This window comes from Muscardinus avellanarius, assembly GCF_963383645.1.
Source record: "Muscardinus avellanarius genome assembly, chromosome: 2".
NCBI lineage: Eukaryota > Metazoa > Chordata > Mammalia > Rodentia > Gliridae > Muscardinus > Muscardinus avellanarius.
In genome coordinates this window covers 117,864,588-117,932,278 of record NC_137787.1, presented here as the reverse complement: position 1 = coordinate 117,932,278, position 67,691 = coordinate 117,864,588, and the positions used below count along the sequence as shown (strand labels likewise).

The following is a 67,691-nucleotide window of genomic DNA, read 5'->3' as shown; positions in this document are numbered from 1 at the left end:
CTCCTTTTTACTTCTTAAAACTTGTTGCTGCACACCACTCATCCATTCTTTTATTCATTCTACATGCTTTTCTAGGTTTACCTGGAGGTACACATATGGCTTTTCTAGCCTCTGAGTGCACATGACTTGTGTTACCAGTAGCTAGCCACAAGGTTTCTGGTGTGTCAGAATAACAGTGTACAGGGGCTTTGGGAAGGAGAGGAGTACCGGCAGTGAACATGTTCTTATACACACATGGGCATACATATCTGCAGGATCTAGGTTGAGCTTGTCATAACTATTAATAATTTGTTGTTCGCTGCTGAGAAGACTCCAGGTTGATTTTCAATACTAATGGAAAATTACATTTACCAAATAATATCATTAAATTTTACTTTTAAATTATATAGTATTTACATATCCTTGAGGGTTTCTTTGTATCCTGTGCTACTTCATAGTTGAGAGAGTTGCTTTGGGAGGGAGAGTCCTTCATGATTTAATTTAGACTGAGATGTTTCTAATTTGGATTGTGAGAGGAAGGGTCTAAATGATTGGAACTTGCCTTGACGTCCAGCATGGAGCTGCTTAGCCCTGGCTGTGCTGAGGATCTCCAGGGAGCATTGGTAGAGTGCCAGTTCTGGTTTACAGGTCTGGGTTACAGCCTGAAGCTCTGCATTTCCCATGGGCTCCTCGATGTGGCTCAGAACAGTCCAGTTCTGAATATCAGCATCTTCGTCATAGCATCTCTCCACAGACTGTAGGGACTTTATGGGGAAAATAATTTCCTACTCAGCTGTTTAATTTTTTCCAATCAAACTTTAATATTCTATTAATCTTATACATTTTCTCATACAATTCACATTTATTATAATAATTTAAATGAAGTGGAGATGCATAAAAGAAAATTAAAGTTACTTGCAGTCTGACTTTTTTGTTGCCAGTATTTACAGTGTGTATATTATCATAATATTTTTGTATAAGATAGGTTGATTAATTTACATATGTGTGGGAGTACAGAGACCCCAAAACTTGGCATAATGTGGAGTCTAAATGGTTTTTGGACAAAAATGAATCGAACTGCAGTGCTTTTCAGCCAGTAGGTAGAGAAACCTTAAAGGGCAATGTCTTAGCTCAGGCTGGCAGGATCATACATCTTTCTTTTTTTTTTTTTTCCTCAATACTGGGGATGGAATCCAAGATGTGATGTTATAGGTCCCAAATTTACCTTATTGGAAGGTCTATGCTGTGGCTGTCATGAATTGGTTATGAAACCAAATAATTCACAGAATAAATAGGACCTTTCCAAGGAGTCCAGCCCTGTAAATACAGGGTTTATTTTGTTGTTGTTGGGTTTTTTTTTTGAGGGTCTGGGACATTCGACCTCCAAGCTACACCCCTTGCCCTGTTTTTTATTCTTTTTATTTTGAAACAGGGTCTCACTAAGTTACGGAGGGCCTCACTAAGTAGCCGAGGCTGACCGCGAACCGCGATCCTCTGGCCTCAGCCTCCTGAATGCTAGGATTACAAGCATGTGCCACTATACCCGGCTTCGTAAATACAGTTTTGAAAGTGTTCTCAAAGTCAGTGGGGGAATTATATATTTTTTGGAAATAGTAGATGCCTATGGTCAAGTTAGGGATGAAGGATACTGCTATCTGTAACTTAGACTGAAATGTATCAAAAAAGACCATGCATTGATGAGTGTTATGGCTTGGGTTTAATCTCCCCAAAAGTTCATTTGTTGTAAGCATGTCTCCAGTGCAGCAAGGTTTCAGACGTGTGGGGCATGGCTGGAGGAGTTGGATTACTAGAGGTGGGGCCTTGGTGACTATATATGTCCCGCTCTTCTCCCTCTCTTTGCTTACAGCCGCCATGACGGAGAGCGGCTTTTCTCTACCAAGTGCCTGCCACCATGGTTTCTGTCTTGGAGCTGGCTGACCAAGGACTGAACCTCAAAACTGTGAGCCAAATAAGCCTTTTCTCCTCTTAAGTTGTGTCTGTCAAGAATTTTGATCATAGTGATGAAAAAGCTGACTAAAAGAGAAAATTGGTATTGAGGTGTGAGGCTGTTGCTGTGACTAAACCTAAACAAGAGATTTAGAAGCCTTTGAACTGTTTGCAGGAGGAATTTGGAAAGGTGTAGAGATACAGGCTGGAGAAGCCTTAGAATGTTGTAAGCAGAGCTTAATGGGTGATTCTGGTGAGAGCTCAGAAGGCCAGAATGCTGATAGAGGGATGATAAGCGAATGGGTAGAATAAAAATGTTAGTTGGAAAATCTGTTTTGTGGATTTATGAGTTCACTGTGAGGTTCTTTAAACTCCTCTAAATGTTTCAGTTTTCAGATTAAAATGTTGGGGAAAAGAATACTTGTGTTTTTTAAAAAATACATTTATTGGTTAGCCTCATCTATTGTAAATGCTAAATCATAAGCATCCACTTTTAAAGCTCCACTGATTATTTTTTTCCCCTGCTGGTCTTTCTGTTGTTTCAAGTCAGTTACTTCAAGTTTCTTCTTAGTTTGTACATTGCTTCCTCCAGGCAATTTCCCCTGAATTTCTGTTCTGATTTAAATGTCTGCTCTGTGTTCCAGAGTACCTCTTTCTTTTTTTTTTTTTCATTCTTTTTGTGGTATTGGTCTTTGAACCCATGGGGGTTCTACCACTGAGCTACATCCCCAGCCTTATTATTATTATTATTATTATTATTATTATTATTATTATTATACTTTTGAAACAAGGTCTTGCAAAGTTCCCCAGGCTAGCCTCAAACCTGCAATCCTCCTGCCACAGCAGGACTTCCAAGTCCTGGGTTTATAGGTGTGCACCACCATGCCCAAATCCTTCAGTACTTCATAGAATTTGTCACCTATACTGCCACTATTTTCTTACTAATTTGTTTGAACTACTATACTTTGAGTTTCTTAAGGGCAAAGGCTGTTTCTGGAATGTTTTCTGGTACATGTGAAAACAAAACCAACAAAAATGAACAGACTGTGGTATAAACAATTAGAAGTTTCCTCTCTAACACCAGGAGTCTGGAGGTCGGTATTTCTAGGAGCGATTCTGCGAAGGGCACTTGGCTGCCACATCTGCCTTTCTCCTGTCCTTCTATTCACCATGCCAAGTTGCTGAAGAAGTGATGTGGATTGGAAATATCCACCATAGTTTAGAGCTTTGAGAGATTGACTTTATTTTTTGAAAATATCAGTTCAGAATTAGATATCTAATTCTAACACATTTAGATTATGTGTTGGAAAGAAACCCCATCCTAGGGAAAATATTTGTGCATTTAAATACAGTTCACAGAAGCAAAGTTGCCTCAGAGAAATTGTGGGATGGATTGATGGGCTGGGGTTTGCGACCTCACCAATCAGTTTCAGCTGTTTAGAAAGCAGCTGGAGCCAGAAACGAGGCCAAAAGAGCTTCACATTCCTAAATGGAAGCTTTGGGAGATGCCGGCCCCTTATCCCATTTCTTCTATTTTAGAACCATTTTGTATGTGCTTAATTATCTAGTAAATTGCTTAGCTTACTTATTAAAAGGCACGTAATTAGCAAAGGAGGAATGCAAGAAGTTCCTGGGATAGGCAGGTAAACTGCCAGTTGAAATGTAAGGGTAGAAAACCAGGCGAGCAGGCCTGCCACCTGGACCCAGCAGCTCCAGGCCGAGTGCACAGCGGACTTGCAAGCCAAGGAAGAGGCCAAATTCTGCTCAGTCAGCCTGCTTCAGGAAACAGATACAGCCCTTAAAAAGTGACTGGAAAACTGTATAAATATGATCTCAAACAGGTTCTAAGTATAGAAATATATATTGGCTGGAAATACACAGTTCATAGTGCATATTTCTGGGTGGCAGGATCGTACATGTCTTTTTTCTTCTTTCTTTTTTTTCCCTCCTCCTCCTCCTCCTCCCCTCCTCTCCCCCTCCCCTCCCCCCTCCCCTTCCCCCTCCTCCTCCTCCTCCTCCTCCTAGTTGCAGTACTGGGGATGGAATCCAGGGTATAACTCTGAGCTACACCCCCAGCCCTATTTTTAGTGTTTTTATTATTTATTTTTATTTTTATTTTTGTGGTGGTACTGGGGTTCCTGGAAGCCCGTCTACCTCCGGGTTACACTCCCAGACCTATTTTATACTTCTTTTTTATTTGGAAACAGGGTCCCTTAAGCCAGCGCGGCTGGCTTCGAACCTGTGCGATCCTCCTGTCTCCACCTCCCAAGCGCAGGGATTACAAGCCTGGGCCACCACGCCTGGCCCTAGTGTCTTCATTTTTGAAACAATGTTTCACTCAGTTGTGAAGGGCCTAGCTAAGTAGCTGAGGCTGTCCCTGCAACAGTGATGCTCCTGTCTCGGCCTCCAGAATGCTGGGATTACAAGTGAGTATGCCACCACACCCAGCTGTACATATCTTTTTTTTGTGTGTACATATCTTTTTTAAAGATAGTTTTTATGTGTTTTATAGATTTGCTACACAGCACCATAACTTTAATTTTAAACATTTAAAATTATTGTAGGTATTTGGAGTGGTTCTTCAACTCCATCTGGTCTTTTGATAATGTCATTTTTCTCAGTGTGTCTTTTTGTCTGTTACAGTTGATTAACTGATCTTCTTGTCTAATACCTGTCTGAAAAGTCCTGCTTGTTACACGTGCCGACTCCCCTTTGTGACGATTTTCTCATGTGTTTTGGAAGCTGGGTTGGTGGGCTTTGGCTGTGAGACTCCGCGTGCTCTCTGATGGCCTGGTCTCCACAGAGGCTTCATGGAGGGCTCTTCCTGGGGCTTCTGCACTCCTGCCCACCTGGACCATTTTTTTGCATCCTGATTTCATGAGTTTGGAGGAGTGTTGTGGTTGTAGATTTTGAGAGAAAACTTTTATACAGCAAGGGCTCAGGCAGATAATCATCTTAAAAATCGTCCTGTTGGTGGACATGTTTTTCTAGTCTGTTCTTACCTGAAGGTGTACTCTTAGCTTCGCAGTTCTCAATTCTCACTCTTCTCTTTGTGGGTTTCAGGTCTCCTAGGCCTGTTTTGTGTGTTAAATCCCAAGTTACGGTCATTTCCCAGTCCTCGGTGGTTTGTCTTTGCAGATAAGAAAACTATCTTGGAGAAACTGAACAACTGGTTATAGGTCATACAGTCCACAAATGGCAAACCAGACTTGGACCCACAAGCTTTCACTTGTGTGTATATGAGTGTTTCCCCATAGAAATGGGTTGAAGATTAGCCCTTGGGTGAGAACAAGTGTAGATATCTGTTAAATGTACTTACTGGGAATTTTTTTGTCTCCTATAATGCCAATGTTATTCTACTTACTTTTGAGTAGAGCAAGCTGATTTTAACCAATAGATTACTGTTTTTTTCTTCTTCTTCTTTTTTTTTTTTTTTTTGGTGGTGGTACTGGGGTTCCTGGAAATCCTTCTACCTCTGGACTACATTCTCAGACCTATTTTATATTTTTATTTGGAAACAGGGTCTCTTGAGCCAGCGCAGGTGGCTTCGATCCTCCTGTCTCTGCCTCCCAAGCGCGGGGATTACAAATGTGCACCACCATACCTGGCTTAGATTACTATTTTTTAAAGTTTAACTTTTTAAAATAATTTAACTTCTTTTATTTTTAAATTACTTTTTTGGGGCGAGGATACTGGTGATTGAACCCAGGGTTGTTCTACCTCTGACTTATACTCCCACTTTTTGTTTTTTGGTTTTTTTTTTTTTTTTTTTTTTTTTGGTCGTGGTACTGGGGTTCCTGGAAGCCCTTCTCCCTCCGGGCTACACTCCCAGACCTATTTTATATATTTTTTTAAATTTGGAAACAGGGTCTCCTAATCCAGTGAGGCTGGCTTCAAACCTGTGCGATCCTTCTGTCTCCGCCTCCCAAGCGCGGGGATTACAAGCATGCGCCACCACGCCCAGCTATACTCCCACTTTTTATTTCTTAGTTTTAGATAGGTTCTGGCTAAGTTCCTGAGGCTGGCCTCATACCTGTGATCCTCCTGTCTCAGCCTCCCAATTACTGGGATTACAGGCTTGTTCCACCATTCCCAATTATATTTCATTACTTTAAATAAACCTGGAGTAAAAAAAATAAATAAACCTGGAGTAAATAATTACATGCTTCTTATATCTCTGTTCTGTGTCATAAAGGCATTGCTATTATTATTATTTAAATTTTTTGTGGTGCTGGGGGTGGAACACAGGGGCATTGTACTTCTGAGCTACATCCTCAGCCCTATTTTTTAGTCCTTTTACTTTTAAAACAGGGTCTGTCTTACTTAGTTGCGAAGTGCCTCACTAAGTTAGCTGAGGCTGTCTGCGAACCGCAATCCTCCAGTTTTCACCTCCCAAATGCTGGGATTACAAGTGTGCACCACCACGCGCGGCCTAAAAGCATACTTATTATTTAAAAAAATGCATTTACTTGTCCTCATTTAACACATCTCCTTAATGCACATGGAGAGATGTGTGTGTGTGTGTGTGTGTGTGTGTGTGTGTGTGTGAGAGAGAGAGAGAGAGAGAGAGAGAGAGAGAGAGAGAGAGAGAGAAAATAAATAAATAAATAAATAAATGTGTTTGGGGTAGAGGGGACAAGGTCAAGGAGAGGGTCCATCTGAAGGTTGAAGTTCCCAAGCTGTTCTCCATAGTCAGGTGACTCTGGGGAGGCAGGAATTGGGACTTGGAGCCATCTGGCTACTCTGCCTCTGGGAGGCCTTGTGGAGGATGTGTTGACTTTCAGCGACTGGTCTCCACCCTCCCCAGTGATGCAGGCATGGGCTGTGTGCTTTCCTTTTTCTCATCTTGGCTTACTCTCGACCTGGCTCTGCTGGGACAAATGACTTCCAGAGTGATCAGAGGGCTTTTCTCTTCCCCTAGGACCCAGAAAATTCCTTCTCAGCTGGCATGTCTGGGTCAGGCTTTTCCAAAGGGGATAGTGCCATTAGATTTCAACCAGATAGAAAGTGAACTGCCTCAATTCTCTGTCTTTGTCACCAGCAACTCTCCATCTGGGTCTTCTCTCCGTGTGTTGCCACCTCCAGCAACCAGCAGGATGGCTGCAAACAAGAGCAAAGGCCAGAGTTCCTTGGCCCTTCACAAGGTGATCATGGTTGGCAGTGGAGGGGTCGGCAAGTCAGCCCTGACGCTTCAGTTCATGTATGATGAGGTAAGACCGGCCAGCACATTATGGCCTGCGTGCCTGTGTTTCAGTACTCATCTCTAGTACACTTAGGGATCATGGGACATTGTGGCAGGGTGGTTTCTGAATGGTTTCCTATGGTGGGCAGGGGTTTCTCAACAGCATAAGATCTGGAATGTTGATTTTAGGTAGCAATTTCAACACTAGCAGGGCAGTAATTTCATCTTTGTTCACATTATTTTCCAGTGTTATTCTTTGAGCTTTCTTTGTGACGGGAGCAAGGGAGGAGGGAGAGGCCTTTGTGCAGGTGTTATTTTTGGATCTTTTGTGGTACTGGGGTTCCTGGAAGCCCTTCTACCTCCGGGCTACACTCCCAGACCTATTTTATATTTTTATTTGGAAACAGGGTCTCTTACGCCAGCGTGGCTGGCTTCGAACCTGCGTGATCCTCCTGTCTCCGCCTCCCAAGTGCGGGGATTACAAGCGTGCGCCACCACGCCCTGCTATTTTTGGATCTTGAACGACCCCCAGAGGTCTATGTGTTGAAGCTGTGGTTGCCAGCCTGTGGTGCTATCAAGAGGTGGGATTTTTAGGATGTGGGCCTTATGGGAAGAAACTAGGTCATATGGATGTGTGCCCGTGAAATGGATGTTGGGACCCAGCTCCTTCCTGTTTTTCTCCTTTACTTCCCAGCCACCGTGAGGTGAGCTGTCATGTATTCCCACCATGATGTGCTGTCTTGCCACAGGCCCAAAAGCAGCTGGGCCTTCCATCCTTGGCTTGAAATCTCTGAAGCCATGAACCAAAAATAAACCTTTACTCTTTTAGTTTTCCATTGGAGCACTATAGTCTCACATCATAATGTGGATCATGTTGACAAAGGCATATATTCACATAGTACTTGGTGCCCCCTCCAGGTCCGTTTCCTTTCCTCCTGAATATGAGTGTCCAGGTTAATAATGTTATATTCATATGTATATACATAGTTAAATGTAGCTTTTCCATTATGAACCTCAGCCTTCTACTTCCCTTATCTTATGTTAAGTAAGATTAGCCAAGCACAGAACAAGAAGGGACATATGTTTTCTCTAATATGCCCAAGCTAGGGAGTATTAGGGATACCAGAGGGACTCCAGATGATGGAGAAGAAACCTTTACTCTTTTAAACTGATCATCTTGGGTATTTTGTCACAGTATTAGAAACTAAGATAGCTGTTTTTTTTTTGTTTGTTTGTTTGTTTGTTTGTTTTGAGATGGTACTAGGGATTGAACCCAGGGGCATTCTACCTCCAAGCTACACCCCAGCCAGAGGGGCTTGCTAAATTGCTGAAGCTGGCCTTGAACAGCAATCCTCCCCCTCAGCCCATCAAGCATTGAAATTACAGCTGCTACCACTACACCCAGCTAAGACAGGCATTTCTAAGGAACAAATCAGATAGTTAGCTTTGTGACTAGTCAGTTTTGGAAAGAAGGAAAGGGGAGATGAGTTACCATAAACCCTGCATGGAGCTAGAATTAGTCTGGAAAGTTCTTCCAGGTCTTAGAATTTCTCTTATTTGTTTTTAATTTATTTTTTCAGTGCTGGGATGGAACCCTGGGGCATTCTATCTTAGAGCTATACCCCCAACCCTGTTTAATTTTTTATATGGAAATAGTCTTGCTAGGTTGTCGAGAGCCTCACTGTGTTGCTGATGCTGGCTTCTAACATGCAATCCTTCTGTCTTAGCTCCTGTTCTACGTTTATAGACGTACACCACCATGATCAGCTCCAATCCTGCAGTTTCTTGTGGTGACACTTGATAGATATTTCTTAAATGCATCAGTACAGTTTTTCCCTTCACATCAGTGACACGCAAGACCTCCCAAATCCAAAGATGCTTGTCCCTTTCATGTATTTTAAATATCTTTAGATCACTTATAACACCTAAAACAGTGTAAATGCTATATAGATAGCTGTTATATACTATGTTGTTCAGAAAATAGTGACAAGAAAAATAAGGCTGTGCATGTTCAGTACAGACACGATTATTTTTCCTGAATATTCCATTTTTGGTTAGTTGAATTTATGGATGCAAACCCCACAGATAAGGAGGTCCAACTGTAGCCCTAAAATTTTCATTACTAGTAATGTCATGTAGCCACAAAGCTAAAAAGTCCTTTTTTTTTTAGTGTGTGTGTGTGTGTGTGTGTGTGTGTGTGTGTGTGTGTGTGTTACTGGGGATGGAACCCAGGGGCATTCTGCCTCCAAGCAACACCCCCAGCCCTATTTTTTATTCTTTATTTTGAAACAGGGTCTCACTGAACTGCAGAGGGCTTTACTAAGTAGCTGAAGCTGTCCTTGAACCATGATCCTCCTGTCTCAGCCTCCCAAATGCTGAGATTACAAGCATGAGTCACCATGCCTGGCTTCTAAAAATCCTTTTCTAAACTGTCAGTACAAGAGAAATTTTCATCAATTATGCTAGGAGAAAGGCTAAATTATTTTTATTTCCCATAGAAAATATTTTAAAGTCATTGTCATTCATATGACAAGATAGCAGGCTTTAAAAAAGTATTCTAGAATTATAGGCAGTTAATTGTTATCAATATTATGTTATTTTGCTGATTTTGTTATTTCAGTGGTATTTGTATTGTTTTTCTATTGCTGTGTAAGAAATGACTACAAATTTAACAGGTGAAAACAACATACATTTCTTATCTCCTGGTCTATGTGTCAGGGGTGGGAACGTGGCTTGGCTGGATCCTCTCTTGGGCTTCTTAAGGCTCCTGTCAAGGTGGTGGCCAGGACTGTGAGCTCATCTGATGCTCAGGATTTTCTTCCACGCTCCCTGGTGTGAGCAGAGTTCAGTTCCTTGTGTATGGAGGACACAGGCTCTCGGCTTCTGCAGGTTGCCCACAGTTCTCTGCCACATGGCTCTCTTCCCACACACTTCATTCCTTTGCAGCTTGCTTTTTATGGCCAGTAGGAGACTTTCCAGGGTCTCGTTAGCTAAGACAGAGTTTTATACAGTTGTCCCTTGATATCCGTAGAGATTGGTTCCAGGACTTCCCATTAATATTCAAAACCTCAAGTCCCTTATCTAAAATGGGAAGGTTCGCCGGGCGGGCGTGGTGGCGCACGCTTGTAATCCCTGAGCTTGGGAGGCGGAGACAGGAGGATCGCACTGGTTCGGAGCCAGCCTCTCTGGCTTAAGAGACCCTGTTTCCAAATAAAAAATATAAAAATAGGTTAGGGAGTGTAGCCTGGCGGTAGAAGGGCTTTCAGGAACCCAGTACCACAAAAAAAAAAAAAAAAAGGGAAGGTATTTGGATATAACCTATGTGCATCCTCCCATATACTTTAAGTCATCTCTAAATTACTTATACTATCTAATACAGTATAAATGCTGTCTAAATATTTTTTTTTATTTTTTTTTAATTTTATTTTATTGGTGCACTGTATTCATACATCATAGTGGGATACAAACTTTTGTAGACATACATGCACACATCGCCCAGTCAGCCCCCACCCGATCCCCACCCCATTCTCTCCCCATCCCTCCTTCCCATGCTTGGCTTAGTGGTTGACATCTAGTATTATAGCAGTTTATCCAAAATTAAAAATGATAATCTCACATAACAGTTTCATTTGTCTGATACCAAGCTTTTGATGATTTAAAGATAACATTTCAATATTTCTTTTTGCTTTCTTTCTTACCAGAGCATATTTTTTTCTGTTTTTTAGGTGAAACTATCATATATTCATATATTTATTTTTCAGAAAAAAATCTATCCTAATATGGAATATGAATTCTAGATACCCAAAACGATATTGAAAAAGAACAAAGCTAGAAGATATATATTTTCTGATTTCAAACCATATAAAGCTACAATAATTGAAACAGTGTAGTACTGTTCTAAAGGCAGATATATAAACCATTGGAGTTAAATACAAGCCTAGAGCTAAATTCTTCCCTATATTGTCAAGTTATTTTTGACAAGGTTTCCACGAACATTTGGTGGTGGAAATAATAGTCTTTTAACTAAATATTGTTGAAAAATAATAATTACATGGAAAAGAATAAAATTGGACCCTTACATAATCCCACATACAAGTATTAACTCAAAATAGATAAAAGACCTAAATATAAATCTTAAGACTATAAACTTTTAGGAGAAAATCTGGGTCATTAAACCTCACAACATTGAAATTGGCAGTGATTTCTTGGTTATGATTTCAATGGCACAGGCAACAGAAGAGTATACAAACTCCCTAAAAAAAAAAAAATATTGTATATCCAAAGACAATGTAAACAGAGTTAAAAGTTACTAATAGAATTGGATAAAATATTTCCAAATGCTATATCTGAAGGTATATTAATATTCCAACTAGAAATCCTAAAAATTAACAACAATAAAGGCAAACAATACAATTTAGAGATAGGTAAAAGACTAACATAAATAATGAATCTCCACAGATAACCAATCTTAGTTGTCTGTTGGATGGAAAATCTTGTTTCTCTGGTTCTGGTGAGTGTTACCTATTTCTTCTTTGTAGTTAATCTCTTTGAGTATTTTCTCTAGTGCTGGTTTTGAAGACATAAATTCCTTCAGTTTCTGTTTGTCATGGAAGCTTCTTATTTCCCCATCTAATTTGATAGGAAGTTTTGCTGGGTAGGAAATTTTTGGCTGGAAGTTGTTTTCTTTCAGAGTTTGGAATATGTTACTCCAAGCCCTTCTGGCTCTCATGACTTGGTTTGGGAAGTCTGGAGTGATTCTAACTGGTTTGCCTCTGAATGTCACTTGGCCCTTTATTTTTGTTGCCTTTAAGATTCTCTGCTTGGCTTCCACATTGGTCATTTTGACAATTATGTGGCGTGGGGATCCTCTTCTCCGATCCTGTCTAAAGGGAGTTCTATAAGTTTCCTGGATCTGTGTATCAACCTCTTGCTCTATATTTGGAAAATTTTCTGCTATTACTTCCTTGAAGATATTGTTGATCCCTTTGGTTTCACTTTCTTTTCCCTCCTCTATTCCAATTATTCTTAGGTTAGCTCTCTTAAAATGGGCCCATATTTCTTCAATGTCAGATTCCTGCTGTCGGATATTTTTTTCTAGATTAGAAACTATGCGTTCATTTTTGGATTGCTCATCTTCTAAGAGCGAGATTCTGTTCTCCATGTGGTCTAATCGGTTGTTTGTGCTTTGAATTGAGGCTTTTACTTCATTAATTGCATCCTTTATCTCTTTTTGGCTCTCTCTGAGTTCTTTTCGAAGCATCTCTATTATTTCTACAGTTATTTTCCTGATTTGATCTTCTAGAAATCTCTGATTTTCTGTTTTATCTGGTTCTGATGTTGTGGGGTTGTTCGCATTTATTACTCCAGTGTTATTCCTCTTTCCCATGATTTCGGAGGTTTGTGCCTTCTCTGGGTTCTTCCCTTGGGTCACTATGGCTTCACTTAAGGTGCTCTGGATCTCGAGTCTGTATTATCTCACCCCACTACTCCTTTACTGGGTTGTATCACAGAGTCTCCGGCCCAGGGAGTCGATAGAGGCTGCTTTAAACTATGGGGGGTGCCAGATTGCACGTTCTCCTATGGTGTGATATCTCTGCCACCACCACTCCCTCACTGGGTCAAGTCCCAGGAGGTACAGTACTGGGATTTCTCCTCTGTGGCCCGCAATTTGACTCACTGTTCTTGAGTACGCAGATGTAGCTGTACTGGACTCGGTGAATTCACTGCTGCTGCCGCCGCCGGTGGCAATATGGCACCTCTGCCACGCCCTCGGCCGTGAGGCTGGCATATTTTTTCTTCTCTGGTTTTGATTTCCACTCTGAATCCCTGCAGCGTGTGCTGAGCTCGGCCACTGGGAGCTTTAAATGCTCTCTGCGCCGAAAGATCCCGCCTGGCTGTTCCGCAGCGGCTCACCTCGGCTTGCTGTAGCCGTCCGTTGAGTTCGCCGCTGCCGCCGGCAGTATGGCGCTGCTGCCGCGTCCTCGGGCGCGTGTGTCTCCTCTGTGGCCCTGAGCTCTGTTCTCAGTCCGCTTTCTCTCTGGAGCCTGGTGGTTTTTTTGTTTTTCTGGTGATGGTGTTTTCTGGCTATGAAAGGCGCTGGTTTTGTGGTAATGGAGATTGGTTGTTAGCGGGACTCTTAAGCCCCGCTTTTCTCGGTCGCCATCTTCCCGGAAGTCCCCTGTCTAAATATTTGTTATGCAATATTGTTGAGAGAATGAGGACAATGAAAAAGTCTCTTGTGCAATGTACCTGTAGCGGTATACCTATGTTTTCCTTCTGTGGATGTGGAGGCCGCTTCTATAAGGAAAGGGGAGGGTATGGGAGGGGGGGTTAATCCTGCTCATTTGCATATTATGTGGTTAGAAACAGGTCTCTGGTGTGCCTTCATTTCAGAGGAGGGCTTTATCCAAGGGCAGGGTTTGTTGTTTGGAGGTGCATGTCTGTCTTTAAAATTTTATAACAAATTATGATTGCTTTTCTTGTTCTAGATAGATATTTAGTTTTTTTTTTTTTTTCCTTGAGGTACTGGGAATGGAACCCTGGGGCATTCTACCTCCTATCTATACCCACAGCCCTATTTTTTATTCTTTATTTTGAAACAGGGTCTTACTAAGTTTCTGAAGACCTCAGTAAGTAGCTGAGGCTGTCCACAAATAACAATCCTCCCGTCTCAGCCTCTCAAGTACTAGGATTATAAGCATGCGCCACCATGTTTGGCTAGATATTCACTTTTGTACCTAATATTGTATGTGTAAGTTTGAGTTCTTAAAGGAGAGACCCTCCAAAATGACCCACCCAAACCTGAATCTCCTTCTGGGTTGTGCCACCTACGTCTTATAATGAGAAGTTTTGTGTTTGATGCCTGCTTCTCTTTATCTTAACCTGGAAACCAGACTGGGTAAATATAGCATCATCTGCTAAATTTACCCCCAACACTTTTGCTTACGAAAGGCAGCTTGAGAAGTCTCCTTTGGAAGTCTTTCCTGTTTGTTTTTGCTTAATAACTTCAAAATTTCTTATTAAGAGTTCCTATTTTTCTTTTATAACAGAGCCTGAGAAAAGAGAGTGAAGAGAATTAGAATGGTGAACACAGAATTAGCAGGACTAGAAACATGGCAGCTCCCAGAGGTGGGAGCATGAGCAATGCTTGGCAGTGCCTGGAGCCATTTTGGGTTGTGAGAGCTGGAGGGCGGAGGACAGGGATGCTGCTGAACATCTTGCCCCAACAAAGAGTTGTCCAGCACAAACTTCCAACATTGCTACTGAGAAACCCTTTAGGGACTGTCCTCATCCATTTTCTGTTGCTCTAACAGAGTAGCAAGACCAGGAAATGTATAAAGAAAACAAGTGTACTTTGGCTCATGATTCTGGGGTCTGAGAACAGCATCTAAGCTTCTGATGGGGCCTAGGAGCTGTTCCATGCATTATGGAAAGAAGAAGGGCAAGCAGGTACATGTGGGGCGAGGGGTGAGTGCAGAGGGGGGCCAGGTGCTTTGTTACAGTCCACTCTCCTGAGAATGAACTCACTTCTGTAGTGCCTCCAGGAGGGTGGATCCCTCCTGAACCCATCACCGTTCAACACCCTTATATTGGCAACCAGATGTGAACATGAGTTTGGGTGGGGACAAACCACACCTGAACCATAGTACAGGCAGAGTTATGGCAGATCAGAGGACAGAACTCCTATAGTATAGGGGATCAAGAGGCCTCAGGATGCCCAGCCCATGAGCAGGTTCAGCCATAGAGCTTGAATTCCTTTTGCCCATAGACCTGTCCTTCTTAGCATCACAGACACCGTGAGAGACCAGGAGAGGCCCATCTGGTTGTTTCACTGTGTGTGTGTGTGTGTGTGTGTGTGTGTGTGTGTGTGTGTGTGTGTGTGTCTGTCTGTCTGTCTGTCTGTCTGTCTCTCTTTCAAGACAGGGAGAAAGGTACAAAAAAGACAAGAGGTTTTTTTTTCTCTTCTTCCTACTTTCTTCATAGAGACAAGAGAAAGCTATGTCTGACCTTAGTCTACTTTTCTTGAGGACCAGAAAATTGCAGTTACTGAAAAAATAATAAAATCAGGACAAGAAAAGAATAGAAGTGGAGTAATGTGTGTTTGGGAGCCATGAACTGATTTTCTAAAATGATGTTAGGTAGCAGAACTCTCTGCAATGGTGAAAATGTTCTTTATCTATATTGCCCATGACATATGGCTGTGTGCACTTCAAATGTGGCCAGTGGCTAATATATTGGGCAGGTGAGTTCTAGAATCATAATTTGCATAGTCATTTGTAATGTGCTTACTAATAGTTTCTTGGATTTCTTTGTAATGTTACAGAGGCTGGGGAAAAGAGGATGAAGCAGATATTTAATATTAATGGAATATGTAGTATGCTTGGCTTCTTTCATTTAGCATCATGTTTTGAAAATTCATCCATGTTGTAGCATGTAATAGTCCTTCATTCCTTTTTTTTAAAATCTGAGATATGATTCATTCAAAACTTTTCCTCTTTAAAGTGTACAATTTAGTGGTTTCTAGAATATTCACAATGTTGTACCACCATAGCCACTAATTCTAGAACATTTTCATCACCCAAAAAGAAATGCTTTACCCATTAATAGTCATTTCCTCATCCCCATCTGCCAGCCTAGCCAACTACTTTCTGCTTTCTGTCCCTATAGATTGTTCTCCTCTGGATATTTCATATGAATAGGCTCATACAGGATGTGAGGCTTTTGTGTTTGGCTTCTTTTTTTTTTTTTTTTTTTTTTTGCGGGTCTGGGGATGGAGCCCAGGGGCATTCGACTTCCGAACTACACCCCCAGCCCTATTTTTGATTCTTTATTTTTATTTTGAAACAGGGTCTCATTGAGTTGCAAAGAGCCTCACTAAGTAGTAGCTGAGGCTGGCTTCGAACCGCAATGCTCCAGTCTCAGCCTCCCAAGTGCTGGGATTACAAGTGTGCACCACCACGCCCGGTTGTTTGGCTTCTTGATAAGGTTCATCCATGTTGTAGCATGAATAAGTATTTCATTACTTTTTATGGCTGAATAATATTTCCCTGTCTGGATAGGCCACTTTTTGTCTATCTTTTAATCAGTTGGTGGACATTTGGGTAGTTGCTGCTTTTGGGGCTCTGATGGTAAGTTGCTGTGAACATTTGTGTGCAGCTTGTTTTGTAGACCCATGTCCTAAGTGCTGAGTTATGTGGTCACCCTGTGCAGTGCCCTTTGAAGAACTGCCAGACTGACTTTCACAGCCGATATTCCATTTTGCACTCTCACAAGCAGTGTTTTTGAGTGTTCTAATTTCCATATTCTTGTCAACATTTGTTATTGTCCATCTTTGTTATTATAACCATCCTATGGGATTCAGTGCTATGTCATTGTGGTTTTGATTTGTATTTTCCTAATGATGAATGATGTTGGACATATTTTCATGCTTGTGTGTGGGTGGTACTGGGGATTAAACTCAGGGGCATTCTACGTCTGAGCTGCATCCCCAGCCCTGTTTTTATTTTGAACCAGGGTCTCATTAGATTGATGAGAGTCACTACTTGATGAGACACTCCTTGAACTTGTGATCCTGTTGTCTCAGCCTCCCAAGTACTAGGATTATAGATGTGCACCACCATGCCCAGCCAAGATTGATCTATTTAGATCCTCTGCTGCCTTACCCCCTTTTTTTGGGGGGTACTGGAGATGGAACTCAGGGGTATTCTACCTCCAAGCAACACTCCCAGTCCTATTTTTTTTCTTTATTTTGAAACTGGGTCTTACTGAGTTGCAAAGGCCCTCACTAAGTAGCTGAGGCTGTCCTCGACTCAAACCACGATTCTCCTGTCTCAGCCTCCAATGCTGGAATTACAAGCATGCACCACCATCTCCGGCTTCCCTTTACCTATTTTTAATTGTGTTATTTATCTTTTTATTGTTGAGTTTCTAGAGTTATTTATTTATTCTGAAAATAAGTCCTTTATTAGATATATGGTTTATAAATATCTCCCATTCTCTGAGTTTTCTTTTCACTTTTTTTTTTGGACTGGTTATTGCACCTAGGAGCATTCTACCTTCAAGCTATACCCTCAGTCCTAATTTTTATTCTTTATTTTGAAACAGGGTCTCACTAAGTTGAGGTCTCACTAAGTTACTCATTGAGTAGCTGAGGCTGGTAGTACGTGTCACCATGCCTGGCTCTTTATTTTCTTGAAAACATCCTTTGAAGTCTGAAAGTTTTTAGCTGGATGTGGTGGCCCATGCTTGTAATCCCAATGACTTGAGAGGCTGAGGCAGGAAGATCTAAGTTCAAGGCCAGCCTCTACAATTTAGACCTTGTCTCAAAATTAAAAAAATAAAACAACATCAAAACAAAACAAAACAAAAACCCAGAAAGGACTAGGGATATAGTTCAGTGATAGAGAATCCCTGGATTCAGTATTCAGTACTTAAAAGAGAAAAAATGTATAAAGCATGAAAGTTTTTAATTTTAGTGTAATCCAATTTAATGTTTGTGTGTGTGTGTGTGTGTGTGTGTGTGTGTGTGTGTGTGTGTGTATGAGTCTGGGGATAGAACCCAGGGGCATTAGACCTTCAAGCTATACCCCCTGCCCTATTTTTATTCTTTATTTTGAAACAGGGTCTCACTAAATTGCCAAGGACCTCACTGAGTCGCTAAGGCTGTTCGCGAACCGCAATCCTCCTGTCTCAGCCTCCCAAATGCTGGGATTATAAGTGTGCCACCATGCCCTGCTAATGTTTTCTTTATTACTTGTACTTTTGGTCACATCTAAGAATCCATTGCCAAATCCAAGGTCATGATGATTGCCATCTATGTTTTCTTCTAAGTGCTTATAGTTTTAGTTATATGTAAGTCTTTGGTGTATTTTGAGTTATTTTTTTGTATATGGTTTGAAGCAGGGTAAGGTCCCCTTGTGCCAGAACCATTTCTTTTTAAAAAGCACATTGCCTGCTGGGCATAGTGGTTCCCACTTGTAATCCCTCCTGAGATAGGAGGATCCCAGGTTCAAGACCAACCTCAGCAACTTACTGAGGCCCTCTGCACCTTTGTGAGACCCTTGTTTCAAAATAAAAAATAAAGTTTGTCTGGGAGTGTAACTTAGAAGTAGAATTCTCCTAGGTTAAATCCCTACTACTACAGGAAAAAAAAAGTGCCTTGTCAGTTTAGTGAGACCTTCCACAGCTTAGTGAGACCCTATTTCAAAATTAAAAATAAAGTAGGGCTGGGGTGTATCTCAGAGGTAGAATGCCCCTAGATTCAATCCCCACTGCCCCCATAATGTACATTGTCATTAGTTTAATTTTTCTGAATTTCCTGGTTTTAGCACCATTATGTATTTGATACATAAAAAATATAAAGAAAGTAGCTTTAAAATAATGACTTATTACTAAATAATACAACCACTGAGAAGTTTAACATTGCTTTGACATTCTTGTCCCTTTTTTTAAGGGATGCATTTTATCAAAATACTCTGTTGTAATGTCTCAAGAGTTAATTAATCTCTCTTTCTATATGTCTTCATTTCCAAATGAATATTCAGGTAGTATCATTTGCTTCAACTTTCCTGTCCATCAGCTTTCATTTTTTATTTGCTTGTCCTTTCAAAGTGTCTTTATGGCAGTATATACACATATAAAAATTACTTTTTGCTTTCTCTATTCTCCTTGTGCAAATGTTATATTGTTAGATTTTGAGTTTTCTACATACTTATGGCTGCATAGTATTCCATTATATGGAACCCTGTTGCTGGGCATTCAGGGGTTTTTTAATCTTCCACTGTACTCTGCCACATTGGACGACTTTGTTCATGTGCAGGCTTTCTGGAGCTTAGATTCCTTGGGGCAGAGGAATAAAGTGCTTGTCTCATTTTCTCAGATGCTGATATGTTCCTCCTCATAGGGACTGCCCTGTCTTCTACTCCTGCTAGCAATGTACAAGGGTGTCTTTTCCCCAAAGTACATTGTCTGACTTTGGGGGTTTTACCAGCTGGTAGGTGAAAAATAGTATCTCAGTGTAATTTTAATTTTCCTTTTTTTAACTAGTGAACATGAGAGCATCTTTTCATGTTCAGCATCGTGTGCATTTATTTTTTGGTGAATTTTCTAGATCCATTGTCTACTTACCATGTTGTATTTTTAAAACTCTTCCTGTTTCTATGAACTTTTTGTATATTAAAGGGATTCATTTTTTGTAATGTGGGTTTAAATATATTTTCCCTGTTTGTTATTTACTTTTATGGTGTGTTGTGCTGTGCCAGTTATTTTTTCTTATTTTTTATGTAGTCTAATTTATCAATTTTTTCTTACATGGCTTCTGGATTTTGAGTCATAGTTAAAAAGGCCTTCTCTACTTCAAGGTAATAAGAGGATTTCACCTGTGCTTTTTCTTAATCTTTGACCCATTTGGAATTTTATCATGTTGTATAGTTGTTTAAGTCTCTTGGTACCTCTTGCCAAATTACTTTTTAATGGTTTTTATATTTCTGTTAATTATGAATAAGAACTTCTCTTTCTTACCCTTTCTAATGCTGTATTATAATTTTATACTGTACTGACAATCCTATTGCCAAGCATTCTGTTATGTGCTTGGTTTTCTCATCTACAAAATGGGGATATATGCTCCTGTTATTTAAAGTCAAAATGAAAAATGATAGAACATAACTTTAATGAAGCAAAGTTTCATACAGTGTTATTTTATAGTGTCTTCCACATAGCATGATAATTATAATCACTCAGTGAATAGTTTGATAAGCAAAATACCTGTTATATCAAATTTTATTTGGGGGCAGCTTTTCTACTTCTTAAAATTTTGCCAGTTACTGACAGTGTTGTTTATTTCTCAGTTTGTAGAAGACTATGAACCTACCAAAGCTGACAGTTACAGAAAGAAAGTGGTTCTCGATGGAGAAGAAGTCCAGATCGACATTCTGGACACTGCTGGACAAGAGGACTATGCAGCCATTAGAGACAACTACTTCCGGAGTGGGGAAGGGTTTCTCCTGGTGTTCTCAATCACTGAGCACGAGTCCTTCACCGCAACTGCAGAATTCAGGTGTGTCTGAAGTGAGGAAGTCCAGGACCTTTCCTTTCCGCTCACATTTTAGACTGTGAAGGGATCTGGGGCTAGCACAACAATAGAGGTTGAATTCTTTCTAAAGAATTGTTGAGGGCTTTCTGAGTCTTAACACATTGTAATCTTTGGGCTTTCTGGGACACATTATCTTAAGACTCTTCTCTCTGGAAGAGGATGAGGCTCTTCCATATGCTCCAGCATATACTTCTGTTCTTGTAAACCCTAAGACACAGTGAGTGCATTATCTTTCTTAGTGATTTTTTTGTGTGTGTGTGAAACTGAAGATGAAACCCAGGGGCATTCTACCTCTGAGCTCTACCCTCAACCCTATTTATTTTTATTCTTTATTTTGAAACAGGGTCTCACTAAGTTGCAGGGCCCCACTAAGTAGTTGAGGCTGGCCACAAACCTGTGATCCTCCTGTCTCACAGGAGGATCACAAACCTGTGATCTCCTGTAATCCTCTGGGATTACAAGTATGCATCACCACGCCTGGTTTTCTCTTGAATATTTTTAATTTACTGAAAAATGACATGTGTTGATTTTGATGTTCATGAAACATTGGCAGACAGGGAATGATGTGAGTCATAGTGACTATTTTCTGCTATAGTGAGGACCTTTGGTGTAGTAGAAAGGAGGTAACTGGCCTGGTTTGAACGAGTCTTCTGTGCCACGCACCACTGTGACTGCAAGCAAGCTTACCAAGCATCAGAAATTCTGTTTTTTTTCCTTAAAATGAGCTTTTTGGTTGAGAAATGCAGTAAGATGACACATTAGACTATGAATTCCTTAGGGGCAGGGACCCTGCCCTTCATTGTGTCCCTGGCCCTCACTTTACAGGCACTAGATGCTTTCTGAGTGCATAGAACATTTAGTGTTATATTTATTTTTTAAATTTTTTATTGGTGCATTATATTCATATATCATATTGGGGTAAAAAACTTGTGCAGACATAAATGTACACATCACTGATTTAACCCCTACCCAATTCCCACCCCATTCCCTCCCCATCCCTCCTTCCCTTGCTTGGCTTAGTGGTTGACTTCGATATGTTTAAGACATTGTATGTTTTAGAGATTTTCCTTCTTCCCCCCTCCTTTCTCCTCCTTTAGGTTGTCTTGTTTGCTCCTCTATAGGATTTCCTTTTTCATCTAGAGTTCCTCTTATGACCCATTTGTCCCTAGCTCTCACATATTAGGGAAAGCATCTGACTTATTATTTTTTGTGACTGACTAATCTCACTTAGCATAATGTCCTCCAGTTCCATCCATTTCCCTGAAAATGATGTAATTGAGTTTTTTTTATGGCTGAGTAAAATTCCATTGTGTACATATCCCACAGTTTTGTAATCCATTCATCTCTTGATGGACATCTTGGCTGGTTCCATAGTTTGGCTATGGTGAATTGTGCAGCTATGAACATAGATGCACATGCATTAGTTTGGTAGTTTGGTTTCTTTTCTTTTGGGTAGATACCCAACAGTGGTATTGCTGGATCAAATGGTAGATTTGTTCCCATTCTTCTGAGGATTCTCTATACTGTTTTCCAAAGTGGTTGCACTAATTTGCAATCCCACCAACAATGTCTTAGAGTTTCCACTTCTCCACATCCTCGCCAGCATCTGTTGTTGTTTGTGTTTTGAATGATTGCCATTCTAGTTGGAGTTAGGTGAAATCTCAGGGTAGTTTTGATTTGCATCTCTGATTGCCAATGATGTTGAGCATTTTTTCATGCATTTATTGGCCATTTGAATTTCTTCTTTTGTGAAGTGTCTATTTAGTTCATTTGCCCATTTTGTTATTGGATGCTTTGTTTTCTTAGTGTTGAGTTTCTTGAGTTCTCTGTATATTCTAGATATTAATCCTCTAACAGAGGTGTAAGTGGCAAAAATCTTCTCCCATTCTGTTGTTTCTCGATTGAGGTTCTTGACAGTTTCCTTTGCTGAACAGAAGCTCTTCAGTTTCATGCAATCCCATGTATTGATTCTCCTTTTAATTTGTTGTGCCTTTGGGGTCTTGTGTTTATCTGTGACTATGTGTTGCAGTGTCGGATCTATGCCCTCTTCAAGGAGTTTCAAGGTCTCTGGTTTAATTTCCAAGTCTTTGATCCATCTTGAATTGACTCTTGTACAGGGTGAGAAAGTGGGATTAATTTCCAATTTTCTGCATATGGTTAACCAGTTTTTCCACACCATTTGTTGAAGAGTCCATCTTTTTTCCAGTGTATGTTTTTGGCCCCTTTGTCAAAAATCAATTTGCTGAAAGTGTGTGGACTTGTTTCTGGGTCTTCTCTTCTGCTCCATTGGTCTATGTATCTGTTTTTTTTGCCAGTACCATGCTGTTTTTATTACAGTGGTTTTGTAGTATAGTTTAAAAGTCAGGTATTGTGATTCTTTTTGCATGGTTTTTGTTGCTGAGAAATACTTTGGCTATTCTGGGCTTTTTGTTATTCCAGATAAATTTAAGGATTGATTTTTCTATGTCTGTGAGGAATGATCTTGGTAGTTTAATGGGCATCGTGTTAAATCTTTTGGGAGGACGGCCATTTTAATGATATTTATTCTGCCAATTCATGAACATGGAAGATCTTTCCACCTTCTAAGATTTTCTTTGATTTCTTTTTTCAATGTTTTATAATTTTCTTTGTAGAGATCTTTTACCTTCTTGTTTAAGTTTATTCCTAAGTATTTTATTTTATTGTGGGAAATCCTGAGTGGAAGTGTTTTCTGAATTTCTTTTTCAGTGGATTTATGGTTGGTGTACAGAAAAGCTTCTGATTTTTTAAGATTGATTTTGTATCCAGACACTTTGCTGAATTTGTCGATCAGTTCTATAAGACTTTTGGTTGAGTTTGTTGGATTTTCTAAATAGTATCATGTTGTCTGCAAATAGTGAAAGTTTGAGTTCTTCTTTTCCTATTTGTACTCCTTTGATTTCATTTTCTTGCCTTATTGCTCTGGCTAGAGTCTCTAGTACTATATTGAAGAGAAGTGGTGATAATGGACATCCTTGTCTCGTTACTGTTTTTAGGGGGAATTCTTGAAGATTTTCCCCATTTAATATGATGTTGGCGGTGGGCTTATTGTAGATTGCCTTAATAATATTGAAATATTTTCCTTCTATTCCAATTCTCTGCAGTGTTTTTTATCATAAATGGATGTTGAATTTTATCAAATGCTTTTTCAGCATCTATTGAAATGATCATGTGATTTTGTCTTTGATTCTGTTTAAATGGTGAATTATGGGTTGATTTTCATATGTTGAACCAGCCTTGCATCCCTGGGATGAACCCTACCTGGTCATGGTGTATGATTTTCTTGATGTGGTTTTAAATGCGTGTTGCTAGTATTTTGTTTAATAGTTTTGCATCCAAGTTCATCAGAGATATAGGCCTGTAGTTTTCCTTCCTTGACCTGTCTTTATTCGGTTTGGGTATTAGTGTGATGTTGGCTTCATAGAATGTATTTGGGAGAGTCCCGGTTTTTTCTATTTCATGAAATAGTTTGAGGAGTATTGGGGTTAGCTCTTCTATAAAGGTTTTATAGAATTCACTTGGGAAACCATCTGGTCCTGGGCTTTTCTTTGATGGTAAGCTCTTTATTGCTCTTTCAATCTCTTTGATTGTTATTGGTTGGTTTAAGTGTTCTCTATCTTCTTGACTCAGTTTAGGAAGGTTGTATTTATCTAGGAAGTTGTCAATTTCCTCCAGATTATCCATTTTGTTGGAGTATAGTTTTTCTCAGCACTTTCTGATAATCCTTTGGATTTCTTTTTATTTTTTTTAATTTAATTAATTAATTTATTTATTTTTTTATTGGTACACTGTATTCATACATCATAGTGGGATACAAACTTTTGTAGACATACATGCACACATCGCCCAGTCAGCCCCCACCCGATCCCCACACCATTCTCTCCCCATCCCTCTCTCCCATGCTTGGCTTAGTGGTTGACATCTAGTATTATAGCAGTTTATCCAAAATTAAAAATGATAATCTCACATAACAGTTTCATTTGTCTGATACCAAACTTTTGATGACTTAAAGATAACATTTCAATATTTCTTTTTACTTTCTTTCTTACCAGAGAATATTTTTTTTCTATTTTTTTAGGTGAAACTATCATATATTTATATATTTATTTTTCAGAAAAAAACTCTATCCTAATATAGAATATGGACTCTAGATATCCAAAACGATCTTGAAAAAGAACATAGCCAGAAGATATATATTTTCTGATTTCAAACCATATAAAGCTACAATAATTGAAACAGTGTAGTACTATTCTAAAGGTATACTATTATAAAGATATATAAACCATTGGAGTTAAATGAAAGCCTAGAGCTAAATTCTTCCCTATATTGTCAAGTTATTTTTGACAAGGTTTCCACGAACATTTGGTGGTAGAAATAATAATATTTTAACTAAATATTGTTGAAACATAATAATTACATGGAAAAGAATAAAATTGGACCCTTACCTAATCCCATATACAAATATTAACTCAAAATAGATAAAAAACCTAAATATAAATCTTAAGACTATAAACTTTTAGAAGAAAATCTGGGTCATAAAACCTCACAACATTGAAATTGGCAGTGATTTCTTGGATATGATTTCAATGGCACAGGCAACAGAAGAGGATACAAACTCCCTAAAAAATAAAAAAAAAAATATTGTATATCCAAAGACAATGTAAACAGAGTTGACAGTTACTAATAGAATGGGATAAAATATTTCCAAATGCTATATCTGAAGGTATATTAATATTCCAACTAGAAATCCTAAAAATTAACAACAATAAAGGCAAACAATACAATTTAGAGATAGGTAAAAGACTAACATAAGTAATGAATCTCCACAGATAACCAATCTTAGTTGTCTGTTGGATGGAAAATCTTGTTTCTCTGGTTCTGGTGAGTGTTACCTATTTCTTCTTTGTAGTTAATCTCTTTGAGTATTTTCTCTAGTGCTGGTTTTGAAGACAAAAATTCCTTCAGTTTCTGTTTATCATGGAAGCTTCTTATTTCTCCATCTAATTTGATAGAAAGTTTTGCTGGGTAGGAAATTTTTGGCTGGAAGTTGTTTTCTTTCAGAGTTTGGAATATGTTACTCCAAGCCCTTCTGGCTCTCATGACTTGGTTTGGGAAGTCTGGAGTGATTCTAATTGGTTTGCCTCTGAATGTCACTTGGCCCTTTGCTTTTGTTGCCTTTAAGATTCTCTGCTTGGCTTCCACATTGGTCATTTTGACAATTATGTGGCGTGGGGATCCTCTTCTCCAATCCTGTCTAAAGGGAGTTCTATAAGTTTCCTGGACCTGTGTATCAACCTCTTGCTCTATGTTTGGAAAATTTTCTGCTATTACTTCCTTGAAGAGATTGTTGATCCCTTTGGTTTCACTCTCTTTTCCCTCCTCTATTCCAATTATTCTTAGGTTAGCTCTCTTAAAATGGGCCCATATTTCTTCAATGTCAGATTCCTGCTGTCGGATATTTTTTTCTAGATTAGAAACTATGCGTTCATTTTTGGAATGATCATCTTCTAAGAGCGAGATTCTGTTCTCCATGTGGTCTAATCGGTTGTTTGTGCTTTGAATTGAGGCCTTTACTTCATTAATTGCATCCTTTATCTCTTTTTGGCTCTCTCTGAGTTCTTTTCGAAGCACCTCTATTATTTCTACAGTTATTTTCCTGATTTGATCTTCTAGAAATCTCTGAATTTCTGTTTTATCGGGTTCTGATGTTGTGGGGTTGTGGGCATTCATTGCTCCAGTGTTATTCCTCTTTCCCATGATTTCGGAAGTTTGTGCCTTCTCTGGGTTCTTCCCTTGGGTCACTATGACTTCACTTAAAGTGCTCTGGATCTCGAGTCAGTAGTATCTCAGACCCCACTACTCCTTTACTGGGTTTTATCACAGAGTCTCCGACCCAGAGAGTCGATAGAGGCTGCTTTAGACTGTGGGGGGTGCCAGGTTGCACATTCTCCTATGGTGTGATATCTCTGCCACCGCCCCTCCCCCACTGGGTCAAGACCCAGGGAGTACAGTACTGGGATTTCTCCTCTGTGGCCCGCACTTTGACTCACTGTTCTTGAGTACGCAGATGTAGCTGTACTGGATTCGGTGAATTCTCTGCTGCTGTCGCCAGTGGCAATATGGCGCCGCTGCTATGCCCTCGGCCGTGAGGCTGGCGTATTTCTTCTTGGTTTTGATTTCCACTCTGAATCCCTGCGGCGTGTGCTGAGCTCAGCCACTGGGAGCTGTAGATTTTACCTGCGGTGAGAAATCTTGCCTGGCTGTTCCGCAGTGGCTTACCTTGGCTTGCTGTAGCCGTCTGGTGAATTTGCCGCTGCCGCTGGCAGTTTGGCGCTGCTGCCGCGTCCTCGGGCGTGAGGCCGGTTATCTCCTCTGTGGCTCTTAGCTCTGTTCTCAGTCCGCTTTCTCTCTGGAGCCTGGTGATTTTTTGTTTCACTGGTGATGGTGTTTTCTGGCTATGAAAGGCGCTGATTTTGTGGTAATGGAGATTGGTTGTTAGCGGGGCTTTTAAGCCCCGCTTTTCTTGGTCGCCATCTTCCCGGAAGTCCAGCAATCCTCTGGATTTCTACAGTGTCAGTAGTAATGTCTCCTTTTTCATCTCTTATCTTCATAATTCGGGTTGATTCTCCCTTTTTTTAAAATTAGGTTGGCTACTGGTTTATCTATCTTGTTAATTTTTTCAAAAAACCAGCTTTTGGTTTTGTTGATTTTCTGTATGTTTTTTTTTTTTTTTTTTTTTGGTTGTACTGGGGTTCCTGGAAGCCCTTCTACCTCTGGTATACACTCCCACAGGCTACACTCCCAGACCTGTTTTTTAACATTTTTATGTGGAAACAGAGTCTCAAGCCAGCGAAGTTGGCTCCGAACCAGCACAATCCTCCTGTCTCTGCCTCCCAAGCACGGGGATTACAAGCGTGCGCCACCACACCTGGCTTCTGTATAGTTTTTTTTTATTCTCTAATTTTAATAATTTTCTGTCTTCTACTGGCTTTGGGGTTAGATTGTTCCTGCTTTTCAAGGGTTTTGAGGTATGTTGTTAGGTTATTTATTTGAAGATTTTCTGTTTTTTTTTTTTTTATGTGAGCACTCAGTGCTATAAATTTTCCTCTTAATACTGCCTTCAAAGTGTCCCAGAGATTTTAATATGTTGTATCTTTATTTTCATTTGTTTCTAGAAATTTCTTGATTTCACCTCTGACATCTCTATGACCCATTCTTCATTCAGAAGTGTGGTGTTCAGTCTCCACATGTTTATGTTGTTTCTCTGGGTCTTCTTATAGTTGATTTCTAGTTTCGTTCCATTATGGTCTGAAATGACACAGGGAAATATGTAACATTTTAAAAATTTGCTAGTGCTAATTTTGTGTCCTAGGATGTGATCTATTTTGGAGAAGGTTCCGTGTGCAGCTGAGAAAAATGTAAACTCCGCTGTTGTTGGGTGAAATATTCTATATGTGTCCAACAGGTCCATTTGATTAATTGTGTTCTTTAATTCTGAGGCATCTTTACTGACCCTTTGTCTGGAAGATCGGTCTAGTGTTGTGAGAGGTATGTTGAAGTCTCCCAGTATTATTGTATTGGGATTTATGTGTGACTTCATGTCACAAAGAGTTTGATTTATGAAAGTAGCTGTACCTATTTTGGGGGCATAGATGTTGATTATTGTTATCTCCTCTTGTTGGATTATTCCTTTTACTAGTAAAATATGACCTTCTTTGTCTCTTCTCATAAGTTTGGGTTTGAAATCCAACTAGTCTGATATCATAGTTGGTACTCCTGCTTGCCTTCGAGTTCTGTTAGCATGGATTACCTTGCTCCAGCCCTTTACCTTGAGTTTGTTTCTATCTTGACTTGTAAGGTGTGCTTCTTGTAAGTAGCAGATGGATGGATTCTGGTTTTTAATCCATTTTGCCACTTTTATGTCTTTTTATTGGTGAGTTGAAGCCATTTACATTCAGTGTGATTATTGAGAGATAATTTTTAATTCCTAACATGTTAAAATTTTATTTCTGTTTGAGATACTGTTTATTCTTCTTTGCTTAGTTGTCTGCTGGATGGGAAATCTTGTTTCTCTGGTTCTGGTGTGTATTACCTATTTCTTCTTTGTAGTTAATCTCTTTGAGTATTTTTTCTAGCGCTGGTTTTAAAGACATAAATTCCTTCAGTTTCTGTTTGTCATGGAAGCTTCTTATTTCCCCGTCTAATTTGATAGATAGTTTTGCTGTGTAGGAAATTTTTGGCTAGAAGTTGTTTTCTTTCAGAGTTTGGAATATGTTACTCCAAGCCCTTCTGGCTCTCATGACTTGGTTTGGGAAGTCTGGAGTGATTCTAATTGGTTTGCCTCTGAATGTCACTTGGCCCTTTGTTTTTTTTGCCTTTAAGATTCTCTGCTTGGCTTCCGCATTGGTCATTTTGACAATTATGTGGAGTGGGGAACCTCTTCTCTGATCCTGTCTAAAGGGAGTTCTAGAAGTTTCCTGGACCTGTGTATCGACCTCTTGCTCTATGTTTGGAAAATTTTCTGCTATTACTTCCTTGAAGAGATTATTGATCCCTTTGGTTTCACCTTCTTTTCCCTCCTCTATCCCAATTATTCTTAGGTTAGATCTCTTAAAATGGGCCCATATTTCTTCAAAGTCAGATTCCTTTTTTTTTTCTGGATTTTTCCTGGATTTTTTTTCCCCTGAATTATACTGTGTGTTCACTTTTGGAGTTATCATCTTCTAGGAGCGAGATTCTATTCTCCATGTGGTCTGATCGTTTATACTTTGAATTGAGGCATTTACTTCAATGATTGCATCCTTTATCTCTTTTAGACTCTCTCTGAATTCTTTTCGAAGGTCCTGTATTATTTCTACAGTTATATTCCTGATTTGATCTTCTCGAGATCTCTGAATTTCTGTATTATCAGGTTCTGATGTTGTGGGCTTGTGGGCATTCATTGCTCCATTGTTATTCCTCTTTCCCATGATTTCGGAAGTTTGTGCCTACTCTGACTTCTTCCCTGAGTCACTACAACTTCACTTAAGGTGCTCTGGATCTCAAATCTGTGCTAATCTCAGTCACCACTACTCCTTTACTGGGTTGTATCACAAAGTCTTAGACCCAGGGATTCAATCAAGGCTGCTTGAGACCATGGGGGTGCCAGGCTTTCCATTCTCCCACGGAGAGCTGTGACTAGGGTGTGATATCTCTGCCAACGCCATTCCCCCACTGTGTTGGACTGCAAAATCTCAGACCCAGGGAGACTATCAAAGCTGCGGAAGTCCCTGGGGGTGCAGTACTAGGATTTCTCCTCTAAGGGCTGCAGTTTGACTCATAGTTTTTGAGTGAGCTGATCTGTAACTGTTGCGGACTCGGTGAACTTGCTGCTGCCTCCTGGCAGTAGGGCGGCCCTGCCACGTCCCTGGCCGTGAGGCTGACGTATTACTTCCCTGGTTTTGATCTCCGCTCTGCTTCCCTGGAGGGCATGCTGAGCCTGGCCCTTGGGAGCTTTAGACACTCCTTGCACCGAAAAAACTGCTGAATCCTGGCTGTTCTGCAGCTGATCACCTCAGCTCCTTGTCCATCTCTCCTCTCTGGAGCCTGGTGGGTTGTTGAGTGCGCTGATCTGGAGTTGTCCAGTGAACTTGCTGTTGCCACCGGCAGTATGGTGCTACTGTTGCACCCTTGGCTGTGAAGCTGGCGTATCTCCTCTCTGGTTTTGAGCTCCATTCTGAGTCCCTCTCCTCTCTGGAGCCTGGTGCTGCGAGGGAAGATGGTGCCAGCGGGGCTCTCCCACAGCAATTCGGGCTGGTTTCTTTTCTGGTGTCTGGTTGTTCTTCTAGCCTTCTTTTTCTCTGTCCCTTGTATTTAGTTTTTATTTCTCTGCTGATGGTGTTTTCTGGCTATGAAAAGCGCTGATTTTGTGGTAAGAGAGATCGATTGTTAGTGGGACTCATAAATGCTGCTTTTATCTGTCGCCATCTTCCTGGAAGTCTTGGGGTTTTTGTTGTTGTTGTTGTTGTTGTTGTTGTTGTTGTTGTTGTTGTTGTTGTTGTTTGGTGGTACTGAGGGTGGAACCCAGGGGCTTTTCTACCTCTGGGCTATACTCTCAGACCTATTTTTTGTATTTTATTTGGAAACAGGGTCTCACTAAGTTACCGAGAGTCTCACCAAGTAGCTGAGGCTGGCTTTGAACCTGTACAATCCTCCTATCTCAGCCTCCCAATGCGGGGATTACAAGCATGCGCCACCATGCCCAGCTCTGTTATGTTTATTTTGAAATTTGGTAGTTGAAAAACCTTAAATCCATTTTGTTATAAGGAAAGAGCCTTTGGGCATTTTTTTCTTGAAAAAAAATATTGAACTGAGGGGTATTCTACCTCTGAATCATACTCCCAGCCCTATTTTATTTTGAAACAGAGTCTAAGTTTCTGAGGCTGACCTGGGACCTGCAAGCCTTCTTTCTCGACCTCCCAAGTACTTGGATTACAGACACCCACTATTGTGCCTTGGCTAGCCTTTGGGCATAATTTTATCTTCTACAACTTTCTCTTTACCACATACTCTTATAAAGTTGCATATTTTCATCTGTTTTTCCTGTAAACATCTGTGTTTAGAGTGCTTTCTGTTGCTGTCACACAGTACCTGAGATAAACAACTTAAAGGGGGAGAGTTCTGTCAGAGCTCACAGTTTCAGTGTCCCACTCCATGGTTACTTGGCTCTGCTTTTTTAGGCCTGTGGTAAGGCAGCACATCATGGAAGGGGTGGCCCATGGAGCAGTTCGTGTCATGGCAGCTGGAAACAAAGAGAGGAAAAGGCTGAAGTCCCAGTACCCCTTCAGGGGCAGCTGCCAGTGGCCCAACTTCCTCCCACTAGGCCCCACCTCCTAGAAGTCCTCCCACCTCCCAGTCTAGGGACCAAGCCTCCAGCACATGGGCCTGTGAGCAACACTTAAGATCCAAGTCATAACCATATCCAGGGGACATCTTAAGAACTGAAACTAGAGTCTAATGGGGAAAAAAAACTAAACAAAAATCAGGAATTTTTTTATTCTTTAGCAAGTTCTGGTCAGAAAGTAAGGTGATCGGCCCAAGGTGAAATGAAGATGCTAAATATCCCCCCAGGGTCTGGAAGGAAGCATCAGTGAGCCAGGGAGGAGGCGAGGGCTTAACCCAGATATGCACGGAGAGAATCTAAGTTAAGAAGGAGGGCCTCCATTGGTACACTCATGCTCTGAAACTGGAGTGTGTATAGTGGTGACTGGTTGGAGACTAGACCGTGATGAGAAGGCATATTGATCTTTAGACTTCTCCACATACTGGAGATATCGATGCTGAGTGTAGCATTTGCCTCCTCATTACCCTGTTTGGATGCTGTTCTTGAGGGTGGAACAGGACAGATCTTGTACTGCCTTGTTTTCTCCCTATCCTGACATTTTTCTCATTGCTCTGTGCCTCACCATGAAGGGAAGGGCTTCAGGTTAGCAGCAGAGCTACTTCCAGAGGACAGAGGATCCCCTTGTTCATAGTGTTCATGTGTTTTCACAGAGTTGGAGCGAGTCCCACCTCATCTTAGAACAGGATTTGGGGAGAAGTGTCCTTAGTAGAAAAATGATAGATGAGCCCCTCCTCCCCAACAGGAAAAAAAAAAAAAAGTCCTCTGCCTTGACCTGTGGTCCTTGAAAGGCAAATCTCAGCTGCCTTGTCTTTGGAAACAGAAGATTGGAGGTAGATTTTCTGACCCTGTGGCAAAGCTGAGTCACTTTATGCCTGTGAGCAGTTTTTTGTTTGTTTGTTTGTTTTTGTGGTACTGGGGTTCCTCGAAGCCCTTCTACCTCCGGGCTACACTCCCAGACCTATTTTATATTTTTATTTGAAAATAGGGTCTCTTAAGCCACAGCAGCTGGCTTCGAACCTGCATGATCCTCCTGTCTCTGCCTCCCAAGCACAGGGATGACAAGTGTGCGCCACCACGCCCGGCTTGCCTGTGAGCAGTTTTAAACCACAGCATTTCTGTGTTTATCTTCCAAATGGAAGTGCACCAACATGAAATGAAACATTAGTGTACTCTATCTAGAAACTTTTCCTGAATAATCTTCCATGAGCTAAGGGAGAGAGGCTTATAAGAAACCACAACTTTGTACTCTCATTTTTTGAGCAGTATGTTTATCAATGAGGTAGTCATATGTTCCTGCAAAATTCCTGAACTGGAACGCTATATATTTTTACCATTTGCAGTTTATATCAGTTACATAACGTCTAAATTTGTCATGCTCTTTCACTCTTATTCAGATGTAGGGTATAACAAAGTTACTCAGGAGTAATTTTCAAGCATCTACTTCTTTTTCATTTGTCTTAAAATATTTGATATCTGGTATTTAAATTGACTATATTGAATTTTTTTTTTTTTTTTGCGGGTCTGGTGATGGAACCCAGGGGCGTTCGACCTACGAGCTACACCCCCTGCCCTATTTTTTATTCTTTATTTTGAAACCGGGTCTCACTGAGTTGCAGAGGGCCGCATTAAGTAGCTCCAGTCTCAGCCCCCCGAATGCTAGGATTACAAGCATGCTCCACCACGCCCAACTAATATTTGGTTTTGATTAGTACTTTTAGATAGCTGATTATTTTTAGTAGAATGATATTAATGCACTACAGATGTTGTTTTTGGAGAAGACATATTTGAAGTACTTTTCCATAGGCCTTAGAGTACTTTTTTTTTCACTTTAAAATGGGAAAATAATGTGCATTGGAATATGATTATTGCCTAACAAAGCTGTCCCCACTCTGCTGCCTGAAACATTGACTGTGCCTAAGTGGGAACTGTGGGTGGAGTGAGTAGAGTTACATTGCATCTGCGGGTTCCACATCCTCAGATGGAAAATATAGTTGGGCTTCTGACAGTTGCATCTGTACTGAACATATACACACTTTTTCCTTAATACTATTCCCTAAACAATACTGAATATCTGTTTAGCATTTGCAGTGTTTTGGGTATAAGTAATCTAGAGGTGATTTAAAGTGTACAGGAGGATTACTTTGGTTTTATGCAAATACTAGGCCATTTGGTAAAAGACACTAGGGCATTCGAGGGCTTTGGTGTCCTCGGAGTGTCCTGGGACCAGTTCCTTTCAGATACTGAGGAGTAACTGTGCACACATACAGACGTAATCAGGGCAGAGACATTTCACAACCAGAACTTACTACTTGAGATCCCCCTGGATGTTTCTATTCTATTCTACTTTACAAACAATGAAACTTCTGGTTGTTACCTCCTAAATTGATTTCAGGATCCACTAAAAGACTGCTACCTTCCATATGGAGAAGACGAGATTTCATAGCTTTTATAGTAATGAATCATACATTAGTTCCCCCTAGAGGAATTATTATGCCTTTGGTGAGGCACTTCTTTTTAGCCTGTTTTTATCCCAGGGATTCATAAGTTTGTTCGTTCATTCGATCATTCGTTCATTCCTTCTTCCCTTCCTTTCATGTGTTTATAAACAAAAATTGAGGATCCTGTTGGAATGCAGAATTCTGAGCTCCTATCCAGACTAACAACCAGCCTTGGAAACACTTGCCTCATTAGTGGCCGCCTCATCAGTGTTTCTTTGGAACCTGCGCGATCCTCCTGTCTCTGTCTCCCAAGTGCGGGGATTACAAGCGTGCGCCACCACGCCCGGCTGGAGCATTCTTTAAATGGAACAATTTCTTCTGCCTTAGGAAAGCCTTTTGAGATGGTTGATGAAACTCAGTCCTTACTCTAGCTTAGCTTCCTTGTTTTTGATGTAACACCAGGGAACAGATCCTCCGTGTTAAGGCTGAAGAAGATAAAATTCCATTGCTTGTTGTGGGAAACAAGTCTGACTTGGAGGAACGAAGGCAGGTGCCCATTGAGGAGGCCAGGAGTAAAGCAGAAGAGTGGGGCGTACAGTACGTGGAGACCTCGGCCAAAACACGGGCCAACGTGGACAAGGTAGGCCCGGGCCTTGGGTGGTTCTTAGAGATTGGGACTCAGCAGAATTGAGACATGAGGCACTTTGGTCATGAGGAAACCATTATGGAGCTGGCCAAGGACTCTGGTTGCTCCCCCTGTTTATGCCACTATAGTGAGAAGTGCAGGGGTGGGCTTGGCCCTGTGTTTCAAGCAGCCCACAGGGACCTTTCCCTTTGTTGTGAGGACTCATTTGAGGATGTTCAGTGTTAGGGAAGGCTCTGAGAGTCTGGCAGGATGTGGCTCTTGGTTTGTAGAGGAGACTGGAAGGTGGACAACAGTCATTTCCCCGCACTCTCTTCTCCACAGCCCTCAAAAGCAGGGCCAGCTGTGGCAGGCTGCCATCTTACACTGCCTTGAAAGAAATACGACATTTCTTCATTTATGCTCCTGTTGCGTTACCAATTTACTCTTTTTGTCTTACCATCCACCCACAGAGCTAATGTTTGTTTTGCCATTATAGTTTAGTCTCTCAGTAGTCTATGTGATCAAGAATCAAGTCCCTGGAATCTCTCTTTTCTATCTCTCTTTTTCAGTCTTGGGCTGGAACTTAGGAAATTATACCTCTGAGCAATACCACTGGGCCTGTTTTACTTTTTATTTTGAAACAGGTTCTTTCTAATTTGCTGAGGGCCTCACTAAATTGCTGAGGCTGGCTTTGAACCTGTCTTAGTCTCCTAATTACTGGGATTCAGGTGTATACTACCATGCTCACCCCTGTTTTTAATTAATTAATTTTTATTTATTTACTGTAATACTGAAGGGGAAACCCAGGGGCATTCTTCCTCTGAGCTATACCCACAGCCCTATTTTCATTTTTTTAATTTGGAAATAGGGTCTTATAAAGTTGCTAGGGCCTCACTGAGATTGGACCTGCAATCCTCTTGTCTCAGCCTCCGACATACTGGGATTACAAGTGTCTGCCACCACATCCAGCTATATTTTGTGGATTTTTTGGGGTGTTTTTTTTTTTTTTTTTGGTACTGGGGTTGGAACTCAGGGGACTTATACCTCTAGGCTACACTCCCAGACCTATTTTTTATATATTTGGAGACAGGGTCTCTTAAATCAGCTTAAACTGGCCGCAAGCCCGCGCGATCCTCCTGTCTCCGCCTCCCAAGTGCTGAAATCACAGGTGTGCGACAGTATGCCTGGCTTCTCCTTTAGCTTTCTGACCAATGCCAGCATACTTCTCGTTTGTTTCCTGAAGCAAATGAAGCAGTGGCCATGACAACAATGAATGTCGACAATCTGAAAATTCACTCACCAGGGATTGCTACTGTTGGGCTTTTTCTTTTTTCTTCTTTTAAATGCAGGTTCAAGGCTGCTGCCACATAGCTAAAATAAGCCAGCCTAAAGCCGAGGCTTTCCCTTCTGCCTTTCCTCAGTTCCCACTTCTCAACCCTCCACTTGTAAGATCTAAGCATGTGCCACTCGGGCTCTGGCAGCCTGGTTACACAGTAGCATCTGAATCTTCCACATCTCTTCTGCTTCTCTTCTCTTGGGAAAAACAATTCCCCTTTGCTTCTTACCTGATGGGAAGAAATTTTCAACTAGGCTTTACTGTAGCTTGAAGTAATGCTGGAGTATCATTGGAATTTGGGATGATGCCCTCAGAGGGCCTCACTCTGGGAGACTGAGGCAGTACCTACAGGCCTGCAGTGTGGCCTCCATGGCTGGGGCTGTTGTATGCAGTATGTTCAGTTGTCAGCTGTCTCCTCTCTATTGATTCTTATGCTACTCTTTCTATCAGATTATTCAGTAGTTTAAGGAAACACATGAAATACCCACATCTGTGTTTTGTTTTGTTTTTTTCTTTAAAAAAATCAGGAAGACTTTCTTAGCCTGAAACTGCTGATGTGTGCTTTTCATGTGTCAGAGTAGCGGGGGTGAGGATGGCTGTCACAGTCGTCATCTCCCTGTCCCTTGTTGGACAAGCTGGACCTGCAAAGCAGGAACCAGCAGGAACTTATGACTGACAGCATTGTTTTAACTGGTAAACACTTTGCACGAAAGAAGGTTGTTGATAAGATCAGCCTTGTCATCATTTTAGACTGGACGCTCTCCATGTCCCTCCTCCGGCGACAGGAAAGACCTGTGCTGGGTGCAGAGTGCCTGTAATCCCAGTACTTGGGAGACTGAGACAGGAGGATTGTAGGTTCATGGCTTGCAACTTAGTAAGGCCCTCAGCAACCTATCAAGATCATTTTGGAAAATAAAAATAAAAATGAAATAGGGCCAAGAAGTATAACTCAGAGGTAAAACTTCCCTGGGTTCAATCTCTAGCACCAAAAAAAAGAAAAAAAAAAAAAAAGAAAAGAAAAATGTGTGACATCAAGAACTTCTCACTGATGGTTTTTGGAGCCATGTGGCTTCCTGAGAGTCTGTTAAAAAAAAAAGGGGGGGTGCTTAAGCAGGGCGTGGTGGTGCACGCTTGTAATCCCCACGCTTGTAATCCCCTCGCTTGGGAGGTGGAGACAGGAGGATCACGCTGGTTCGAAGCCAGCCACGTTCGCTTAAGAGACCCTGTTTCCAAATAAAAATATGAAATGGATCTGGGAGTGTAGCCCAGAGGTAGAAGGGTTTCCAAGAACCCCAGGACTGCCAAAAAAAGGGGGGGGTGCTTAAGTCAGTGTGATTCAGCTTGTGGAGTCCCACATTCGAGAAAATGATCTTGTTTTTTTCCCCCAAGAAGCTCCATGTATGGAATTGAAGTCTGCTTGGGTCTGATCTCTCCTTGGGCAAGATTGCTGGTGACAGAGGACAAAACCCAAACTCCTATAACAAATGATAGTCCCTACCTAAATGATACCCTGACATTAAAGGCCTAGTCCCACCAGTTCTTCATAAAGTTCCTCTCAGCTCACATCAGCTGAGAGGAGTCCAGTGTCCACAGGAGGCATATTATAGAGACCTCTTGCACCCTTCCTCTCCTAGTCCCTGCTGCAGGCCACTTGCCTGCTCTCCTCATCCCACACCCTCCCAGGTCTGCTCTGTGGTGTCATGCTGGGAACGCTGTCTTGCAGAGTGGCCGACAGCCAGGGTAGCTCCTTGCCAGGATTGAATGAGATGTGGGTTGCTTGATACAGCACCCACTTATAGGTACTCAGATCACTGTTGCCTTTACTGGTTGTTGAAAATGCTAGAAAATTCAATGCCTGCTGTTACTTTCAATATTTGTAAATTTTACTGACAGTTTTAGATTTATTGTCTGCAGAACACTATCTTTCATGATTATCTAATGAAAGATTTTGTCCTATGAAGATTAGCTGTTGAATGGTCATAGTAACTTAGCGATTCTGTCCTTAGCATAGCCAGGTGTTATAAATATCTCTAGCAAGAGCAGAGATACTCGTATTGCAGGATAAGAATGTTTTTGAGGTTAATTATCCTTATTTTCTCTAGACACTTTGTTTTTGACAGCATGTGGTTTATAAAAATAAGATTGGAAACTTATGCTGTAAAAATACATAACTGCCTGTCCTGTTAGACAAGCTATTTCATCAAGTCACTAAATAGCTCTTTCCTCCCTGTTCTTTTCATTCTTTTGCCTCACTCCCAGGTGTTCTTTGATCTAATGAGAGAAATCAGAGCAAAGAAAATGTCAGAAAACAAAGACAAGAATGGCAAGAAAAGCAGCAAGAACAAGAAAAGTTTTAAAGAAAGGTGCTGCTTACTGTGACGGCCAAGGCTGCAGGTGGTGGCTGAAACTGTTGTCTTCAGGGATTTGGGCTGGGTGGACAAGCAGAAGCCACAGTCGTCTTGTGGCCGTGTTTCCCATTCTCCTGCCTTGTCAACCTGTACTCTTCAAATGGGGGGAAATATCCATGAATTCATGGCTGGCAGAAGAAGTAAGCCCTTGTCCAGGCAGCAGAACGGCTACCTTGTCGGGAGCTTTGGACTTTCCATCCTCCTTCCCTCCGCCCCTCCCTCGCTTCTGAAAGCTTAACTAGGTAGGAAATAGTCAAGTGCTCATTAAAAAGAGTATTGCCATAGCATCTTATTTTCCCTCTAGTTCTATAACATTACCAACTTTTGTTTTGAAATAATGTCTTATTTTATTAGGTTTTGTAAGATGGGCAGAGGTAAGAGCCCCTGCCCCACCCCCTATCAATATCACATTAAATACCCAGAAAAATCCATTATGCTTTGAAGAAACTTAAAAGAATCCCAAGATTTTTTAGATATGTTTCTTGGTGATGCCCCATGGATCTAAAGCATGGTTAGAAAAATGAACTCAAATTGTGCCAAATAGGTCAATATCAAGTTCATAAATCACCCTCACAGATGAAAAGTTGAAGTTGTAGGTTGTTTTCTTCATATTTAAGAATTTGCCGATTATGGTCTGCACTGGCTGCTTTCCTCTAGCATCTTTGACTGGTGCGTAGGAACTTTTTTTGTAAACTAAGTGAAGACTCAAGGAGAGCATACTATAGAGGACACTCTTTTCAGATCAAGTTCCTCTGAAGTCCTTTGAGGAAGTCCTCCTGGTCACCAGTCACAAGGTGACGCTGCTCTTCACCAGTGACTTTGCCTGTTATCCTTAGCAGCTGCACTCTGCATGAGAAGTCTGAGCAACCCCCTTCTTATTTCTTGTCACACAAATTGTTCTGAAAACTCTGATGAGCTAAAATTGTATTTTAAGTCCTGGAGCCAGAGTCTGCCAGACCCACTTCTTCTCAGTGCTGCTGGTGATTCTAGGTTGAGTTAGAAGTGGGAGAGGTAAGATAAGCCATTGCCTGTTGCCTCTGAGAATTGACTGCTATTTCTAAAGCAGTTCTTGTCTGAGACAGACATGTTAGTTAGAAATGTTTTTACTGATGAGATACTATTAATCTTTCTTACTGTATCAGTATTCTGTATTTAGCAGTCAGAAGAATTCTCACTGGGAAAGCTGTACTATGATAAAAGCCTGGTATTTAGCATACTTCCCCTCATTTTTCAGAAGTGAACATTTTATGTTGAGGTGCCAAAAATGAATTGGAGTGTGGAGACTGGGAGCCTTTGAGACTTATGGTTATTACAGAAATTGTGGAACTTACAATCTGACCCTTGAAAACTGATCTTATATCACTTCCCAAAGAATCATGGACTTTTTTTTTAAAATAAAAAACAAACATATACACTTTTGAATGAATTTAGCCTTTTTATTTTATCTTTTTGTCAAATACATGAAATACAAGTAGTAAAGGGAATGACAGTAAGTTCATTATTCTTATAAGATGTTCTGTAATATCAGATTTACTTCATCTAGTCATTTGAGTTAGAAATAAAATTATAAACAGTAATTTAACTTTATTCCTTTAGGAGATATCACTATTCATCTTAAAATTTAAAAAGTTGTAATTATATAAACTCTTGAATTTCTGAAACAACCTTTATATTATCATCCTTGTTTGCCACCTGTTTGATATGAGTTCTAGTCAAGAATAGGTAGATTTAGAATGTGTACAATGAACTAAAGATGTAAGTTTAAAAAGATGGTATGAGTTACTTCATATTATAGAAATTATACTTGGTATATGTTAGTATATTTCTAAAATTATCTTCAACTGGTTAACAGAAATTAATCTTCCTAATAAAATAATTATATGTGATTCTTCACCATAGAAGAAAAAAGAAGCATGCAGTTTAGAAATTTGAAGCCAGGCATGGTGGCCCACACTTGTAATCCCAGCATTTGGGAGGCTGAGACTGTAGGATCGTGGTTCAGGGACAGCCTCAGCCTCTTAGTGAGGCCCTTTGCAACTCAGTGAGACCCGGTTTCAAAATAAAAAATAGGGCAGGGGGTGTAGCTCGGAGGTCAAATGCCCCTGGGATCCAGACCCGCAAAAAAAAAAAAAAAAAAAAGAAAGAAAGAAAGAAAGAAAAAAGAAAAGAAAGAAGTTTAAACACAGTTACTTACCAAGTGATTAGATATTATATCCAGAGCTCAGCATTATTTCCAAAGCAGTCACTCTAAAAACACTTGAGCACCTACTGGGCACCAGGATTCACCCCAGGTGCTGGGAGAATGGTTTTTCACAAGAGAGGTAAGAATTCTACAATCCTGAAACTTGTGCTTTAGTAAGAAAATAGAAAAATAAAAATTGCAGCATAAGGGTTTGAAAATAAGACTGGGTAATATGATAGGAACTGTCTAGACGTTAGTTTAGACGGGGTGCTCAGCAGGCTTCTCAGGGGATTAATGTAAGCTATGCCTTCATGACCTGAAGGGGCAGCCATGTGAGAAATGAGGGCAGGGTGCAGCTAGTCCCAGGCCTCGAGATGTTTGGGAAGCAGCTCACAGCCGGTGAGTATCTCAGGTATGATGGAAGGAGCAGAGTGTGAGAAGTCATGATTCTTCATGATTTCATAAAGTAACAGGGAAGAATACCCAGATCTAGATTTCCTACAGGCATCCTATTTCAGCAAGTCTGGGGACACCAGTGGCTGCAAGTCAGCATTGTCATTTTCATACCATTAACTACCCTGCCAATGAGATGAACCCATCCTGACTCACTGCATCCAAATGTATGTCTCAGGTTAGGGAGATCACAATATATTACAGTGTGTGTGTGAAGTGATTGTAGTTGAAGTAGAAAATTCACCTTCAAAACACCATAGAATCACAGTTCCTTAGCATGCCTGAGAGTATTGTTATCTTGGCCTCAATTTGGTTGCTAGTTTGGCTTGGAATAGAATGCTGGGTTCATAGAAACTTAAAAGTGCCTACTTATCAGCAGTGGAAAGAAAGTATTGCATGTTAATATAATGACAAACTTGACTGATAATTTTATAATTCAGTCAACATTACAACTACATGTGCTTTGAATTTCTAGTGGTCCAGAGTGTTTGTAATGGGAGGTCTTTAGACTTCTCCCTACTTTTTAAAAAATGTGTATGTCTGTGTCTGTCTCTGTCTGTCTGTCTCTCTGTCTGTCTGTCTGTCTTACTAGGGATTAAACCCAGGGGTAGTCTACCTCAGCTACACCTTAGCCCTATTTTGAAATAGGATCTCACTAAGTTGCTGAGGCTGGCCTTGAATCTGATTCTCCTGTCTCAGCCTCCCAAGCACTGGGATTATGGGAATGAACCACCATGGCCAACTCCAGTCTTGTTCTTCAAAAGTCATATTTAACTATTTCTACTCTGGTCATTCATTGGTTACCTTTGTATTTCTGAACAATATTTGTGTGTTGTTGTCTTTTCCTTCAACTTCAGACATTTCCAGTGAGGACATGACATGGCAGATGAGGGTTTAGCACTCTCATTCCTCTTGTCTACCCCATCCCCATTGTTAGCAGTTATGTCATGGTTTTAATTCCCTTCTTGTGACTGCTATGCCCTTTGTGTGTGTGTGTGTGTGTGTGTGTGTGTGTGTGTGTGTGTGTGTGTGTGTGTGTTCTGGAGATGGAACCCAGGGGCATTCTATATCTGAGCTACACCCCCACCCCTATTTTTTATTTTTTATTTTGAAATAGGGTCTCACTGAGTTGCAATGGGCCTCACTAAGTAGCTGAGGCTGTCTGTGAACTGCAATCCTCCTGTCTCAGCCTCCCACATGCTGAGCTTACAAGCCTGTGCCACCGTGTCTGGCTTGCTGTGCCTTTTAAAACTAAACCCTCCCGGCTTTGTCCCTTGACCTCCACTTCCACATCTGGCCAGTTGTTCCTTCTCTGCTATCACTTGCCTTTGACATTATCAAGATGACATGAGAGTGCAGTCTGTGATCACATTCAGACTCTTGGGCTTTCTCAATAGGCTCATTCTAAAAGTGGAATGCCAGTCCTGATGATTTGGTATTTTGACCCTGGTAAAGGAGACATGGCCAGAGGGAGCACCAGGGGACAGTGGCATTTCCTTCCTTCTGCAGCTCCAGAGCCATCACTGGTGTCTGTCAGTCAAAGGAGACTCTCCCATCAACCACTGGAGTGATGTCACATCAGGACTGTCTGTGTCTTTGGACTGTTTCTTACACATTCTCCCTTCCTGTTTTGCCTGAAGTTTGAGTGCCTTTATTTGTTGAAATAATACCTGCTCTTTTCTCTGATACCCATTTCTTTTGCTTTCTTTCCATTGCTTGGAATCTGCTTCCATTCTGAAGATACTCTGCTTAGAGATCATTGATCTAATTTGGAATGATTACTTTTCTAGGTCCTGGGACTTGCTTTTAGTGGGCATTGGGTTAATTTGTGCATTTTCCTGGGCCTCCCATTTTTCTTAGTTAGTCTTCCCAAAACCTCATTTTTCTGGAGTACATTTTCAGGAAGAATACACTAGAGGCAAACTTTCACAGTCCCTTAGCATGTCTGAGAGTCCTATACTTTTGGACTTTATTTGGTTGCTAGTTTGGCTTGGAATAGATTTCTGGGTTCAAAATAATTTTTAGACAGGTGTGGTGGCACATGCCTATAATCCCAGGACTTGGGAGGCTGAGACAAGAGGATCATGAGTTTGAGGCCAGTCTTAGCAACTTAGACCTTATTTTAAGATGTAATAAAAAGAAAAGGGCTAGGGACGCAGCTCAGAGATAGAGTACCTCACCCCATGTTCAATTCGTAGTACCATAAAAAATTTTATTTATTTATTATTATTATTTTTTGGTGGTACTGGGGGTGGAACCCAGAGGCTTTCTACTTCCGGGCTATACTTCCAGACCTATTTTATACTTTATTTGGAAACAGGGTCTCACTAAGTTGCTGAGAGCCTCATTAAGTAGCTGAGGCTAGCTTCTAACCTGTGTGATCCTCCTGTCTCAGCCTCCCAAGCACAGGGATTACAAGTGTGTGCCACCACGCCTGGCTCCATAAAAAATTTTAAAATTCACATTCCCTCAGATCTTGGAGGTCTTTGCTCCAGTGTCCATTGGCGCTGACTGAACTGGTGCCATCCCAGTAGTCATCCCTTTATGTAGGTGTAGGTGCCCTGCGCTTCCAGTCTGCTAGCTTTCCATCACTAACAAAATACCTGACGTAACTCATAAGGAGGAAAGGTTTGCTTTGGCTCCTCTTACAGCTTGGGAAGTTTCAGTTCATGGTCGGTTGGCCCTTTTGCTTTTTTGGCCTGTGGTGAGGCAGAACATCATGGCAGAGGAAGCTGATTTGCTCCAGTGTAGAGAATCAAAATATAGCAGTGAAGATTATCAAAATACAGTGGTGAAGCTACACCAGTGTAGATTCTCCAAATACAGCAGTGACGCAAACAAACAGAGCTCACGATGGGTATACAATAAGACAACAATGCATATTGTTATTGGAGCTTAGACTAGTGGAGTCAGCTTTCTCTTCTCATTATTTATACATTTGTGCATGTGAACAAAGGCTTTTTTGGTCTCTAGGGACATTAGAACTTTTGGAGTTTCATTCCCAGAGTTATTTGTTGTTGTTATTATTATTATTATTATTATTATTATTATTATTATTAGTTGTTGTTGTTGTTGTACTGGGGATTGGATTCAGGGCCATTCTACCTCTGAGCTACACCCCCAGCCCTATTTGTTATTCTTTATTTTGAAACAGGGTCTCACTAAGTTGCAGAGGGCCTCACTAAATAGCTGAGGTTGGCCACAAACCTGCCGTTCCTCTGTCTCAGCCTTCCAAGTACTGGAATTATAAGTTTGTACCATCACACCAGGATTTCTCTATTTTTTTAAGCTACAAGTTTTCTTCAATCATCTAATGACTCCTAGTTGTACAGCCATATTCTGAATAGGAAGTTGGGCAGGAGCTGTGGTGTTCTGAAGAGGGGCTTGTGAGCTAGCAGTCTACTTCAACACTAAAGTCAGACCACTAAAGTCAGACCACCATAAACTAATGTTCTCTGACATTAGTTTTCAAGAGAAGGAATTGTGTGGCTTTCCCTAAACCTGTGTTGATTCCAGTCTTACTTTTCTTTCCATGTTGGGTGATGAATTTATTTCTTGTAGTGTGGAGTAGTGATTCCTCCATTATCCTTACTCTCTTGAAGTGTGGTATACTTGGATATCTTTTGTCATGGGTCAAAGGATCTAAGGTAACTTCTCTGCTCTTCATGATTTGAGAGAGGCCTCTCATTGGGCCTAGGAATACCCTGCTTGTCAGCAGTTATTGGTGTGTTACCGTGTACCTTGCAGATGCTGCTTTTTTTTTTTTTTTTGTACTGAGGATGGAACCCAGAGACATTCTACCTCTAAGCTACACCCCCGAGTCCAGTTTAATTTCTTATTTGGAAACAGGGTCTCCCCAGGTTGCTGAGAGCCTCACTAAGTGCTGGGATTACAAGTGTGCATCACCATGCCTGGCTGAGATGCTGCTCTTTAAAATGCATATTGTTAGCTGGGTGTGATGGCACATGATTGTAGTCCTAGCTTTAGGGAGGCTGAGACAAGAGGATCATGGTTCTTGGACTGCATCAGCTACTTAGACCCTTTGCAACTCATTGAGACCCTGTTTCAAAATAAAAAAAAATAGGGCTGGGGGTATAGCTCGGAGGTAGAATGCCCCTGGGTTTCATCCCCAGTACTGCAAAAAAAAAATGCATATTGTTGGGGTGTAGCTCAGTGGTAGAGCATATGCTTAGCATGCAAGAGGCCCTGGGCTCCATCTTCAACACCCAATAAACACACAAAATGTATTGCTGACACAGACTTCCTGGTTTCTTTTCATGAGTTGCTACACACATTTCACTTTGAGGACTTTTAGAAAGGGATGTCATAAAAATTTTAAAACACAGGATTCTTGGAATTATGGCTGTTCTTTTCTATTTGACTAAATGTAAATGAAGAAAGATACTTCCTCCAACACCCCCTTCACATCTGATGTGAACACTGGTGTGTGCTCCAACATGCCTCAGCTAGCTCTTCAGTTTCTCCTCATTTGGTTGAGTGCCCTGAGCCAGATGTCTTTAGCCATCCCCCCAGTGCTGTCAGCAGCATGGCCAGGGTGACTCACATCCACACATGTCATTGGTTGTTTCTGAGTCGTAGAGCTGAGGGTGGGTCTCCCAGCCAGCGGTGAGGAGTGCTCAGCCCCGAACAGGAATGAGCAGGAATGAACCCCAGCAGCTAGCATGAAGGCGAAGTGCTTGTGCAGCTTGTCCCCTGAGCCAGAGGTCCACTTCCCTGCTGCAGTCCTACCATGTTCAAGGTCTAGAATCCTTAGGAGAGTTAGCTTCTATCAACTTTACGTTTTTTAAAAGCCTAGTTATTTTTGTACTTAAATGCATCTCAAAACAAGTGCTGTACAGTAATCACAGTGAGTTCACTTCTGAAGGCCTAAATCACTGAATAATTCTTGTGGTGTCAGTATTTCCAGTTGGAAAGGCTTTCCTTGTCTCCTATCCTCAGTGAAACAAATGTATTATTATTTTAGACCCATGGTAACAATGTGTAAGTACAGGCTATGCCTTCTCTGCGTCACAGGGGTTTGAGATGCTGCAGATTCTGGACTCATGAAGCTGCGATTCCTCCGCTCTGGGAGTGGGATCAGCATTGCAGGGGCTGGAGCCAGGTAAGTGCGCAGTGCTAGGGCCTGGATGCTGCCACAGAGATGCTGGAGCATTGCTCACCTGTGCGGCCTTGCCCTGATGACCCTCAGGCAAGATGACCAAGAAACAATGTAACTTGACCCAGCACTTTCTCAGATGCAACCAGCTGTACAGTTCATGTTTTTGATTAGGAAAAGTTTCTTTTGATTTGTGTAGAGAGTTGTTTCACATGCTGAGAGGCTTGAGTTGTACAGACAGGAAAATATGATTCCTTTTTTTTTTTTCTTTCCTGAATAAGGCACACTAATTACCTCATACTTCAGAAACACAAAGCCCTGTCCATTGTAGTCTGCTTATACTTAGGCCGGTGTCTGGGGCCAAGTCCCCAGTGACTTCCTCCCACTGATCAGAGAGCTTTTCAGCCCATGGTCTATCTGGAGGTATCTCAGGACTGCTCCCTCCTGTTCTCATTCCAGCTTTCACTGCTGGACTGTTTCCTTTTTTTTTTTTTTTTTTTTATTGGTGCACTGTATTCATACATCATAGTAGGATACATACTTTTGTAGACATACATGCACACTTTTCCCAGTCAGCCCCCACCCAATCCCCACCCCATTCTCTCCCTATCCCTCCCTCCCATGCTTGGCTTAGTAGTTGACATCTAGTATTATGGCAATTTATCTAAAATTAAAAATGATAATCTCACATAACAGTTTCATTTGTCTGATACCAAGCTTTTGATGACTTAAAGATAACATTTCAATATTTCTTTTTGCTTTCTTTCTTACCAGAGAATTTTTTTTTCTATTTTTTAGGTGAAACTATCATATATTTATATATTTATTTTTCAGAAAAAAATCTATCCTAATATGGAATATGGACTCTAGGTACCCAAAATGATCTTGAAAAAGAACAAAGCTAGAAGATATATATTTTCTGATTTCAAACCATATAAAGCTACAATAGTTGAAACAGTGTAGTACTATTCTAAAGGCAGATATATAAACCATTGGAGTTAAATAAAAGCCTAGAGCCAAATTCTTCCCTATATTGTCAAGTTATTTTTGACAAGGTTTCCACGAACATTTGGTGGTGGAAATATTAATCTTTTAACTAAATATTGTTAAAAATAATAATTACATGGAAAAGAATAAAATTGGACCCTTACCTAATCCCATATACAAATATTAACTCAAAATAGATAATAGACCTAAATATAAATCTTAAGACTATAAACTTTTAGGAGAAAATCTGGGTCATTAAACCTCACAACATTGAAATTGGCAGTGATTTCTTGGTTATGATTTCAATGGCACAGGCAACAGAGGAGTATACAAACTCACTAAAAAATAAAAAATATTGTATATCCAAAGACAATGTAAACAGAGTTAACAGTTACTAATAGAATGGGATAAAATATTTCCAATTGCTATATCTGAAGGTATATTAATATTCCAACTAGAAATCCTAAAAATTAACAACAATAAAGGCAAACAATACAATTTAGAGATAGGTAAAAGACTAACATAAATAATGAATCTCCACAGATAACCAATCTTAGTTGTCTGTTGGATGGAAAATCTTCTTTCTCTAGTTCTGGTGTGTGTTACCTATTTCTTCTTTGTAGTTAATCTCTTTGAGTATTTTCTCTAGTGCTGGTTTTGAAGACATAAATTCCTTCAGTTTCTGTTTGTCATGGAAGCTTCTTATTTCTCCATCTAATTTGATAGAAAGTTTTGCTGGGTAGGAAATTTTTGGCTGGAAGTTGTTTTCTTTCAGAGTTTGGAATATGTTACTCCAAGCCCTTCTGGCTCTCATGACTTGGTTTGGGAAGTCTGGAGTGATTCTAATTGGTTTGCCTCTGAATGTCACTTGGCCCTTTGCTTTTGTTGCCTTTAAGATTCTCTGCTTGGCTTCCACATTGGTCATTTTGACAATTATGTGGCGTGGGGATCCTCTTCTCCGATCCTGTCTAAAGGGAGTTCTATAAGTTTCCTGGACCTGTGTATCGACCTCTTGCTCTATGTTTGGAAAATTTTCTGCTATTACTTCCTTGAAGATATTGTTGATCCCTTTGGTTTCACTTTCTTTTCCCTCCTCTATTCCAATTATTCTTAGGTTAGCTCTCTTAAAATGGGCCCATATTTCTTCAATGTCAGATTCCTGCTGTCGGATATTTTTTCCTAGATTAGAAACTATGCGTTCATTTTTGGATTGCTCATCTTCTAAGAGCGAGATTCTGTTCTCCATGTGGTCTAATCGGTTGTTTGTGCTTTGAATTGAGGCCTTTACTTCATTAATTGCATCCTTTATCTCTTTTTGGCTCTCTCTGAGTTCTTTTCGAAGCACCTCTATTATTTCTACAGTTATTTTCCTGATTTGATCTTCTAGAAATCTCTGATTTTCAGTTTTATCGGGTTCTGATGTTGTGGGGTTGTGGGCATTAATTGCTCCAGTATTATTCCTCTTTCCCATGATTTCGGATGTTTGTGCCTTCTCTGGGTTCTTCCCTTGGGTCACTATGACTTCACTTAAGGTGTTCTGGATCTCGAGTCAGTAGTATCTCAGACCCCACTACTCCTTTACTGGGTTTTATCACAGAGTCTCCAACCCAGAGAGTCGATAGAGGCTGCTTTAGACTGTGGGGGGTGCCAGGTTGCATGTTCTCCTATGGTGTGATATCTCTGCCACCGCCCCTCCCCCACTGGGTCAAGACCCAGGGAGTACAGTACTGGGATTTCTCCTCTGTGGCCCGCAATTTGACTCACTGTTCTTGAGTTTGCAGATGTAGCTGTACTGGCCTTGCTGAATTCAGTGCTGCTGCTGCCGGTGGCAATATGGCGCCGCTGCTACGCCCTCGGCTGTGGGGCTGGTGTTTTTCTTCTTGGTTTTGATTTCCACTCTGAACCCCTGCAGCGTGTGCTGAGCTCAGCCACTGGGAGCTTTAGATGCTCTCTGCACGGAGAAATCCCGCCTGGCTGTTCCTCAGTGGCTCACCTCGGCTTGCTGTAGCCGTCCCGTGAATTCGCCGGTGCCGCCGGCAGTATGGTGCTGCTGCCGCGTCTGCCGTGTCCTCGGGCATGAGGCCGGTGTATCTCCTCTGTGGCTCTGTTCTCAGTCCGCTTTCTCTCTGGAGCCTGGTGATTTTTTGTTTCACTGGTGATGGTGTTTTCTGGCTATGAAAGGCGCTGATTTTGTGGTAATGGAGATTGGTTGTTAGCGGGGCTCTTAAGCCCCGCTTTTCTCAGTCGCCATCTTCCTGGAAGTCTCTATCGACTGTTTCCTTTTGATGCCAGCACACACTCCTTTGCTGGCTTCAGTCTCTGCCCCTTCCGAACATGAACAGTGAGCCAGGGGTGGCTGGGCATGTCTGTCGTCCCAGCACTTGGGAGGCAGATCGCAGGTGTGAGGCAGCCTCAGCAACTTAGCAAGACCCTGTTTACAAAATTAAAAAAAAAAAAATTACAAGGACTGGGTATAGTTCAAAGATAGAATGCCTCTAGATTCATTCCCTGGTACCAATAATTGATAATAATAATTAATAATAACAAATGAGTAAAATAAAAGGGCTGAGTGTGCCTCAATGGTAGAGAACTCCTAGGTTCATTCTCCAATTTAAAAAAGTATGCACACAATGTGAAATACATTTGGGAAGCCTGAATCTGTCTTCTTGCCCTTGGTACGCTGTTGCTGTGGGTACTGCACACACCTGGCACCTAGCTACCTGCAACCTCCTCCCAGGCTATCCCCATTTTGGCCTTGTTCCTCAGCCTCCTCCCTGCAGCCCCATGTGCTCAGGATGTCCCTAAGCACTTCTCTTCAGCCCTCACCGCAGTTCCTCTGCATTCTCTTGGTCCCTTTTGTGAGCAGCACGGAGTCTGCTGAACAGGGACCAGGTACTGTTCAGCTGTCTCTAGGGCCTTGTATCATGAGAAGCTCATTGTAGGATCTCATTTGCTAAACTGAATTAAGCAACTTAAATGTAGTCATAGAACCTTGACAAAGTGCGTGAACTTCTTTTTCTTCTTCTTTTTTTCTTCCTGCAGTTCTGGGGTTAGAGCCCAGGGCTTTGTGTGTGCTAGGCACATGCTTTTCCATGGAGCTACATCGCCAGCAGTAAGGTGTCTAAAGTGGCAGGTCTCTTTTAAGGACTAGTGGACACAGAGTGTAAGCGTGCAGTCATGGTAGAAATCTGATGAGGCTCTTTGGTCTCAGGTCTATCAGCAGGCCTGTGTCTGCAGTGTGAAGCTTTCTGCGGTGCTGATGGTAGGTGTTTGCTGTGTTCCTCGATGTCCCCATCCTCAGCATCTGCCGTGGAGCTAGCCTAGGAAGTCTTTTCTGTCCCAATTCTGTTCATAATGTTTGCTGGCTCTCCCTCCTGCTCCCTGACAGCCTCCAAACATAAATACTTTCAGTTTTTAATGTTAGCTCTGCTTTCCTTCTTTTCTCCTGACCTTGCACACTGTGGGGAACCATATGCTCAGTGATCTAGGGGTCATGGTGGCCTTCCCATTGGGTCTCCTCATCAGTCCACTGTGGGCACCCCTGCTTTGGCAGCTAGCATAAAGCATCGCCCAGGTTGCCTCTGCTGGTGTCTGAAGGTGCGTTTTAGTGATTTTATCAGCATTCCTCAAATAAGCACCCACCAGATCCCGAAAGCACAGCTTCATGTGTCCCCCCCCATCTCCAAACTCCCCTTCATAGGGGTTATGGAGTGTCCGGCAGAGCCTCAGGAACTTCCCCTCACCTGCCAGGATGTCACCGTGCCCTCGACGTGCTCCCTTGCCATGCAGACCCTCTCCCTAAGCAGCAGCTGTGTGGGGGCTGATGACTCCAGGTCGGCATCACACGCCTCTGAATTGAGGCTTCACCCCACGTGAGCCCCAGGGACTGGGCACATCTGTTGAATGGAGATGGGAAAGTTGGGTGTGAGGCAAAGCATTACCTCTGCCCACCACTCCACACACCTGTCCTCATGCAGTTTCTTCTGCCTGGAACAGCTTCTCCAACTTCTGACAGCTGCAGCAGCCTAAATCCCCATGGCCATCCCAGCGCTAGCCCTCTTGGAAGTCTTTCTGAGGCTTCCCTGCTCTGATGCCCCCTTTTCTTAGAATCCTGTCATGCCACTTGGGTGCAGTGGCTTAGGAGGCTGTACTGAAGGAGCAGAGGTTCAAGACCAACCTCAACAACTTGGTGAGACCCTGTTTCACAACAAAAATAAAGGGTTGGCGGTACAGTTCAGTAGAAGAATGAACACCCTGGATTCACTCCCTAGCAACACAGAGCAAACAAAACCCAAGAATCACCTGCCCCTCCCCAGCCCCTGTCTGCCTGCACCGTCTGCTCTGGGCATTGTTTTGGGAAGGGGATGCTGAGACCACAGCCTTCTTCACAGGAAAGTGACAAAGCTCACAGAGTCATGCAGCCCATGCCCCACAGCTGTCTTCTATATGCATCTTCTAGCAAGATTTCTACTTTATGGGCTGGAGGATCTTTATATTTTAATAAGGAAAGAGACCATTCAACTGGAACTAATAGCTTGAAAAGGTGAAATTTCCACCAGGCACAGTGGTATTCTTGAGAGGCTGAGGCAGGAGGTTTGCAGGTTGGAGGCCCGTGGTGTGTGGTAATTTAGTGAGACCTTATTTAATAAAAAGGGCTGGGGGTGTAACCAGCTCCTGGGTTCAACCCCCAGTAAAACACACATTCTCTCTCTCCCTCTCCCTCTCCTTTCAGGAGCTATATGTGTGAAATTTACAAGTCTCCCATACAAGTAAGTCAGCAGAGTGCCTGCACATACAAGGTGCACAAGAAAGGTTCATTTCCGGTTGCTTCTGGGCGTGGCATGCTTTCTTGCTTTCTAGATGGGTTACTCTTTGGGTCTCAGAGGTGTGAAATCCAGAGGTGGGCTTGCTCTGCAGCTCTGTGGCCGTGGTTGAAAGCTCAGGGCACTTGCATTTTACATATGGTGGGACCAAGATTTAAACTTGGGTTGTGCCTGCATTTGAGCTTCCTCAGCGGTACCAAGTGATTGGTTACCTTGAGGTTGGTGAAGAGAACATTTTAGGGTGTTTCAGAAACCTTGATTTTTATAATCCCCACAGGATTCAGGCTTATGTTTGATATCATTGGGAAGGTAGTTATAAGCGTTAGTTCTGTGTTAAATCAGAGAGAAAGTAATTCTAGTAGGATTTCTGTTTAGCAAAAAGAACTAACCTTTTACTGTTCATCAGAAAAACAAGTACCATCTTCCTTCTTCCAAAGAAAACAAAACTGTCAACTCAGAAAATGAGTATAATGCCGGACAACTGAATCTCCACTCTGACCTGCTGCCTGTGGGGGACCTAAGCACTTCTACTTAGAGAAGGCACATGCTGGTGTAGACAGATCCCCTGGCTGTTTTTGAAGAATAGGAGCCCTGGTTTTAATAAAACAAATTTTAAAAAGTAAAATAATAGTAACCTTTATTAGTAGGGGTTGAGAGTGGTGGTGATGGATTTTTTAAAAAAGATAAAAGTCAGCCAGGCGTGGTGGCGCACTCTTGTAATCCCCGTGCTTGGGAGGCAGAGACAGGAGGATCGCGCAGGTTTGAAGCCAGCCGTGCACGCTGGCTCAGGAGACCCTGTTTCCAAATAAAAATGTAAAAATAGGTCTGGGAGTGTAGCCTGGAGGTAGAAGGGTTTCCAGGAGCCCCAGTACCATACACACACAAAAAAAGAATATATTTTACTCACTGCTACATTAGATTTTTTTTTACTAATAGTAAAGAGATTGATCTAATATTTACTTTGCAGCCCTGTGGCCGTTTGTTCTGTTGCAAGTGCCAGAATTCTCATTTAGCCAAGAGAGACTTGGAATCACTGCTTCATTCTACACTGCAGCCTCTTTTCCAGGCTCAATGCCCTCTGGGCCAACCCAGCCAGCCAGTGAGGACCACTAGAGGTCATTCTTCTGCCCCATGCTCTAAATATCCCCAGGGAGGCTGGTATGTGGCAGAGGCTTCTCAGCATCCTCTAGGCAGCTGAAGGTCATCAGGGTGGTACCTGGGGCTCAGTGGGGCCAGGGATCTTGTGGACATCCCTCCCCTGGAAGGAGGTCCAGGAGCCCAGCCAGCTCCGGGGAGGAAAGTGGTCAGTTATGTTTCTCCAGTGGGTGTTTTCAGGAACTCCTATGCCAGGTGAGCACCAAGGCAGATGGCAGCAGGGATCCCCCATGGGCTGTGATGGTGCTGGTGGCCACTGCCTCTGTGATGCCTCATTCTGCCCCAGCTTTGGTCTGAGCACTGTGGGTACAAAATGGAAGAAAACACAGCCCTGACTTGTGGGGGGCCTCCAAGTCGTTGGGAGGACAGAAATGGGCTCTGGTAAAAGAAGTCTTGTGGGCTGGGCGTGGTGGCACACACTTGTAATCCCAGCATTGGGGAGGCTGAGACAAGGGGTCACAGGTTCACAGCCAGCCTCAGCTACTAAGTGAGGCCCTCCACAACTTAGTGAGACCCTATTTTAAAATAAAGAATAAAAAATAGGGCTGGGGTGTAGCTTGGAGGTAGAATGCCCCTGAGTTCCATCCCCAGTATCTTAAAAAAAAAAAGTAGCCTCATGAAATAACTTGTTCTGTAATGTACCACATCATCTGTGACGCCTGTGTTGACAGTGGGCATCTGTGTAGAGGAATGAACAGTCCAATCTACAAAGGGAAGGAAGTCTCTTGGAGGTGGTGATTGTGAGAGGAGTCTTGAAGGGTGGAAGAAGAAAGAATGAGGCAGGGAAAGGTGGTTTTTTTCAGGCCAGAGAAGGAGTGTACACATGCTCAAGACAGACATGAGTAGGGCAACAGTGTGCACTCGTGTAATCCCAGTACTTGGGAAATTGAGACAGGAAGATCATAGCTTTGAGGCCAGCCTTAGCAAGTTAGTAAAACCCTATTTCAAAAGTAAAAATAAAAAGAGATGGTATGTAGCTCAGAGATAGAATGGCCCTGAGTTCAATCCCCAGTACTGAATATACACCCCCCCCAAAAAAAAAAAACAAACAAACAAGGGATTTCCTGGAGTGACCAGCAATTCCATTGACCTGACAGTAAATGGGGAGGCCAGAGAGTGGCAGGCCCCTGGAATTGAACTGGAGTCCCCAAGTTCAAAGTACCTTTGGGGAATGAGTGGCCTGTCAGGCTGGGCCACCACCAGGGCTCCAGCAATGCCTGGCACCGTGCAGACGTGTCCAAGAGACCTCTGGCCATGTTCTCCCTCTACCCACTGCAACCAGTGGGCTTCATCCTTAAAGGCTGGGTCACAGCAGTACTAGGAGAGCTGTCAGAAGTGTTCTTGTTCAGGGGAGGTGTGGGCAGAACTGGCTGGAGCAGAGCAGCTGAGTCTGAGCAGTGGGGCTCTGCCCTTTGTTGGGTTACTACAGCTGAGTGTCATTTTGCTCATCATTTTTCTGAAATGGGGACAGGGATACTTTTCTTCTGGGAGATTTTGGAAAGATTTTAAGAGTTTGTATGTTTATACATGGGTACAGTACTTAGCTAATGGTAGACATTGTGTAATGGCTCCTGTCATTCTGCCTCCATGAGCATTGCTTTGAAAGGAGGAGGCAAAGGCAAAGGACTCTTGTAGACTTGCCTGGTCGCACCCCTGGGAGCAGTACTGGAGGGAAGGGTGTGGACTGGGCAGTGGCAGAGGAAACACAGAAGGGTTTGGAGTCAGCTGAGCGTGGTGGCACACTCCTGTAATCCCAGGACTTGGGAGGGTGAGACAGAGGATCACAGGTTTGAGGACAGCCTCAGTAAGTAGTGAGACTCTCATTAACCTAGAGAGACCCTGTTTCAAAATAAAAATAAAATAGGGCTGGAGGTATAACTCAGAGGTAGAATACCCCTGGGTTTAATCCCCAGCACCATAAAAATAAATTAATTAAAATTAAGATAAAAAAGAAATGTTTGGAATTAAGCCATTTATTTTTCTACATTTCTCTCTCTCTCTCTCTCTCTCTCTCTCTCTCTCTCTCACACACACACACACACACACACACACACACACACACACACACATACACCCCACAAGAGACATTTTTTATGTTACTGGGGATTGAACCCAGGGGCATTCTACCTCCAAACTATACCCCCAGCCCTACTTTTTTATTCTCTTATTTTTGTAACAGGGTCTCACTAAGTTGCAGAGGGCCTAAATAGCTGAGGCTGTCCACAAATCTGCAATCCTCCTGTCTCAGTCTCCCAGGTACTGGGATTATAAACTTGCACCACCACGCCCTGCACAAGAGACATTTCTAAGAGGTAAAATCAGAAAGACATGGTGATGGCCAGGTCTAAATACGATTGGCCTCTCATGTCAATGTTTGATTGCCACAGTGGTAATCAAACATAGCTTTTAAGAAGATGTAGCTTTTTTTTTTTTTTTTTTTTTTTTTTGGTGGTACTGGGGTTCCTGGAAGCCCTTCTACCTCCGGGCTACACTCCCAGACCTATTTTTACATTTTTATTTGGAAACAGGGTCTCCTAAGCCAGTGCGCGGGGCTGGCTTCGAACCTGCGTGATCCTCCTGTTTCTGCCTCCCAAGCGCGGGGATTACAAGCGTGCGCCACCACGCCCGGCTCGAAGACGTAGCTTTTAAGAAGTGATTAGGGTATTCAGAGGGGCAAACACCTGTCTCCTATGAGGTCTCATGCTTGCAGAACTGGACTCATTAGGACAAGAGCAGGTGGTTATGAGCTGACCGCCCTTGTGTTTTGCCTCCCCCACACATGTGTACTTTCCACCATAAGTAAAAGCTGCCAGGACCATGCTCTCAAAATCCCCAGTTTCCAGATTCAGTAGCCCGAACTTAACCTCTTTTCACTCTGTCAAGGGTCTGTGCACAGCCCTGGGTCTCACACAGCGGCACCCAGCACAGAGTGGAAGCAGTGGGGCGCTCAGAGCACCCACTCTCTCCATGAAGGAGACGCCTTGGGGCATCTGTGATGACTGAAACCCACGTGCTCTGGATGCCCTTAAGCTCTTCTCATGTCCCACCTCCTCAGAACTGGCAATAGCATATTGTGTTTTCTCTACTAGTTGTTAATGCTTATATTAAATCAGCTTTTCAGTAGCTGCTTTTCCTTCTCATCTCCTTTCAAATACTCAGCGTTCTAGTTCTGCAAAGCTACAAAAATTTTTGACATATAATAAACAAGAGTTTGAAAAAATAGTGCTGCATATGGGTTTGTGGTCTACTTAAAGGGGCAGTCATGTGGTATTTTGTGCACCGGTGTCTTCAGGGGGAGGAGGGAGGCAGGAAACCATTGCTCAGTGTGAGTGCCCTGGAGAGGAGGCGGGAGCAGCGGCACAGGAGGGCACTGGCTGCCCAGACTCCAGTACACCAGGTGCTGCAGCTGGTTTATATACACTCCTTGCTTCCATTTCTACGACTTTCCAGAGACTGGCTCCTTCAAGAGAGATTCAAATATGACTTACTGACCCCGGCCCAGCTGGATCCCTGGAAAGGCTTCCTGAAAGAATTTGGGTCTGTGGATTCCTAACCACAGGTGGCCATAGCTCCCAGGCTCTGTCTTCTTCCTCATGCCTTGGTCTTGCTGCTATGATTTTAACCAAACTCTAGGGCTGAGGGTGCGGCTCAGTGGTGGAGCTCCTGCTTAGTATGATCAGACCCTGGGTTTGATCCTCAGCTCTGAAGAATGAAAGAGCTCATCCAAACCCTAACCCTACATACATACAGAAAGTTCTTGGTAGGACAACCTGACTTCTGGACAAAACTGACCTGGGCAGTCTTTCGGTTGGAACACTAGAAATGCTGCCTGGCTTTTTAGGAAGAATTCTTCTGTGACCAAACATGCTCCTGAAATAGTGCATGTCACATCCCACCTCTGGAGCTTCGAAGTGCTCATTTGGACATGCTATCTTCAATATTTCTTTGACTAGAAAACACTATTTTTCCCTTGGTACTGGGGATAGAACCCAGGGATATTCTACCTCTGACCTATGGACCCAGCCTTTTTTATTTTGAAACAGGGTCTCAGTCAGTTGCTGAGGGACTTGCTAAGCTGTTGAGTCCAGCCTTGAACCTGCAATCCTCTTGTCTCAGCCTCCCAAGCACATCGGGATTGCAGGTGTGTGCCATCACTCCCAGCTGAAACACTATTTTATTTTTGGTACTGGAAATTGAAGCCAGGGACAGTCTACCTCTGAGCTATGCTGTCTTGAAACAGAGTCTCACTGAGTTGCAGAGGACCTCACTAAATTGCTGAGGTTGGCTGTGAATCTGTAATCCTCCTGTCTCAGCCTCCCAAGTACTAGGATTGCAAGCATGTCCCACCATGCCCAGCTGAAATACTATTTTATAATTACAATTTTTAAACAAAATACTCAGTAACATAATATTAATAGAGCAAACATTTGGAAAAATGCTACATACATACACAGAAGTGGTTTCTTCTGAATATTTGCTTTATGTCTGCCTGGAAAAACTAGAGCTAGAAGCTGCGGCCTAAACCCAGAGATCTGATTTTTAATATTCAGCTGTTTTTCTTTTTTTTTTTTCTTTTTTTTTCTTTCTTTCTTTTTTTTTTTTTTTTTTTTTTTTTTTTTTGGTGGTACTGGGAGTGGAACCTAGGGGCTTTTCTACCTCCAGTCTACACTCCCAGACCTATTTTATACTTTATTTGGAAACAGGGTCTCACTAAGTTGCTGAGAGCCTTACTAAGTAGCTGAGGCTGGTTTCGAACCTGTGCAATTCTCCTGTCTCAGCCTCCCAAGCGCTGGGATTACAAATGTGCGCCACCACACCTGGCTTCAGCTGCTTTTTAAAAGTATATGTGCTGCCGGGCATGGTGTTGCACACTTGTAATTCCCGCGCTTGGGAGCCTGAGACAGGAGGATTGCGCTGGCTCGAAGCCAACCGTGCTGGCTTAAGAGATCCTGTTTCCACATAAAAAAGTTAAAAAATAGATCTGGGAGTGTAGCCCATGGGAGTGTATTCCGGAGGTAGAAGGGCTTCCAGGAACCCCAGTACCACCAAAAAAAAAAAAAAAGTATATGTGCTACTTTATTTTTTTTTTATTGGTGCATTATATTCATACAACTTATTGGGGTAAAAAACTTGTGTGTACAAACATGTACTCATCGCTGATTTAACCCCTACCCAATTCCCACCCCATTCCCTTCCTGTCCCTCCCTCCCTTGCTTGGCTTAGTGGTTGACTTCGATATGTTTAAGTACATTGTGTGTTTTAGAGATTTTCCTCTTCCCCCCTCCTTTCTCGAAACTCCTTTAGGTTGTCTTGTTTGCTCCTCTATAGGATTTCCTCTTTCAAGAGTTCCTCCTATGACCCATTTCTCCCTAACTCTCACATATTAGGAAAAGCATCTGATTTCTTATTTTTTGTAACTAATCTCACTTAGCATAATGTCCTCCAGTTCCATCCATTTCCCTGAAAATGATGTAATTGAGTTTTTTTTTATGGCTGAATAAAATTCCATTGTGTACATATCCCACAGTTTTGTAATCCATTCATCTGTTGATGGACATCTTGGCTGGTTCCATAGTTTGGCTATGGTGAATTGTGCAGCTATGAACATAGATACACATGTATTAGTTTGGTAGTTTGGTTTCCTATTTTTTTGGGTAGATACCCAGAAGTGGTATTGCTGGATCAAATGGTAGATTTGTTCCCATTCTTCTGAGGATTCTCCATACTGTTTTCCAAAGTGGTTGCACTAATTTGCAATCCCACCAACAATGTCTTAGAGTTCCCACTTCTCCACATCCTCGCCAACATCTGTTGTTGTGTTTTGAATGATTGCCATTCTAGTTGGAGTTAGGTGAAATCTCAGGGTAGTTTTGATTTGCATCTCTCTGATTGCCAGTGATGTTGAGCATTTTTTCATGCATTTATTGGCCATTTGAATTTCTTCTTTTGTGAAGTGTCTATTTAGTTCATTTGCCCATTTTGTTATTGGATGCTTTGTTTTCTTAGTGTTGAGTTTCTTGAGGTCTCTGTATATTCTAGATATTAGTCCTCTATCGGTGGTGTAGGTGGCAAAAATCTCCCATTCTGTTGGCTCTCGGTTGAGGTTCTTGACAGTTTCCTTTGCTGAACAGAAGCTCTTCAGTTTCATGCAATCCCATGTATTGATTCTCCTTTTAATTTGTTGTGCCTTTGGGGTCTTGTTGAGGAAATGTTTGTCTGTGCCTATGTGTTGTAGTGTTGGACCTATGCCCTCTTCAAGGAGCTTCAGGTCTCTGGTTTAATTTCCAAGTCTTTGATCCATCATGAGCTGACTTTTGTACAGGGTGAAAAAGTGGGATTAATATCCAATTTTCTGCTTATGGTTAACCAGTTTTTCCACACCATTTGTTGAAGAGGCCATCTTTTTTCAAAACAGTGGATGTTTTTGGCCCCTTTGTCAAAAATCAATTGGCTGAAAGTGTGTGGACTTGTTCTGGGTCTTCTATTCTGCTCCATTGGTCTATATATCTGTTCTTTTGCCAGTACCATGCTGTTTTTATTACAATGGCTTTGTAGTATAGTTTAAAGTCAGGTATTGTGATTCCTCCAGCATGGTTTTTGTTGCTGAGAACTACCTTGGCTTTTCTGGGCTTTCTGTTATTCCAGATAAATTTAAGGACTTATTTTTCTATGTCTGTGAGGAATGATCTTGGCAGTTTAATGGGCATTGCGTTAAATCTGTAGATCACTTTTGGGAGGATATGTGCTACTTTAATAAGCTTCTCATTCCTTGAAATTGCATAGTTTGCTTGGGCTTAGCAACGGGCTCTTCTCTTTGGGAACGTGATTGATTGACCCTGAACTGAGCCAGAGGTTTCTAAACTGGAAGCTCTTCTGGGTTATGTAGCCCTTCCTTTTTTTTTTTTTTTTTTTTTTTTTGGTGGTACTGGGGTTCCTGGAAGCCCTTCTACCTCCGGGCTACACTCCCAGACCTATTTTTACATTTTATATTTGGAAACAGGGTCTCCTAAGCCAGCACGCGTGGCTGGCTTCGAACCTGCGCGATCCTCCTGTCTCTGCCTCCCAAGCTCGGGGATTACAAGCGTGCGCCACCACGCCCAGCGTGTAGCCCTTCCTTTTGACCACTGCAGGCTGAAGCCTCCCCTAGGATCCTGAGACTCTGCAGTGGCCTAGCTGCTCCTCTGCCCTGATTCTGGGGATGGAGTATTCTAGTACCGGCCACCTGAGTCCTGGGTTACCATGTTCTTATTCTTGCTCTCACAGGGTCTCACTGGGTTGCTGAGAATCTCACTAAGTTGCTGAGGCTTCTTTGAAACCTTTGATCCTTCAGTCTTGACCTCCCAAGTACTGAGATTACAGGCATGTGCCACCACTCCTTGCTGATGGTTTACCTTTAAAAGTTACTTAAGAATGTGATTGGATCATAGAGTATATTAAAAGCATCAAGAAACATGAGTTTGGAAAATCACTAATGTCACACAGCCAAATGACTTATCTCTCCCCTATTTGGTGTCTCAGCCTGTTTTCTGGTACCATAACAACATGATAATCCTCTATGTTTAAAGATTGTCTTGTCTTTTCAACTTTTTTTTTTCTTTTCAGATCCTCCCAGCAGCCCCACCTAGTGGGCAGGTCTGCTGTCCAGTGTTCTAGGTCTGTGTGACCATGGGCAAGAGTGACCCAGCAGAGCCAGATGGGGCAGTTAGTGGTGGAGTGAGGGCGGGAGGCAGGGCAGGGCTAACTGGCACAAAAGGACGTGTTGCTCTGGGCTGGCCTCCTTCCTGAATCCTCAAATCGAGAGGGATGGATTCTTTCCTCACCACATTTGGAAGCTTCCCTTGTATAAAACTTTCAGGTGATTCTTAAATATAAATATAACATAATATATTAATTTTTAGGTGGGCAGGATAATTGCACAGAAAAATGACATTAAGTAAGTCCACTCCCAGGCTCAAACCACCTATTTTTTTCCTCAAACACCTAGCTCCACCTAGCGACCACGGGAAGCTCTGTCCTCCCAGGATAGCTGTGGGGCTATCCCTTTTAGTGAGGGTAGCATTTGATAACACCGTGTAAACTGCTGCCTGAGGAGAGCGCCTGCCTGAATCACTCCGTTGAAAAAGGTCCAAATGCAGTTGTTGAGTTTAATGACCTGCATTATTATAGGCTTTGGGTTTTGTGTGCGTGCCAAGCCAAAGGGGGAACAATACACAAACTTACAGCATATACTCCTGCTGAGTGGGGCAGACAACATAAGCCCCACTGTCTGTGAGGCTGGTGGTTTCAGTCACATTTTTATGGCATTAATCAATTTGCATTGCAATTTATAGGAATACTGTTCCCACACTGAGTTTTGTTTACTGAGAAAAGATTGAGAAAGGAAAGGAAAGGAAGCCCTAATCCCTCCCCAGAATCTCAGCAAAATGGAAGTGACTCTCCAACTCGGCCAGAGGGAAAGGCCCCTGGTCAGCAAAGCATCGCGGCATCCTGCCTCCCCCACAGAGCACCCAGGCCTCCATTTTAAGATGCACGCTGCAGGGGCTGGCCAGCAGTCCCACTGCAGGAGCCACTGCTGCGTGACATCTTGGCTGCTGCAGACACGATGGCCTCTACCTCAAGGACTACTTCCTCTCAGCCCAAACAAGCTACCGTAGAGGTCCCAAGCAGCCCGGTGATGGATCACTGCCGCTCTGACATGACCTGGGAGCGGAGCCACGGGCACTCTTTGTACCTTCTGCTTGGGATGGTGGTAGGTCATGGAGAGGTGCCATGCATCCTGCAGTTTTTACTCTTCTGCGCTCTGGGCCACGTATATGCTTCAGAATTACAATGCCTGACCCTGACCAGGGCGGAGGGTGGCCTGGGGCAGGGGCCCAGCCTTGCCTTCGGGAGTCAGGATGCAGCTGGCAGAGGAAAGCCACTTGCACGTAATGGAGTTGTGACCATATGCTGCTTGAAATTTCAAAGCAGACTTTTAATAGCAGTTCCGTGCTACCTAGCTAAAAGTAGCTATGCGCTGCTCGCCATACTTTCACACCTCTTCCCCCTTGTCCTGGACTGTTCCTTCTGTGCTCCTTGAATTATATATCCTCACTGGGTCTGAGCACCAAGAGGCATCCCTGGCTTCTACTGTTGCCAGCGCAGGTGCTCAGGTTAGAGGGCCGCCTGCTCTGGGGCCTCCGGCCTCTCCCGCCCCCTCCCCCACCATCTTCCGCCCTCCCCACCTGTATGCAGCGGTTCCCTGGACTAGCTCCAAAGCACTTTCTTTCATCCCTTGATTGGGGTTTTATTTTTAAGAAGAAAGCCAAGCACATTTTTCACAGCCTCAGCCAGATGGAGCAAGCTCTTCTGAGGCATTGTAAGGGCAATAAAACCCCAAAGCTGCTGTGGCTCACTAATGAGTCCCAGCTCCCTCCAGCTCTCGGGAAACTTGCAGAATACCTTTGTGGAGGAGGCAAATAACCCAGGGCAGTGTTTTCCTCACTTCCTTGATGGGCAAAGGCTGCCCATTCCTCTCCCCAAGGTCTTTCTCTCTGCCTCCTGTTTCCTGGTCTTCTCATCCCTGGTTGCTGACACCTGCTTTCCACCTCTTCTGTCTCTCAAACAGGTTTCTCCATCATTGTGTCATTTCCTTTGAACCATCATCTTCTCTTTCCAACCCTCCAGCCTGCCTTCTTTGCCTTGAGAGCCACAGGACAGGATGGACGCCTCAGGCGCCCTCACTTGGCCTGCCCCTGCTGTCCTGTCTCCACAGCTCGCTCCATAGTCAGCCCTTCTCACCTGGCTGCTCTGTGTTGCCAGTGCCGCTGGGGGCTCTCTGGCACGGGCCTGAGGGTACCACTTCCCAGTGGATGAATTTCTAAGGAGGAGGACTCCTGTAACCTCATAGCCCAGCACCCTGAGTGGCTGCAGGACTGCTGGAGCCTCCAGCCTCTTCTGCAAAGGGGTTCCTCTCCCATTGCTCAGGCTTCCATCCACAGAGCATCACTTTCTGCATCTACCACAGGCACAGGCTAGGTGGCCCCCACCCTGTGAGCTGGCCCTTCTCCAGCCATGCCCAGCACTCCTAACAGCTTTACCAGCTGCCCCTTTGCTTCAGGAGCACCCGCAGCCCTCCCCATGCAACTGCACACTGGCTGTGGCTCAGGCCTGTGCCCTGTCTTGCCTGGTGGGCAGCTCAAGGTGTTGTGGACGCCACCTCCAGGTCCATCAGCAACCCAGGGCACATACTGGTATCATTACCACCTCAGAGACGAGTAAATGGAGGCCCTGAGGGGCATATTGCTTGCCTGAGCAGTGTGCCCTCAAAGCCTCAGCCTGAAACATTCACCAGGAAGCAGAGGGGTGGACTGCTGCACTGGGGAGCCGGGGAAGGGGGGGCAACCTCAATGCCAGAGCTGAGTTGCTGGCTGGACAGAGGAACTGCCAAGAGCTCTGGCTGGTTTCATGTGCACAGAATAAGAGTGATGCTAGAAGTCTGCTCTACCTCCAAGACATTGGACCATCTGGTCAAATTCAGGGGAAGGAATTGAGACATATAAAAGGTCCCCTTAGCCGGGTGTGGTGGCACACACTTGTAATCCCCGCGCTTGGGAGGAGGAGACAGGAGGATCGTGCAGGTTCGAAGCCAGCCGTGCTGGCTTAAGAGACCCTGTTTCCAAATTAAAATATAAAAAATAGGTCTGGGAGTATAGCCCGGAGGTAGAAGGGCTTTCAGAAACCCAGTAATATTTAATTTCAAATATTAAAATTATTTAATATTTATTTATTAAATAAATAAAAGGTCCCCTTATCTGCAGAGTATACTTTCTTTTTTTATTTTATTTTTTTATTTTTTTATTTTTTTGGTGGTACTGGGGTTCCTGGAAGCCCTTCTACCTCCGGACTACACTCCCAGACCTATTTTTACATTTTTATTTGGAAACAGGGTCTCCTAAGCTAGCGCGCGCGGCTGGCTTGGAACCTGCGCGATCCTCCTGTCTCTGCCTCCCAAGCGCAGGGATTACAAGCGTGCGCCACCACGCCCGGCCTGCAGAGTATACTTTCTAAACCCACCTGGGTGCCTGGAATCCCAGACAGTATTGACACTTATATCCAAGCACTGTGTCACTGTGACTGGCTCTTTGACTCCGGGACATGTGCTCTGAGTAACAGGCAGGAAGCACACATGGTATGGATATTCTGGACAAAGGGAGGATTCACGTCTGGGGTGGGCAGCACCAGATTCCATGGCACTGCTCAGAACAACACATACCTCAAAATTCAGGAACTGTCTAACGCTAGAATTTCCCTTTTAATATTTTGGAGTGTAGTTGACTGTGGATAACTAAAATTGAGGAAAGTGAAACCATGGATAAGGGCCATGACGCTTGGATGTGGGATATCCCCAGAGGTGCAAGGCCGTGGTGGGCGGGTGGCTCGTGGTCTGCTTGCCTGGCTGCCTGTCCTCCTTAGCAGAAGCTCTGGCTGCTGCTTTTTTCTTTTCTTTTCTTTTAAGCCTAATGGTGTGAGCTTCCCCTCACACTAAGGAAACCTTTTCTGCCTCCCCTGTCTGTGAGGGGACAGCTGCAAAGGGCTTCTCGCCTGTCGGCTTCACCCTGTCATTGCCCCCAGTCTTTATTCTGGGGCTTCTCAGCTCCTGGCTAGGCCCCAGAGCTTTGGGGACCAGGGCTCTGGCTCTTTTTTCTGCATCCCCATAGATACCTTGATCTGTCCTCACTGGCCACCCTGGCTCCCACTTTCAGAAGCACTACACCACTCACCAAGGGAAGGCAGCAGGAAGTGCCTTTCTCTAAGCCAGGAGTTGACAGACTTTGTTATAAAGGACCAGATGGTGAATAGTTTGGGTTTCAGAGGCCACATGGTCTCTGTGACACCATTCAAGGCCAAGAAAGCAGCCCTAGACCGTATGTAAAGGAACAAATGTGATTACATTTCAATAAAACTTTATTTAGAAAAACAAGCAGAGGGCCAGGTTTGGCCCATCAGTTGTCATTTGCTGACCCTGCTCTGTTTCCCATCCTTGCATTGGATAAGAACCAAAATTCCTAGAACCAACAAGGCTGGTGATAGAAGTGGAGGGGTGGTGGAAGGGCATGGACAGCCATCTGCTCGATGGCCCATTCTCCTAGAGAGCCACTTGGGGAGCCTCCACCCCTGTGCTGTCCACAGCTAAAGCTCTGTTAGTTCACATTTGTTTCCCCTTGAACTGAAAAGCTGTCTCTTGGCCCCATTCTTCCTACCTTTCTTCTCTTCATGTTCAATATTTTCTCTTGTGATTCCTTGAACAAGCAGGAGATGGGTCTCTTCATACACTAAGAATCTAGCCTTCAGCTTCAGCTGAAAGAGATCTGAGAATACTCAACTAAATCCTACATCTCAATAAACTTGCAGTGAGTGCCCAAGCAAATGTCACCATCTGGGGCCTCAGCACTAGGGGAGGGCAAGGCCTGTGCTCCTTCCTCTCCTGTGACCCCATCCACACCCCCTTTCTTCACCTGCATCTGTTTTAAATCAAATGTACACAGCCCCTGTTTTCTCTTTCTTCTTAGTGCTATAACCACCCAGCCACCACCTGGCAGGTAACCACTTTGGTGGGGGAGGGGGCCCCTCCCAGCCCCAACACCAAAATGTCTTCCATTAATCCTGACAAGGGAGTCCAAATTCCTCTCCTTCCTCCATCAGAGAAAACCTTATCTCCATATGGCCCCCCTGGTAAATGCAAATAAATATTATATCACAGAGGGGGTAATAGAGACAGGGTCATTTCCCACATGCCTACACATCAACCAGTGGAACAGCATCTCACATTTAGCTCTCTTTCACAGGCTCTGTGTTGTCAGATGAGAAACTGGAGCTCAGTGGTAAGCAGTTTGCCTACAGAAAGGCTCAGGATTGGGATTCAAACCCAGGTGTGCGTCTGTCTCTCTCTCGGTACTGAAGATTGAACTATTCACCGGTGTTCTACCATGGAGCTATATCCCAGCCCCCCTCCCCTTTATTTTTTGAAACAGGGTTTCGCTAAATTTTTCAGGGTCTCACTAAGTTGCCAAGGCTGGCTTCAAACCTGTGATCCTTCTGTCTCAAGCTCCCAAATAGTGGGATCCAAGTTGTGGGATACTGTCTCTGGCTTGAACCCAGGTCTCTGGATCCTAACGTCCTCATTGTGGATGCCTTGATAGTGGCCCAGTATGCCATGGTGCCTACCCAAAGGTCTGCACTCTCTCCCCCTGGAGCAGAGAGGGGCGGTAGAGCAGGGCTTCATGGGTAAGAGCCGGCTATGGGGACACACACATCATCCTATTCAGGAGACAGAGGTGGAGCAGGCCTGGGAGGTCAGCTGAGGTGTGCCCAAGGCTCCTGGGGTGGACCATGAGCAGTAGGGTGTTGTGTGGGAAAAACAGCAGCTCCTTCCTGGCTGGTCTCCTCTGCCATTGCTCTCCATTTGCCCAAGGAACAGCCCGAGGGGCTGTGTTGGACACACGCCTGCTCTGGGCATAGGTCCTGCACCCTCAACCTGGAGGGGCTTGTTAGCACCATGCTTCCAAGCAGGCTGAGAAGTTTTCAAACATGACTGGAGAGGTGTGTGGAAACAAAACTGACAAAACAAAGGGGGGTTGACTGTGATGCAGCCAGAGAGAAGGGGTGCAAGCAGGCAGTGGGTTCCTGGGGTGGGGGTGCTGGGCTTTTAAGGATGGGTGATGGTTGCCTCCAGAAGCCATTTCTATGTGAACCTGGACTCTGCAGAACCCCACCCTCCCACCCGGCCTGCTGTGAAGCCTCCGGGCTGTGCATGCACACAGGCTCTAGACATGTGTTCTCTGCTCTGGAGTCACGAGGCCAGGCTATGTCTACTCTAGTTGTATCCTGGCCCTGGGATGGGAGGAGGTGTCATAGGGAGGAGAGCATGTGGGGTCACAGAGGAGGCTGGGTGGGTAGAGGGCAGTGGTTCTTGAGCATAGTGTTGGATGCTGGCACTGGTTGTTTGCCCATGCCATGCCCACGCTGGGTCCTCAGGATGCCCCCAGGCAGTCCTACTAAGCCTCAATTCACAGAAAGAAACAGAGCCACAGGAAAGCCAAGGCATTAGCCTCGCCTGATGACAGGAGGATCACGGGTCTGAGCCAGCTTCAGCAACTTAGTGGGATGATGTTTCAAAATAAAATAAAAAAGGTTGGGGTGTAGCTCGGAGGTAGAGAGCCTCTGGGTTTAACTCCCAGTACCACAAGAAAAAGAAAGAAGAAAGAAAGTAAAGAAGAAAGAAAGTCAAGGTAGTCGCTATCATGGAAGCAGCAGAGTGGCAAGGTGGTGGGTGGGCAGCTACCTCCTAGCTGGACCACCCTTGGAGTGCAAGACTTAGGTGCTCAGAATGCTGCTCCGACTTGGTGGCACCAGCAGCACCAGATGCCTTCCTCAGTCTTCATCAATCACAGTGAAGGATCGGTTTGTGTCTCAGCCTGTGAGAAGCTTCCGAGCAGGTCTGTGGAGTTCAAAGCTGTTGGGATGTTTCACTGTTTCCTGTGCACCCCGGCCTTCCATTTACAGCCTGGCTAGCCCCGGGGCCTGCCAGACACAGCCTTCTTTCTGCATTCTCACCCAGCCGCCTCAGCCCTCCCTTTGCCAGCATTTGTGTGGGCTGCAGGAATGGTGGGCGGTGGGATGTTTGGGTTGAACTTCTCATACTAGTATTGGAGGTGGCTAAAATGTGATCTGGGAGGTGTCTCAGAGTAGCATCTTCTCTGTCCCTGGGAAAAACAGCACCTACACCCCAGGGGGTCTGTTTCAGAGCCCACCACACTCTGGCCTTGCTGAGCAGCAGGGGTTCATTCTAGTAACTAAGGAAGGGTTAGGCTTTGGGGCAAATAATAAATGAATGATTGTCTGTTCTTGAATCTGACCACAGGTGTGGAAGCAAATAGATACCTTACTTTTGTCCTGTAAACACACCTTGTGCAGGTACATGCTTGTCTGCTCCCCTCACTTGCATGAGAGAGATGCCCTTCTCATGCCCTGGCAGTGCTGGATCTTCGCTGCTCAAAGGACACTGCAGCTTTGACGCAGCTCCCCGCTC

General features: G+C 43.0%; 1 protein-coding gene across 1 annotated transcript; it reads left to right on the top strand.

Moving 5' to 3' along the window:
• Positions 1 to 7,022: 7,022 nt before the first annotated feature.
• On the top strand, positions 7,023 to 37,876 carry RALB (RAS like proto-oncogene B; the record flags this gene model as incomplete). Its single annotated transcript, XM_080689246.1, has 4 exons — positions 7,023 to 7,136; positions 19,954 to 20,162; positions 33,999 to 34,176; positions 37,757 to 37,876. 4 exons carry the CDS (start codon positions 7,023 to 7,025, stop codon positions 37,874 to 37,876), a joined length of 621 nt encoding a protein of 206 aa, XP_080545372.1.
• Positions 37,877 to 67,691: the final 29,815 nt, after the last annotated feature.